The sequence below is a fragment of the Eleutherodactylus coqui genome, chromosome 6, assembly GCF_035609145.1.
Source record: "Eleutherodactylus coqui strain aEleCoq1 chromosome 6, aEleCoq1.hap1, whole genome shotgun sequence".
NCBI lineage: Eukaryota > Metazoa > Chordata > Amphibia > Anura > Eleutherodactylidae > Eleutherodactylus > Eleutherodactylus coqui.
Genome location: NC_089842.1, coordinates 22818657 through 22879604, shown reverse-complemented (window position 1 = coordinate 22879604; position 60948 = coordinate 22818657). Strand labels below are relative to the sequence as shown.

At 41.9% G+C, this 60948-nt stretch overlaps 1 protein-coding gene across 1 annotated transcript; it reads right to left on the bottom strand.

The window, feature by feature from the left end:
* Nucleotides 1–3871: 3871 nt before the first annotated feature.
* Nucleotides 3872–27718, bottom strand: LOC136631937 (leucine-rich glioma-inactivated protein 1-like). The gene is made up of 9 exons (XM_066606429.1): nt 27468–27718; nt 20233–20655; nt 15817–15888; nt 14169–14240; nt 12095–12166; nt 11573–11644; nt 8966–9144; nt 7887–8051; nt 3872–5320 (listed from the first exon to the last, which is right to left on the bottom strand). The coding sequence occupies exons 2-9, from the start codon at nt 20418–20420 to the stop codon at nt 4458–4460; spliced, it is 1683 nt and encodes a 560-aa protein (XP_066462526.1). The 5' UTR covers nt 20421–20655; nt 27468–27718; the 3' UTR covers nt 3872–4457.
* Between the last annotated feature and the right edge of the window lie 33230 nt (nt 27719–60948).

Below are 60948 nucleotides of genomic sequence, written 5' to 3'. Positions count from 1 at the left end.
ACAAACGGGGGTATCCATTTTTGGTGAAAGCCTCCATTCATATGTCTGCTGTCCAAAAAAAAAAGGGTTTTAAAATCACATAATTGATAAAAAAAAAATAAAAAAAAAATCGGAATTTTTCACTTCTGCTTTGCTTTGATTCATTCAAAAACTGTTTGGTCAAAATATGCAGTACACCCCTAGATTAATGCGCTAAGAGGTCTAGTTTCCAAAATGAGGTCATTTGTGGGAGTCCTCCGCGTTTTGGCCGCTCAAGGGGTCTACAAGTGGGCAATGGGGCCTGAAACGCCTTCAAGCAAAATGTCTGATGTGAAAGCCACTGGCTGCTCCTTTCGGTTTTGGCCCCGTTGTGCATACGGACAGAAGATTAGGGCCACAATGGGTATGTTTCTGAACACGGGACAAACGGGGGTATGCATTTTGAGGTGTAAATCCTCATTTTCATGTGCACTATAGAAATAAATCCTGTGTTAAAAATTACGTATTTGCAAAAATATGAAATTTTATTTTTTCTACTCTAAATTGCATTAATTCCTGAAAAGAAACTGAGGGGTCAAAATACTCATGACACCCCTCAGTGGATACACTAAGGGGTGTAGTTTTTAAAATGGGGTCATTTGTGGGGGTATCTATTATTCTGACACTCATGAGCCTTTGCAATCTTGGCTTGGTGCAGGAAAAGAAAGTGTTCCTCAAAATGATGATAATTAATTAATGTTAAATTTGTACGTCTCCTAAATGGTTAAAAAAAACGAAAGTTTTTCAAACGTGCATCCAGAATAAAATGAACAGATGGGAATATATATCTTAGCAAAAATTTATACAGTATGTTTGCACATATTTGGGATATTACAGTTGAAAATGTGAAAAACGAAATTTTTTTCAAAATTTTCCCATTTTTGGCGTTTTTAATAAATATACACAAATTCTATGGGTCTTTTTTTTACCACCTAAATGAAGTACAACATGTGGCGAAAAAACAATGTCAGAATCACTTGGATATGCAAAACCTTTACGGAGTTATGATATGTTAAGGGACACATGTCAGATTTCCTAAATTTGACTCCGTCACTAAGACGCAAACAGGCTCCGTCACTAAGGGGTTAAAGGGATTATATCACCAACATTGTATTCATTAAAATCAGATAGAGAAACAGTTTCCATTTTTCAATTTTTTTTTCTGCTTGTAGACGTTTTATTCTGCTGTCTGTTCCTGACTGCGGTGGCGGACATCTCTCCTCGGCTTCATATAGCAGCATTTAGACTGCCTTCACACTGGCAATAAAATCGTGTGAGATTTGTGCGTGAGATGTTAAATGGGTTCAATCACATTAGCGCTGCTTCCCTGCATGGCCCCGCGAGGGGATGAAATCCGGGAAACACATCGCAGCATGTCAACCCTTAAGGCTCCTTGGCCCGGGTGCAACCGCATCCCCTGCACCCTCTATAGTTACACCCCTGGCAGGGTCCTAATGCATTTCTATGGCAACTGGAGGCCAGTTACGGTGGCCTGTGAGGCTCAGTCTCTGATAATGCTGATAATCAAGTCCCCCAGTGGGACGAAAATAAACAGCTAAAAACTATTAAAAAATAGTAAATAAAAAATAAAAACGTCAAAATCCCACCTTTCCCCCTTTACTATGTAAAAAGAATTTTTAAAAATCCCACACGTGATATCGCTGCATTCATAATAATACACGGAAAAACATTGGTACATCATCTAACCCACAAAGTGCACAGCATGAAAGAAAATACAAAAAAACTTTGAAAAAATAGCCTTACAAAAAATGGAATACAAAAAAGTTACAAAAATAAAACTATATAAATTCGGCATTGACATAATTGCGCCGGCCTGTAGAACGCCATTTAAAATAAAAATAAGGAAACATGCCAGAATTGCGGATTTTGTTAGTCTTGTCACTAGGAAAAAATAGAACAAACGGCAATCAAAATGTTATATGTTCCCCAAAACTGGATAAATGAAGACCCGCAAAAAACGATCCCTTATGGAGCTCCATGGGAAAATAAAAATATTATGGCGACTGGAATGCGGCGACACGAAAGCACATCTTTTTTTTTTTTTTTTAAGCATTTTTTGTGTACAAAGATGGCAAAATATAAAAGAACCTCATAAACCTTATAAACCCATTATCACCGGAATCGTGCTGCAGAGATAATATCATCACATCATTTGTTTTGCACCTGAAGGGCTTTTTTTACACAAGCGTATATCGGCCGCCATTTTCACGGCCTTCCGATATACGCTTCTCTCTGCCACTCTCCTCCCCTCCGAGCGGTTTGCAATGGGAGGGGACAGGATGAGGGAGGAGCTAAGCACCTGCCCTCCCCACGCCTTGTCCATAGTCAGCAATGGGAGTGGGCGGGGTGGAGCTTAGCTCTACCCCCTCCTGCCCCCTCCCATTGCAAACGCCAGAGTGGAGGAGAGAGGCAGAGAGCCGGTGAGGGGAGGGAAGCAGGGAACTGCTTAGACATACGCTCGTGTAAATAAGCCCAAACGCTGTAAAAATGAAATCCAAAAAACAAATAGCAGAATTTCGCTTTTTTCCCTAAACCTCCTAAATAAGATTTTAAAAAAGTTACACAATACATTGCCTGCACCCAAAAATGATGCCATTAACAAATACAACTTGTCCCGCAAAAAAACCCTCTTATGGGTCTACGGGACTTCTCAATGTCAAAATCGCATCGCGCCAAATCGCGTAAATTGCCATTTTGCCAAGATGCGTTTTTAACATTAGAAAGCCCTGTAGACACCTGGAAAAAAAGGCAGCAAATTCGCAAATGCTAGTGGGTAGTCACCCTTATATGGCTAGGTTAACGGAAAAATTAAAATCGTATGGCCGCTGGAATGCGACAATGAAGAAAATTGAAAAATTAATTGGTCATTGAGGCGCAAACAGGCTAACTAAGTAAATAACAATAAATCCTGAAGTGACACCCAGTGGACATTAGTGGTACTGCTATTGACTAAAAACTGCTGTGCTCCCTACCGTAGTAGTTATTATTGGCACTGCCATAAGGTCGGCTCCACGCGAGCAAGATTTTCGCCTGCTACAATAGTCAGTAAAAAAGCAGAATATGAAAGCAATGATTTACGGCGGTTTCTTTCCCATCTGCGATGTTTTCACTGAGGGAATAAAAAATCTTTCTGCGATCTGCCATTTTTTATCTCCCATGTTTTCCTCTGGAGGCTTCTTTTCGCGTGTTGTGTTGTGATTTTAACATTATAAAGTCTCATTAATTTTTGTGATAAAAAATTGTGCGAATTTGGCAGCAGCAATGCAAGATTATTCTCCGAAAAAAGCATCGCTGACGCTCACAAATCGCAGTGAGTAACGATGCGATTTTGTTGCGATTTTCTCGCGACAAAATAACGATCACCCATGTGGAGCCAGACTAAAATAAATGAGCCCTGAATGGCATCGCGTAACTTATAGTTGTTTCTGTAAGGTACCAATAACAACCACCAGGTGGCAGTGCAGGCTGTATTGTAATTTTCTTTAACAATACCACAACTGACAACTAGGTGGTGCTATGGGCCTTAATGTAACTGATTTTGTAGCAGAAGCACTAATGGCCATCAGGCAGCATTGCAAAAATGTATAGTTGTTTCTGCAGAATACCAAGGCTGCAGGCCTTAGTATTGATTTTGTAGTAGTACCAATAATGACCATTCGGTGGCACTGCAGGCCTCATTGACATTAGCAGTACTGCTACAAAATAAATGACAATAAGGCAGCAGCGGGATTGTTTTGTTTGCTATGATAAAATGTGTCCCAAGTGAAGCAGTTTCTCCCCATTTCAATATTGCGGAGCCCATGTGACAGGTTGTGACAGGTGAGACTGGCGCTCCTGATTTACACTGGTTTATTTCATGAATATGAGAGATTATTATCATTGCCGTATTACATTCACATTTGTCATTTGTTACATTTGCATCCTAAGGATGGGTTAATTCTTGCAGTTTGGATAATAAGTTTTCACTTGTCCTGATTTCTGCTCTTTCCACACTATTTGTAAAGAAACCTTCATGTCATCCCATAATGTTACACTGACGATGTTCCTCCTGGGTGGAGCTTAGTTATCACATGATTATATATACACCTATCACCTGAAGGGAATATAAAATAAGGGCGGAGCCTGACACCAATTTGCTGGCATTGGAAATCCTGTGTCAGGGAAATGAGCCAAAAGCTGCTACTACATGGAACTCATACTGTGATCACCTGTAGGTCTTTGTTTTACTAATTACTGGAGTTCCAGTTCCGTCCTTGATATGGTTCATAATGAGTGATATCATCGGTTTCTGTCACCACCTCTTAGATTAGGACTTTATTTAATTTTACTCTTTAAAAAATGTTAAAAACTAGTCTTTCCACCAGTCCCGTCTCAGATCTTTGGTCTCGTTCTTGAGGAGCAGCTCCATTCACCTTTCCTTATGCATTGCCTTCCTTCTCCCCATACTCAAACACCACTGTGTTCCCTCCAAAACTGGCCACAAAAATGAACTGCCGTCCCGGCACCTGGACAGAGGTGAAAGATCGGGCCTCTAGGACCTTCAGCTCCTGCAATGGCACCAGGGGTCCTATTGGCCCCTCCTTATCATTGCTCTCCTCAATCTCCCAATGCTTCCATTTCTCCAGCTGGTAGACCCATGAGTAGCCTAAGTCATTTCCTAGAAGGGCATGCCATCTTTGACCAAGCAACAGTGGCTGAAAGACATAAGACCCTCTGGAGGGTAACTGTTGGAGTTCCCGAAACATGGAACCATCCCAGCGAACGAGGGAGGAGTCACCCATATGCCGAACCAAGCAGGCGAAGATGCCATCCTCTGCATCCGTGAAGTGCTTGACTGCATAGACATCCCAAGCTTCTGGAATATCCGTCAGGCGTTCTAGATGCTTGTTCTCGAATCGGTATACAAGAGGCCTCTGGGAGCCGCTGCTCATGATGAGGTGTGGAGAACCTGAGAGAATGAGAGGTTCAGCATCGGTGTCCCGATACCATCGTGGTAGCTGCTGTTGAGGATAGAAGCCACGACCGTCCCACCGATACAAGGTGCTGGCTCCAGACTTGGCACTGTCTGCTATGATAAAGTAGTGCTCGCCTTGTGTGGAGGTGAAGCTTTCAATATCGTTAGGTTTTCGGATATCGGGGAAGTGCTGGAGGCGATGGAAGGCAGCTGGGCTCACTGGTGTGGGGTCCCGACGGTAGACTGAAGTGCCACCATATAGCTGAGCCACCACAACGAAGAGTTGCTTATCAATAACCAGCGGCAGGCAGGAGACCACAGCGATACCTGAACGAAGTATGAAGACAAGTAAAGAGCATGTAACGAGGCCCATGGCGGTTCCCTCAGAAATCCCTGGAAGTGATTTTTGGACATCTTCCTATTACTGCCCCAAAGCTTTACTTGCCTGCTCAGCTCTGTGCACCAGATGCTATGTCATCCTCTACTAGTTCTTAGGTGTAGCCAGTGCTGAGTTGTGACCTTGGACCGTGTTGTCTATACCTTCCAACCTTCCCATTCTTTATGGGATTGTGTAATGGAGCTAACAAGGGTGGTGTTTATTATGCAAACCAAGCCGGACATAACCAAGCCTGGGTATATCAGGGGTGGAGATCAACATACTCAGCAAATGTGTTGGGAGGCATGGTCATGTATAGAAAAATACCCGTACTAACCAGAAGAGGGAGCATTTCACATACAGACTCCTGTTTGACAAATGAGAGCAAACCCCTGGGTAGTCACAGCCCAACACAAGCTTCAGCAGAGATCTAGGTGGGCTGATAAAGGAAAGTAGAACTTTAAGCATCTACAGCAGCAGAACTCCAAGCAAAGGAAGTGGACCATTTTTTTCCTCCTCATTTTCACAAAAATCATAACTTTTTTACATTACACAGATGTCTGCGGGGGAGGGTTTTTTTGTAATGGTATCCAAGGAGGCGGCAGCATCAACGGTGTAGAGATTATAAAAAAAAGGGTTTTATTGCTCCATAAAATGGCGACGTTTCGACTTAATCTAAGTCTTTTTCAAGCCTGGAGGGTTTTTTTGTGGGACAACCTATACTTTTCAGATGTATTATTTAATGTACCATAAAATGTACTGAAACATTTTTTGAAGTGTCAAGGTGAAGTGCGATGGAGGAAAAAAAAACACACAATTCTGCCATCTTTGGGAGGATCTTGTTTCTCCGGCTTACACCTTGTGGCAACACTGATGCGCCAATGTTATTTTATGGGTCGGTATAATTACTACGATACCAAACTTCTATAGTTTTTTTTTTTTGCTCTACTACCTCAAAAAAATGAAATATCGAAAAAATCATCTTCTGGCCACCATTTTTATTTTTCCGTCGACATAGTTGCGTTTTCTGAGGGAAGTGATGTAGCTTTGCAGTTACTATTGGTAGTTCATGTGAGTTTTTGATCACTTTTTTTGGGGAGACGGAGTGACTGAAAATCAGCAATTCTGTTATTGTTGTATCTTTCCTTGAGGGCGCATTCAGATGATCGTATATCAGCCGGGTTTTCAGGCCCGCCAATATACGGCGTCCCTCTCTGCAGGGGGAGGATGCTGGAAGGGCTGGGAACAGTGCACTGAGCTCCCGACCCTCTCCACCCCCTCTCTGCCCCTCGGCACTATTTGCAATGGGAGGGGGCGGGATGGGGGAGGTCTCATCCCGACCCCTCCCACTGCAAATAGTGGCAATAGGGTGGAGCTCAGTGCACTGTTCCCAGCCCTTCCAGCCTCCTCCCCCTGCAGAGAGGGACACCTTGTATCGGCCGGGCGTGAATACCCATCCTATATACAGATGTCTGAATAAGCCCTAACCATGTGTGATAAGTAATGCATTACTTTGATCAGGGGCGTAACTATAGAGGGTGCAGGGGATGCGGTTGCACCCGGGCCCAGGAGCCTTAGGGGGCCCATAAGGCCTCTCTTCTCCATATTGGGAGCCCAGTACTATGAATAAAGCATTATAGTTGGGGGCCCTGTTACAGGTTTTGCATTGGGGCCCGGGAGCTTCAATTTACGCCTCTGACTTTGATACATCAGAGTCTTATGCATGCAGCGATACCAAATATGCTATTATTTTTATTATTATTTTTTATTATTATTAATATGGACAAATAGGGGTTTTTTTTAATTAACTTTTACTTTTATTTTTTTCCAATTATTTGAAAATGTTTTTTTTACTTATTTTTACATTCTACTTGCAATAGTTTGATCACTCATACAGTATCCACACCACTGCAGTGTGACAGGCAGTCTATGAAGGCCTGCCACAGGCATTTATTCATGGAAGCACTGGGGGTCTTCAGAGAACACATCGTGGGTGGGAAAGGGGCGTTCGGGACCCCCGGACAAGGATCAGGACATGTAAATGCTGCTGTCAGCTCTCCCCTCACTCGCAATGCTTGCACTGTCAGCCCGCCTGCCATAGCCCCCAGAAGTCTCCCGCGAGCACTGAGCCGCTGGTCAGGTGATGCAACTTTCGCCAAATACCCTAGAGCTGCTTTCAGACGTGGCAGAAAACTTTGCAACTTTGCGGCCGTCGGTAAGACGTTCAGATTTTAGCGCAGATCTGTCCTCAGTGAAGTTTTCTGCGACGTCTGAAAGCATCCTTAAAGCGGTTGTCCAGTAGTAAACTACCACCTCAGGTGTCATGGTTCAGTCTCGAGCCCAGACCCGTAGCTGTGAGATCTAAGTAGAATGTCGCCATTCTATGACAGCAAGCAGAGATCTGGAGAATGGGAAAGAACTGAATTATAGGGATTACAAGCTACTATTACATAATATGACCCAGGAGGTCTGTAATGGTCCTGCCACTACACCAACCCCCCGGAGAGGAGCGCTTACCTTTAATAGTGTCGTAGTATCGGAATTCGTACGCCACGTGATCCCACTGCAGGAAGGTGCATTTACCCTCGAAGGGGTGCGTGATCACCACATACTGCTCCTGGTTGTACTCGAAGGCCTTGACGGACAGGGAGGGAAGCTTAAAGGTCCATCGCTGTACGATGTCTGGGGGGAAAAGTACTCATTAAAACACCGGCGAGTGAAGTTGCGCATACGGCCGTCTAAAAACCGCCCTAATAGAGAGTGCGAGCGCGGGCTGCATTTATACTCGGCGGTTTTGGTGCGTTTTGGGAGTGGTTTTGAACAGCATCAAAAAACTGCATTAAAAAATGTGTGTGTTCGGCATTTATTTCCTATAGCTCAGGAAGGCTGCAAAACGCACCAAAAACGCCAAGCGTGACCGCGGCCTTAGGTCTGTCACACAGTCGTGTGCGTATCTGTGTGCGCATTTGCTCTGCATTTTTGGTGCATCGAGCGCAACAACGTTTTTATTGTACTCTTGGCGTCCGCAAAAAAAAAAACGAACCGATGCCCTCAGCCATTGACATGTCCAGTCCAAGATGGGTTCTTTTCCTCGGTAAATGCACAGAAAAAGTGCAACACGACCGTGCGCAAAATACGCTCTTGCAAATGAACGCGTTCTATTTTCAGCGTATTAGGTAAAGTCCCCTGGTGCAAGCACCGAGTTATGATTGACTAGTAGGGTGACATCTAGAGATGAGCGAGCATACTCACTAAGGACAATTAGGATCGAGCATTGCCCTTAGCGAGTACCTGCCCGCTCGGAAGAAAAGGTTCAGCTGCCGGCTGGGAGGAGGAACAGAGCCGGAGATCTCCCCCCCCCCCCCCCCCCCCCCCGTAACTCACCTCTCACCCGCGCCGGCAGCTGAACCTTTTCTTCCGAGTGGGCAGGTACTCACTAAGGACAATGCTCGATCGAGTAATTGTCCTTAGCGAGTATGCTCGCTCATCTCTAGTGACATCACATTGCAATCCCTAAAGTCTGGGAAAGCTGTTGATGGTCCTATCGGTGACCCCACTGGTTGTACCCGTCCCCGCAGTAAGCCCGCCGCACTCACTGCCGCTCTTGCAGTAGAAGTCACTGTCCGTCAGCTCATGCAGGCCTTTCCCCTTGAGCTTCGCTGGTTCCTCACAAGGTGATGGGGGCCACATCACCACGCTCTTCCCGGGCCCGTGTGCCCACTGCACCAGCCACCTGATCTGACAGTCGCAGTGCAGAGGATTCCCCCGCAGATCTCTGTGGGAAAAGTCAAAAAGTTACAGAGGGTAATGGAAAACTCCTCACATTGCAGGACAGAGGCGGCCCGGTCGCCTTTCTTATTTTCTGTCCTCACTTTCAAAAATTCATAACTCTTCAATTTATCCACCGACGTGGCCGTCTGAGGCGATGCTTTCACTGGTACTGGAAAAATGTTAAAAATTTCTAAGTGGTGTGAAATGGAAAAAAACCCCCCGGAATTCTGCCATTTTGGGGGTCTTGTTTCTACGGCGCACACACTGCTGACAAAGCTGACGACCCGATAACTTTATTCTATGGCACAATTACTGTGATACCACATTTATATAGTGGGTTTTTTGCTGTAGTGCTTCTGAAAAATAAGATATCTTTGGGGAAAAAGAAAATTATTTTCTGCCGCCATCTTCCTGATCGCCACAACTTTTTTTCCACCAACTTAGGCTGCCTGCAGACGGCCAGGTCGGTTCCCACTACAACTGACACCCGAACGGCCAATCGCGGCTATTAACCATTTAAATGATGCTGTCAATTCTGACAGCAGCATTTAAATCCCCAGAACGATGTTCGGGGGTCCCACACGCCCCCCCACCCTCCCCGCGGTGAGATCAGGGGAGCCGTGCAGGTGCCATGGCAGCCGGGGGCCTAATGAACGGCCCCAGGGCTGCCTTACCAGACTGCCTATCAAGCCATCCCCGTGGGGTGGCTTGATAGACTGCCTGTTAAATTGCAGTATGACGTAATGCTATAGCATTACGTCATTCTGCAGGAGCGATCAAAGCATTGCATGTTAAAGTCCCCCAGGGGGACTTAAAAGTAAAGTAAAAAAAAAATCAATAACATTTTTTTAATTGTAAAAAAAAAAAAAAGTTATAAAAGTTTAAATCACCCCCTTTTGCCATATCTATTATTAAAAAATCTAAATTATAAAATAAAAATATGTATCTGGTGTCGTCGCGTCCGTAAAAGTCGGAACTATCAAAGTAGCACATTATTTTTCCCACACGGTGAACGTTGTTCGAAGAAAAAAAAGAACGCCAGAAATGCACTTTTTTAGTTACCCTGTCTCCCAGAAAAAACGCAATAAAAAGCGATCAAAAAGTCGTATGTATTCCAAAATGATACTATCGGAAACTACAGGACATCCCGCAAAAAATGAGCCCTTGCTCAACTACGTCGACGGAAAAATAAAAACGTTATCGCGCGCACAAAATGACCGCAGAAAATAATTGAAAAAAATTAAATATCTTTGGAAAAAAAAGAGGAGTATAGTAAGAAAAAAACCTATCCAAGTTTGGTATCGTACCGACCCATAGAATAAAGTTATCATGTTGCTTTTGTTGCCGTTTGTGCGCCGTAGAAACACGACGCACTAAAAGATGGCGAAATGTCTGGGTTTTTTTCATTTTACTCCACTTTTAAACATTTTTCAGTACATTATATGGTACTTTATATAGCACCATTAAAAAATACAACTCATCCCACAAAAAAACAAGCCCTCGTACAGCGACATCGATGGATAAATAAAGGAGTTACAAATTTTTTTGAAGGGGGAGGAGAAAACGAAAATGGAAAAAGAAAAAGGGGCCACGTCATTAAGGGGTTAAACTCATTTTTACAATTTTTTCTACCTTTAATTGTACTTTAGGCTCCATCCCCAATGCAGATGTGGGCCGCACTGCAGTGAGTGCAGAGGCTAAGATCAACTGAGATGGCAGTGTATGTAAGACGTCTGTTCGCACCTATGGCGCGAGTCCACAGGGAGGTGGAGCTCCGAAATTTGGGATTCACTCTGGCACCTCCAAAGTAGTGAAGCCGCAGACCTTGGAGAAATAGTATGGAGTACGGACATTTGAGTATGGAGTATTACTACTAAGATGTGAGTCAATGGATTCTAATGAAGTGTCCGGTCACCACAAGGCAGGAGAAAAATGTACCCCTGCTCCTCCGGCGGAATATGGGAATGGAGATACCTGTTATTGGTGTGTGACTTATCATTTAAAGTACTGCACCTCCTATGGAGCGAAAGCGCTAATTAACCCGTTCGTTCAGTAAGATACATTTGTAATGTATATATAATGTATTTCCTCCACTTCCGTCTGTCATTGCCACACCATTCTGAACTTGTGTCGCACCACGAGCAGTTACATTAATGAACATCATGGCTCACCATTACTGAAGGGTTGTACTACCAGGGATGACATACAGGGCGCGCTCTACGATGAGTAATCATATATCATATCTCTGTGCCCCATATATAATAAACATATACATTAATGTCCTGGGTCACATTGGGACATTCAGCTCTCCAGCTGGTGCAAAACTACAACTCCCAGCATGCCCTCCCAGTGGGAGCTTTATGCGGAGGACATCAGCCTTATACAATGCCACTAAATAAGTAAGTGCCCCCTGGTACTGTCACAGCTCTTACATCTGTTTGATGGCTGTGAGCGTCCGAAATAATCCGCTGGGAAGCGATTCTAAGTGGTTATTCATCAGACTCCTGTAGGGAAAAGAAGAGCAGACATTATCCACCATACCGTCACCCCGCCGTCCGGTCATGTGACCAACAATGTTCTAGAGTAGAAAGAAAAAGGGGAAATTCATTAAGACCGGCGTTTTGAACACTCTTAAACTGAAACCCGCCGGAGGAAGATGCGCCAAATTTATTAATACATATGGTGCATCTAGGGCCGTCCATGAGCCACAGACTGAAATCTATGCCGAGTGGATGTAGATCTCTGCTATAACTGGCATCAATCTGCGGTGTGTAGTAAATCCGTTGGCCCGCGGCGGCTCCGTTCCTGTCACTACGCCCTGTAATACTGTCGGAAGCAGCAAGAAAGGGCAAAAAAGTCTGCACAAAACTATATGACTCTTTTACGCAAATTCTCGTCATGGTCTGGTCGCAAACCTCAAATCATCATCAGAGCCCCCGTAACCGTATACTCACAGGTGGATCAGTGACCGCAGACCTCGCAACGCGTTGGCGGAAATTTTCTTGATATTGTTGTTTTCAATGAACCTGAAGAAGAGACATTTGTTACGGTATACTCGGCTACGGATGTGGAAGAGCTGTGCCGTGTAGACGGGTCTGTTAGTAACGGGCTGGCAGTATTTTTCGTAGTGTTATGTACCATTACTGTTATGTTCTTTTATGTATTTCTGTTTAGGGACCTTTTACGCGAGACTGAATTACGCCGCAGGGCTAACTGCAGATTTTAATGAAGAATTGCAGGCAGCTTTTAAGTCATTTTTTAATTCCGCATCAAAATCCGCAGGTTGCCTGATGATTTTGGTGACAGGTCCCTTACAATTGTATTTCTGTTATGTTTTGTATTACTATGGCCTCTAGCGGTCTTTTAATATAGTTATTTTAAGTCTCTCCATAGAATATAATGGTCTGAGCTGTGATTGGCTGCGGTGAGTCACATGGGGTGTGAGGAACGTCTGGGGCATGCAGGCACCATAGAGAGGTGCACCGGCTCTGTGTGTGGCATAGTGCCCTTCAGAAGTTGTTGCAAAGAGGATGCAGCTGTGAGTTTGGTGCGTTAACAGCCCTTCTGGTATGGCCTATGTAAGGGGAAGTTTAGCAAGTTCAAGGGTATCCCCAAGCCAGTGGGATAGACAGGGATTCAGCCGTGTCCTGCCCTGCCACCGCCATCGTGAGCACGTGATAACTTTGAAACTGAGGACTTGATGCAAGGACTCTTGTAGGGGGACAGTTAAGAGTTGCACACACCTTTGCTACAAATTAGCAACCTCGACTCTCGGAACTTCTGAGTAGTCATTGCAGTGAGCCAATAACACATGGACGTGATTCAGTCCTGGTTGTTTGTGGGAATATTGGTTTCTGCTCAAATACCTCTGATTCCTCGGACGATTAATGCATATTCATAAGACACTGTCTTTGTGATCGAGGGTGAGTGGAACTCTTACACTTGTTGTTGCCTAAAGGACTTTGTATTATATGTTTGCAACATTTAAGAGAGAATCTTCAAAAACTCGGAAGTTGCTTTCCATTTTTGCTAGCAGATATATAGCTGGCTCATTCGTTGTGTCTCGCTATAAGCCGCTTTCCCTTATACAGGAGTGCGACCAGGCATACTTCAAAATGTACGAGCCCTTAGCAGAGCTTTGAGTCCTTGCACCAGAGCCAGCTCTCCGGCAGGAGATAGGGCCCTCGCCACCACCAGTCATGCCAGTCAGCAGCCCAGAGTTTGTCCAAGAACCAAGCGAGCCCCTATCTCTGAACCTACTGGAGTGCCATGGCACCACCCAGGAGAGATGTCATTGAAAGGATTGGGATTTCAGAAACAGTAATGGCCATGAATGGACTTTGGAGATGGATTACCAGCCACAACTCCGGTCTAATTGACATTTCTTGGCCTACAGACTTGCCATGATCCATCTACTGGAGTGGAAACATTAAATGTTCTCAGCAGATTTGCAACCAACTGCTGAGTTGTGGACAGATTGTCTCCAGAATCATGGTCTAGACTGGCTCTTTGTCTTGAGTCAGGAGGATGAGGGTGGCTGCAGTAGCAAGACCCTCTTCAATAAACTTCTGGTGGTGGACCAGGGGCCCTAATGCCATTTTTTTGCACCATTTTAGGTCTTATTTGGCCCCTCAATTGGCCAAAAACTCCCTATCCATCATGGTTCCAGCTCTGGATGATTACAATGCTGCCTATTGTAAACCTTGGACTGTATAGATCCCCTTATTGTTTGATATGAGCTTTTGAGAGAAGGATCTGCAGAATGACATTAAAATCTGAAGAACTCCCTAATATTCATGTGCTAAATTGAGACGCAACAAGCTGGTGCAAGCCATGCGAGTCTTCTCTAAGGCTAAATTTACACTTCTGTATGAGGGCTTTGTGTGAGGACCAGAAAATTCTTGCCAAGAGTGAGGACACCAAGGAGGTTTTTCTTTTCTGATCATGTATTTGGCAGGATATATATGGTCCTCACAAGGAGCTTCATAGAGAAATGTGTACACAGGCTACTTCTCATGCAGAACTTACAAATACTCCAAGTGTTTTAGCTTGATAAAGGCGTCATCGGAGATCTCCTCAAACGAACAAGAAGTGAAGAGCCTAAAAAGATCAAAGACAGCTTAGTGACTCCACCAAGAACATGGAAGTAAAGATCATTCAATGCAAAACGTCAACTCAGCATTTTATGCTGCCATTAAATTGGCCACACAGAGATGTACCGCAGGGGTGCAGATAGAAGTTTCTCTGTCTGAGGGGGCAACAGTGGAAAGCGAGATCACTGCCAACTCAAGTGAAAGCTACTATAATCATTCATATAAGCCACGTAAGAGCGCTTTTATTAGAGACATCGAACCTTTAGAGCCGTGACCCCGGAGTGCAGCATAAAATCATGTGACAAGTTTTCCGTGGATCAGTGTTAGTATGAATCCACATTAGATAGGAAAATCCAGCGATTTGAGGGACTTCCAACAAGGCCTGATCGCCACGATTTTATATACTGCCAACCTTGTGAAAAGTATACCGAATATGGTGTGGTTGAGGAAAGACATCCAGCAGAAGCGTATCCTGTGAATGCCAAGAATTATCGTGACCAACAGGTGCTGCATAGTCAAGAGTAGTTGAAATACAACATTTGTGCTCCAACTAATGTGTATAAATGCAAAACTCGCCATTCCTTACCATGAATGGACCTAAACAGCAGGCAACCAGTTCCAGCGCCATTGTGATGGAAATGAAAATGGAAATACGAGACTCCAGCGGGCAATAGGGTGCAAAAATTGTATCACCGAGCAGTGGAATAATTTGCCTAGTCAGATGAATCCAGATTTCTATCACAAGATGCTGATGGGAGGTCAGAATTTGGCGCAAGCAGCATGAATTGATGACCCCTTCCTGTCAGCTTGTCAAAACATGTCAGCAACTCCAATTAATGGCTCTACAAGTAGCTTCCTGTTCACATGGGCCAATATTCTTGCAGAACGATTTCATCACCTAGTAGGATTTCATCACCCATGATGAATTGTTGTGGCTCGGAAGACCATAGGATGTCCAATGTGCTACTAGAGGGGGGTCTCTAATAATGGGGGCACTCATTGTAGTTTTATAAAGCAATTCTCCATCTTGGTGGACATAGGATTCTCCATTGGACATGTCCTATGTGAGTTCATTTCTTCTGCAGTACCACCATATTCCCTCTGTATACATGAATGAAGCCATGTAGGTTAGACTTTCTCTGGTGGGCTTGGCTGGGATGTGATGGTGTGTAACAGGTAGAGATCCCACACCAAAGCCCAACCATGGTTCTGTCCAAAGGCAAGTAATGTTCACCAAAGAGATCTTCAATATTATGTTACCCCACTGTGTGGCAGTAGAGTTCACTAGGGGCATGGACTTGGTTATAACTTTGGACTTAGCAGTATCTATCTATCCCTCCCTAGCTGCAGCCCTCCGACGCACCACTACTCAATCGATTTCAATAACTTTTTTTTTGTAGAAATAGCAATACAATCGTTATTGTAAGAAGGAAAATGATGAAATTAGAAAAAAGAGAAATCAGTGCAGCTCAGAAAAATAACAATTCTACCAGCATCTGCAATAAAGTAGAAGGAAAGCAATAAGGCAGCGAGGAGGAGTTCAGTTTTGTTACATGCAAGTAGAAGCTAATGAGAATACTCACAGGATCTGCATGGTCTGGGACTGGGCGAAGCTCTCGGAGGGGATGGTCTGGAAGCCGCATCGCAGGAACGAGCTGGTCAATAATGAGGGTGAGTTATCAGTCAGGTGTCAGACACGAGAGTCTGTCAGCTCGAACATGTTGCCAAAGCTGCAGGCATGATGTTATAGAACAGGAGGAGCTGAGCAGATTGATATATAGTTTTATGGGGATACATTGAATATAACTTGTATTTTAGTCATTTATATCTCTGCCCATTCTGAACAGTCCAGTGGGCGGTCCTATCAGTCATACCCAGATAGCTGTCAATCACTGATAGGACCGCCCACTGGACTGTTCAGCTCAGAATGGGCAGAGATATAAATGACTAAAATACAAGTTATACTAAATCCTTCCCCATAAAACTATATATCAATCTGCTCAGCTTCTCCTGCTCTTTGACATGATGCCTGCAGTTTGGACAACATGTTCGAACTGACAGACTCTCTTTAAGGACCAAGAATTAAAAAGGCTTAAAAAGGCTTAACCTTTAAATATCATTTAACAAAAATATTTTACAAAATTCAAAAATATTTCTTCATTGGAGCCCATTAACCCATAAGGAACCAGAGGAGTCACTCGAGCAACGCAGAAGAAAGAGTACCCCATAGGGATCCTTTATTCTGGGGCAGATGGATGCCATCATATCCCAAACTCAAGATAGGAGGACTACAGCTTTTTTTTCTTCTTCAACGTGCAAGATCGTAGTCTCTTCACCTAAGTACCACAAAAAAAATGTTCACCAATGTGGCCCAATGCAAACCCTCAACCTGTTCTCCCATAACCACCTGAGCCAGAAGGTCCTTCATTAATGGTACTTCACTATGTTTTTTCCTAAGAATGGACAGGCCAACTATATCAAAATCCACACGCAGAAAAATCTTCCCCATGTGAAATATACCATGGATTTACAGAGCTTTTAATAGGAAGTAAAAACGATGAATATTTCACAGTGGATTTTGGTGTGAAGTTTGTGCTAGAATCCACAGTGAAATGACACCGTGTTAATGAGGCCTTAGGATGTGTAGATACATCACGGATTAATTGTGGAACTGCGGAATGCGCACTGAAAAATGCAATGTAGATCCCTAGGCCTAAGGACACGTTCACACAGTGATGATGTAGACAGTGCAATCCATAGTGAAATCCACATCCTAAAGTGTCCTATTTCTTTTAATGGGAATTTGAGCCATACTCTATACCGCAAAGTAGTGAGGAGCGAACTTCTCAAAAGCTGAGTTTGGCAGGTAAAGACTAGAGATGAGCGAACCTACTCGGCCACGCCCCTTTTCCGCCCGAGCACCGCGATTTTCGAGTACTTCCGTACTCGGGTGAAAAGATTCAGGGGTCGCCGTGAGTGAGTGGGGGGTTGCAGCGGGGAGTGGGGGGGGGAAAGGGAGAGAGAGAGGGCTCCCCCCTGTTCCCCGCTGCTACCCCCCGCTCCGCCACACCTCCCCATGGCGCCCCCCGAATCTTTTCACGGAAGTACTCGAGAATCGCGGTGCTCGATCGAGTAATTACTCGAAATGAGTATATTCGCTCATCTCTAGTAAAGACAAATCTTTTTGAAAAAGGTAAAAAAAAGTTCAGTTCCGTCCAAATTAGTTCAAACCGAACCAGAACTTTGCCAATACCCCTAAAATTGGCGTACAACATGGTCTAAGGGCTGAAACAGATGGGTGTGTTATAGTCCCGTTATGCGTCCGTGAAAATCATGGCCACATAATGGAACGAAACAAAACCCTTGACTATAATAGTTTTGTTTCCACTATCACGATTTTTGCGTGTTACTACTACATGTGAGAGAGAGATAGGGCAGGACTTATCTTCCCGCTTAAAAAAAAAAAATCTTGCGCAGAGTTCGCATACTCTAAAGAAAACAAACAAATCTGCAGCGGTGAGCGTATTAGCACATGTGCCCATGTATTTAAGGCCTAAGAGCCATAAAAACCCTGTAAAACACTCTCAGGTCACCTAGGAGGGTCTATAAGTAATTCTTAGCTGTTTTTAAGACAAAGTTAATGAATAGAGATAAGTGAGCACCAAAATGCTCGGGTCCTCGTCATTCGAGTCGAGCTTTTCGTAAAATTCGAGAGCTATATTCGAGTAACGAACCCCATAGACTACAATGAGAGACTTGAGCATTTTTGTATGGGACCTGCCGGTTGCCGAGCTTTTTTTTTTTTCCTGTGTTTATTCTCTCTCTCCCCTCCGCCAAACCAGCCACAAACTACCCCTGACGTGCGCAGGGGTCAAATCTGACACGTGGGGAGGGGCCAAAACTGGGGCGGGGTCGAACACGGCATGATGCTCGCTCAAGCAGCGCGCACCATCAAGTATGCTAATACAAGCATCAAGCTCGGAAGAGTATGTTTGCTCAACTCTATTAATGAAGGAAAAAGGAGAAAGAAAGAGAAGAAGACAAAGCAAAAAGAAGGAAAAACAAAAAGAAGGAAAAATTGTTTCCTTCTTTTTCTATTTCCTTCTCTTTTTAATTTTTTTTTAAAGAAGCCAAAAAGAAGGAAAAAGAAGAAAAAAGAAAAACAAAAAGTGATAAAGGAAAGAGATTTTCTTCTTCCTTTGTTTTCTTTTTTCTTCTTTTTTTTAAAAATAAGGATGGAAGAAGGAGAAGCGGGTTGGCTGAGATGGGCCACCGAAGTTTCATCTCAGCCGAACCAAACATATAGCAAATCTCGACCCGAAACAGGGTTCTACTGTTTTGATTCTCTCAACCCTACCGCACAGATTTTGTCGGCACTTGGATTTGAAATCTGTGTGTAGAAATAAAAGTGACCTGACACGACTTGACGCAGAATCCATGTTGGGGAATATGCAGGTGGATTTGTCCATGGAAAATGGTTAAATCTGTCTGCAAATTCCAGAAAACTGAAGTGCAAACCAGAGCTTTATGAGGCAGAACCCATGCCGAAATATCCAATTCTGCCCCTGTGGCTTGATCTGCATAGGAAAGGGAGTTACAATAGACATGAGCTGGACCCTACGTGAGTTAGGTCCTATGGCAATGTGTCTGGGCCACCTCCCTGGCACATACACCCCTGCTGAGGTACCCTATGCCTCTTATGCCTACTCTTTATAGATTGAAGGGCTGCATTTGTATGAGTCTCTGCTCAGCCTACAATAAATGCCCATTCAGAGAAATAGGTTTGAAATATGAGTTAATCTCCGTGTATGAGAGCCGCTGTATCGTATTTCTCATTAGAGGCTTCCAGCAGAATATTTATGCTCAGAATTACTTCTCAGGCGGGAGTCTAATCTGCAATCAGCAGAAGTACAGGAATATTTACAGAGTTCATAGACGTTACTCTGCAGGTCGGCCTGAACCTACGCAAATAACAGGGAATTGGATTGATGGAATTTCTAGAAATTGACTTGTTCTGGAGGTAGAACTAAGAGCGGCTGCTGTGGAGCCCATGGAGAGAGGGAACCCAGCGATCTTTGGTCCTCCCATTTTTCTACTGGGTGGCGGAACCAGGTCAGGACTCCTCTACAGAGAAACTGAATTGTTTGAAAGCAAAGGGGTGGAGAAATGTCTTAAAGGGATTTTATCAGCATGAAGCTGAGGTCCGAGTCACGGAGGCGAGCCATGCCGGCCTCTCACCGCCCACATCATGCAGACGAATTGCTCTCTTATGTGTATAGGAAGAGAGCGGTCACTCTGCATGCTGCGGACAAGGAGAAGACAGTGAGGTCCACCTCAGAGCTTAGCTCAGAGTCAGACTTCATGAATCTGGAGACAGAATCCCTTTAAGGCCACTCTCACACATAGCGTTGGCAAAACACTGTGATTTTACCGCCTTTTTGGAAGCGCTTTTTAATGCACACGATCATTGTAATGGATGATGAGGTATGCGTTAAAAGTGCAAACATGCAGTAAAATAAAGCAGACAGCACTTGTCAAATGCTGCCGCGGAGCGCATGTCTTTAAGGCTCCATAGAAAACAATAGGAGCATTTTACCGCAATTACCGTGGCATTCAAAATGCCATGATAATCACGGTAAAAAGCAGATGTGTGAGAGTGGCCTAAGGGTCATGGAAAGGGAGCGATGAGGAAACACCAGACCCTTCTGTCCTGGGTGCCAAAATCCAGTGCCTTAATTAGGGGCCTTTTTTTTATTCTTGCTATGGGGTCTACCATTTTGGAAAATTCTTGGGTTGACCATAATTCCTGATCCATCCCTTGAGAGAACTGGGTAACGTAGCTGGGCCAGGTTAACCTTTGATCTTGATGGCCAACATTGAACCAATGGGCACTTTGGGTGAAATGTTTGAGATTCTAAGTCACATTGGCATCCAAGGTTGACTTGGAAGAAGCCTACAGTCAGGCAGACATTGAGATTGATGGATTCTGTAATACTTACGCAGAGATGATATCCACGGAATACGTGCTGGGAATGTAACTGGTTCCGTCACACAGGACACTGTCAAAGGTGCAGTTACAGGATGGTGGACATTTCCACTTCGGGGGCCTCTTTGCTCTCATCAGACATAGGGGAATGAATTCCAAGAAGAATAGGACCCCGACTGACAAGCTGATTGATAGTCTCATTGTTCGCTGGGTCTTCACTTGAGTTGCTGCATCATGTTCATGATTATATTGTGTCTTCTTACTTTCTGCTCAGTATTTCTCAGTCACCTCATCCATTCCACCTGATGTTCCACCTGCTATAGCATTGTACAGACCATTGGACTCTCCTATTGACATTCACCTTCCATAGTCTTTGGCTTATCGTCAGGCTCTTCCGTGGTTAATTTTGTCTTTTTGGAAACCAGAAATGTTGACTCTGTAATTAAAAATTAAGCATGATATGTATGGATAAGTAAGAGCTCATAGATGTAATGACCCCAAAGATGCAATGGCCTCATAGATGTAATGATCTCATTGATAGAATGACTCCATGATAGTAATGACCTCATAGATGAATTGATCCCATGTTCACATACATGCAATGACCTCTTACAAGAAATGATTGGTTGGAGCCGCAAAACAAGGTACCCAAATATGTCAATGCATAGAATTAAAGGAATTTCATCTTTATTTAAACTTTACCTAAATAAAGCCCGTGTGGCTTAACCCCTTAGTGACCATACTCTTTTGCTTTTTTCCATTTTCGTTTTTTCTCCCCCCCCCCCTTTAAAAAATCGTAACTCCTTTATTTATCCATCCTCATCGCTGTATAAGGGCTTGTGTTTTGCGGGACGAATTGTATTTTTCAATGGTGCTATTTAATGTACCATATAATGTACTGAAAAACTTTTTAAAAAATTCTAAGTGGTGTGAAATGGAAAAAAAAATGACATTCCACCATCTTTCATTGCGTCTTGTTTCTACGGCGCACAAACTGCAACACAAATGACATGATAACTTTATTCTATGGGTCAGTATGATTACTACGATACCAAACCTGTCTAGTTTTTTTTTGCTGGACTACTTATATATTTTTTTAAAGATATTAAATTTCTTAAAATTATTTTCTGTCTCCATCTTCTGCGTGTAATAACTTTTTTATTTTTTCGTCGATATAGTTGTGTGAGGGCTCATTTTGTGCGGTACATCCTGTCATTTCCGTTTGTACCATGTTGGAATACATAGGGCTTTTTAATTGCTTTTAATTAGATTTTTTCTCGGCAACATGGTGACCAAAAAAGCGCATTTCTGGCAGTGTTTTTTTTTTTTTTTTGGACGACGTTCACCGCGTGCGGTGAATAATGCATTACTTAAATGCAATATGGCAAAAGGTTTTTTTTAAACTTTTATTACTTTTTAAAAAAATAATTAATAAAACTTTATTGTTCTTATTTTGACTTTTTCTTTTAGTCCACCTGGGGGACCACAACTAGCCATGCTTAGAACGCTTATGCAGTATGATGCAATGCCATAGCATTACATCATACTGCATTCTGACAGGCAGCCTATCAAGCCACCGCATGGGGATGGCTTGATAGGTATATTGCCAAGACAGCCCTGGGGACTTTCAGAAGAACCCCGGCTGCCATGACACCTATACGGCTCCCCCAATCTCACTGAGGGAGGGCCGTACGGGACCAGCGACATTTAAAGGGTTAACAGCTCCACCTACGATGTATGGAAAGCGATAGCATCGCTATCTCCTACCATACACGTCCTGCAACGACAGGACGTAAAAACACAATAGCGTGGTCACTAAGGGGTTAAATAAAGATGAGTTTTCTTTAATTCTATGCATTGCCATATATGGGTTCCCTGCTTTGCAGCTCCAACACATCATTTCTTGCTGGACTTGATAGGGGTCACGGATCCAGACTCCTTTTGGGAGCTCGCAACATACACCAAAAGGAGCCTCCCTTATGTGATAAGGTACGCATAAGTGCTTCATTTGATTCTACAGTGCAATGACCTCTTAGATGTAATGATCCCATAAATGCAATGGCCTCATACATGCAATGACTCATAGATGTAATGACCACATATATAGAAATACTGACCTAATAGAAGTAAAGATCTCATAAATGTAATTAGCACTTGCATGCAATGACCCCATAGATGTTATGAGCTCATTGATGTAACGCCCCTATAGATGTAATATCCTCATAGATGTGAAGATCCTATAGATGTAATGTCCCTACAGATGTAATGAGGCCATAAACGCAATGACCAGCTGAGGTCTAACAGACATAAGAGAGGACATGAGAGCAGTGTGTGCTCCGCAGCACCCAGCAGAGGTCTAGCAGACATAAGAGAGTACATGCTGCCAGCAGAGGCCTAGCACATAGAAGAGCAGCATGTGCTCCACAGCAGCTAGCTGACAGAAGAAAGGACATGAGAGCAGTGTGTGTTCCACAGCAGCCAGCTGAGGCCCAGCAGACAGAGGAGAGGACATGAGAGCAGCGTGTGTTGCACAGCAGCTAGCAGAGGCCTAGCAGACATAAGAGAGGACATGAGAGCAGTGTGTGTTCCTCAGCACCCAGCAGAGGCCTAGCAGACATACGAGCAGACATGAGAGCAGTGTGTGCTCCACAGCAGCTAGGAGAGGCCTAGCAGACAGAGGAGAGGACATGAGAGCAGCGTGTGTTCCACAGCAGCCAGCTGAGGCCTAGCAGACATAAGAGAGGACATGAGAGCAGTGTGTGCTCCTCAGCACCCAGCAGAGGCCTAGCAGACATAAGAGCAGACATGAGAGCAGTGTGTGCTCCACAGCAGCTAGCAGAGGCCTAGCAGACATAAGAGAGGACATGAGAGCAGTGTGTGCTCCGCAGCAGCTAGCAGACAGAAGAGAGGACATGAGAGCAGCGTGTTTTCCCCAGCAGCCAGCTAAGGCCTAGCAGACAGAGGAGAGTACATGAGGGCAGTGTGTGCTCCACAACAGCCAGCTGAGGCCTAGCAGACATAAGAGAGGACATGAGAGCAGCGTGTGCTCCACAACAGCCAGCTGAGGCCTAGCAGACAGAGGAGAGTACATGAGGGCAGTGTGTGCTCCACAACAGCCAGCTGAGGCCTAGCAGACATAAGAGAGGACATGAGAGCAGTGTGTGTTCCACAGTAGCCAGCAGAGGCCTAGCAGACAGAAGAGAAGACATGAGAGCAGTGTGTGCTCCTCACCACCAAGCATAGGCCTAGCAGACATAAGAGAGGACATTAGAGCAGTATGTGCTCCTCAGCACCCAGCAGAGGCCTAGAAGACATAGGAGAGAACATGAGAGCAGTGTGTGCTGCACAGCAGCTAGCAGAGGCGTAGCAGACATGAAAGAGGACATGAGAGCAGTGTGTGCTCCGCAGCACCCAGCAGAGGCCTAGAAGACATAGGAGAGAACATGAGAGCAGTGTGTGCTCCACAGCAGCTAGCAGAGGCCTAGCAGACATAAGAGAGGACATGAGAGCAGTGTGTGCTCCGCAGCACCCTGCATAGACCTGGCAGACATAAGAGCAGTCTGAGATCACATGGCAGCTGCCATTGAAGAACTGTGACCAGAGCGCTGTCCCCGTGTTTGGGGAACAGCACAGTAGTAAGAGTGACAAAAGGGCCTGGATGATGGGGGCCGAAGCTGGTGGACCGAGAGGTTTCGAAAAAAACAGAGACTGTGTGGAAGGAGAGGGAGGCTCCCTTTCTGCAGGGTCTAGGTCTGAAATAGATAATGGTGAAATGGATCTAGAACATTGAAAGCTGCCAGATATGTGAAGCCGGCCTACGCTGACTGAGTGCGTGCACACTAGACAGACTTTATGGACTGTGATAGACGTATGTGTGTCAGCTGATACGCCATCCTGTACTTGTTGTCGAACCGCCACCCGCGATATTAGTACTAGTATTCCTATATAATATCACGCGGTGCAAAGGAGCTTGTGAACCCTGACTGCCCATGTGCAGCCCGATATCAACTCTACATCTCACAGAATGCAATACAGCACATGTTCCAAGTAGAGTTATGTTATCACGCCCCTGACTGCATCCGCTCATCTGATCCTACAATAATAACTTATCCTTCTCCACAAATGTCAATGTCCGTACGCACACAGGGCCATAAAGCTGAATCTTGTGAGGAAGGAGGTAAATACATTTAATTAACGTTATTTTGGTGTCAGAATCCTCCTAACAACTCTGCGCCCCGAAGGAAGGACGCTGTGGAGTAATGCACATCCAGGGCGGCGCCATCACAAATCACCCGCCCGGGGCAGAGAGCGACATTGTAATTGACCATGGAGGAGAGAGACAATTATGTGCTAAATTTAACCAGAGTGTACGATGCGCCGGCAGCCGGGGACAATTATCACCAAGGATGGACGATACGGGAAAGACAAAGCAGATGGGAATTCTGCCTCTTCCTGTTATCACTACGATCTAATCTGCTGGCAGCCTTCAAAGTATAGAAAGTATAGATATTCTTTTTACTTGCGGTCCGATGTAACGGCAGAAAGGGTTTCAGTACATACCGTAGTACAGCTTATTAATAAAGGACATAACGGGGTTGTCCTTATTAGGGAATTCTAAATTAAAGGGGTTGTACCAAAATTGCAAACTATTACCTGTCCACAGGATATTCACGGGATAGGGAATAACTGGCTGATTTAGACGCGCTAAATCCTCGCACCTAACAAAGATAGGACATGCGACTGCAATGCTCGCATGTAAGGTCTGCGGTGCAGGAACAGATAGGACCTGACTTATCTTTGGTGCGTGCTTTCCATAGACTCCTATGAAATCTGCCCGGAGTATCCGTCTCTCCCGATTTCTCGGCAGTTTCTTGCAGAACTAATAATGAATGATTCTCGCTTGGTGTAAAAGCTTTTAACCAACTATTGCTCACACCCTTCAAAGACTATTCTGGTTGACTAATCCAGTGTTCCCCAACTCCAGTCCTCAGGGACCGCCAACAGGTCATGTTTTCAGGATTCCCTCAGTGTTGCACAGGTGATGTAATTATTGTCGGTGCCTCAGACTTTGCCACAGGTGTTCTTACTATAGGAGAGCCTGAAAACATGACCTGTTGGGGTCCCTGAGGACTGGAGTTGGGGAACACTGGCCTAATCAATACAAAAACAATACAAAACATTTTAAAGTAACTAACACTAGAGAGGACACAAGGCGGTAACAAGAGGATCTGGATAAGTTTGGGGAAGAAACATGACAAATGAGGTGTAACACTGATAAATGTAAGGTTCTGCACATGGGCAGAAGATGCATGTCACCATTACACACTAAATGGGAAACCACTGGGGAACACGGATATGGAGAAGGACTTGGGGTTTTTAGTTAACTGTAAGCTTAACTAAAGCAACCAATGTCTGGCAGCTGCTGCCAAGGCAAATAGGATCATGGGGTGCATCAGAAGAGGCCTAGGGACACATGACGAGAACATTGTTCTTCCTCTTAACAAGTCATTGGTCAGACCACACATGGAACATTGTGGACAGTTTGGGGCACCGATACTCAAGGAGGACATTTCAGAGCTTGAGTGGGTGCAAAGCCGGGCACTTAAAGTAATAAATGGAATGGGCGGACTACAATACCCAGAGAGGCTATCAAAATTGGGATTGTTTAGTTTAGAAAAAAAGACAGCTGATGGCGACCTAAAAATGATATATAGATATATCAAGGGACAGTACAGAGATCTCTCCCATCATCTATTTATATCCAGGACTGTAACAAGGGGCGTCCTCTGCAGCTAGAGGTAAGAAGGGTTCTACACCAACATAGAAAGGGGTTCTTTACTGTAAGAGCAGTGAGACTGTGGAACTCTCTGCCTGAAGACGTGGTGATAAAGAACTCACCAAAAGAGTACAAGAGGGACACCTTACTTGAGCGATACAATATTACATGTTATATCGCTGATTACTGCAGAAGGGTCGGTGATTCCGGGATTACTCTGATTGCCAGATTGGAGTCAGGAAGGAATAATGTTTCCCTAAAATGAGGACAATTGCCTTCTACCTCATTGGGGTTTTTTGCCTTTCTCTAGATCAACATTGGGGGGTAATAGGCTGAAGTAGATGGACACGTCTTTTTTCAGCCTAATGAAAACAAAAGTTTGGTACCTGTTAGTCAGTAGAGCAAAATGTGATTGTTTCCAGCAAGAGAAACCACGTAATCTTGTAGATGTGATACCTTTTAATGGCCAACAAAAATACATGATGTTAATGCGAGCTTCCGAACCAACACAGGGTTCTTCTTCAGGCTTAAATGAAATAGATCCGAAGAGGCATGCATATTTATTCACACTATAACTATGCAATCAGACGGTAGTTGCTCAGTGTGAAGGTACCCTAAGATGCAGATGCACAAACAAAGGTTGTGAACATGAAGATGGCCGACTGATACTAATCAAATTAGGCGCACTTTTCAATGACAGCATTGTATAACGGGACAGGTTATGTCTGGGCTTGATGACACATACAGTCGTGGGACAGATGACTCAATAGGAATCAAGTGATTCAGACATCTTGTTGTAGATATGGCAGGCCTTAGGCAGGAAGAACAAGGCTAGCAGTGTAGATGCCCAGAAAGGGTTAATATAAGAGCTTTAGGAATGTTCCTTGATATTAAAGCATATTAAAAATTCTCAAAAAGACAAAAAAAAAAAGGTCATAACTTCATATCACTCATACTTGTTCTTGAATCCCCTGGCAGAGGTCAGAATGCCCCCACCCCCCACCCCCCAAGTGTCCAGAACTGAGATTATTGTAATGTGCATCAGATGATAGAGGATTATTAAATACCTCATATGTTGAGTCCATTTTATAAATCCAATGGAAATAAGAGCAAAACAAGGGGAATCTGCAGTTTTTCCCCTTTAGATTGTAAGCTCATAGACTCAGGGTCATTTTTAAATTTGCAGTTTTTCACCTATTTTCTATCAGAATGTGAAGCTGCTACATAAAAAATTTAAATACAAGTCGTTGGATTCAGTTCAGGAACCAAACTTGTGAAATAACAACAAAAACATTGACAAAAACTCATCATACAGAAAAAAATAATTATTCAGAAGATTCACAATGCTCTGCATATAGGAAAGGCATGGCCAATTATTGCCCAACATGTCCATTACTTCTCTGGCCTCTTCCAACTTTTGGATTTTGGTAAAAAGATCCAGAATTCTCTCTCCTGATAAGAATAACACTCACCACAAGTAGCTGCTCCGGGTCCAGTGTCCTCTTACACTTTCTCTGTCTTTCTTGGCACCTCCATCATGCCCCTGTTCCTTCTCTCTTGAGAAGCCTTCTAGTCCCGGTTCTTCTTCTCCTCCTTGCCTCCTCCGCCCCCCCTATTTGTGGTAGTGCCCTTCCCTCTCTATATCCGTACTATTTTCGCACTTTCCCCTCTTGTCTATAGAGTGTTGGTGTCTTGCAGCCTCTGACACAATGTGTTGTTTGACTGACTCTTTGGGATGGCTCGGAGGGAAGGGCTGGATGATGTATGTTTGGAACATGCTTGTGCCAAATTGCTCCTCTGTTTGTCAAAGCTTGTGGTTATATTGTTGTTGTTAATAACTGCAAAGTATGAGGTTCTGTCATACTTCTGGAATTACAATGGGATCGTTGTAAAACAAAAGAAGGAATACAGAAAAAAAATTAGAGTTACAATGTTTTTTAGGGGTTTCATCTCTACAATATACAACATAAAAGACCAAAAGCATAAAAAGGGGACATGATGGGTCAGATGGGGAGGGGGTCACAGGTCATCTTGCTCTACCATTCCCGCAGATAATGGAGAGCAGACACAAAAACCCTTGAGGTGCAGCAGCAGACGGCCTCGTCTGCCTCGTCTTCTAGAGTTGACAACCAAGGTTATTACTTCCGTCCCAAAAGACAACTTTCAACTCTACGTTGGTCAAGAGCCTTTATTACAGCCCAATTATCTGGCAAGAACATTCGCCTAAACGTTCATTTGCCCTGTCATTGAACCATGTAAAGGGACAATTAGCCAAAAGATAAGCAAATGCTCATTCCTTGACTAATCATATCTTTTATGCGCACATAGAAATGTTTGCTGGTCAGCTGCACAACTCCTCGTATAAACAAGAAGAGGTGCAGCCGACCAGTGATGGCTGTATGGGAAAAAATGATCCTATTAATGATCCTTCATCCCTTTAGAGCAAATCATCTGCCCGTGTGAACAACATGAACGACTGCCAACCAACATGCACATAGTCAGGGGTCTTTCTACATTGGCCGATTGTTGGCCCAATGTAATGAGTGTTGATTGACAAGGCATATTGATCAGCGCTCATTTACATTTCCTTTACACGTGCCGAGAATCATCCCTATGATCAATCTTTTCCATAGCACCAGCTGTACATCTTACCATCAGCTGACGATGAGCATTTGATCGTTCGTTAGCTGATTGTTGTCCCTTTTGCCCAGAAATCGGGTGAATAAACAATTGTGCCTGGTAATCTGTCCTCAATCATATGGCAGTAATGCAACTGCATATTAGTGTACATTATGGCCGTAAGTGACAACCACGGATCTTATAATCCAAACTAACATCATCATTCATCTCTATGATATTGCTAGTCTGGGTCATTGGACCCATGGTTGGTCCAGGACATGATATAGACACCAAGAGGCCATTGTGAGTTTACATCCCATAACTTCATAGAAGGGGTGAAGTATCATCTCAGTGCACAGGATGATCCATTCAGTCGTCCACCTTACCTTTATATCTACATGGTACCATTATATTCCAGCAACATGTAAAGGCTCCAATATTACATTATTTCATTGGGAACAGAAGGGAGTAGATGTGCAAACATTTTTGGAAATGTCGGAAGTCTGATGTACTGCTAATTGGGTAATATTAAAACTCTTTCTCTAGGCCACAAGTAAAGGTCCTGCAACCACTTGTTAAACTCAACTTCTGCTGTATCTTAGTTTGCGGTAGTCTGTAGAGTGAAGTTTAGCATTCTTTGGCACTCCAACAGCATACCTCCCAGAAAGGCCTGAAGATTTGTGATCTTGGCACCCTCGGTGTTGCAATGACAACTGGAGAGAAGTGGGTTGGGGAACTCTTCTGTAGAGTATTACTTGACCACCAAACTATTGAATTCCATAAGTTGGTCTCTAGGAAATTATATAAGAGATTTCCTTAATACAAGTAAACAATATTTGGACCACTGCGGAAAAGCAGAAGACACAATCCAAATGTAGCTGCATGAGATGTGTGTAAGGGGGGGTGGTTGTTGCTGACTGTTTTATTGCTCACTTGATGTTCTGCTATGATAGTAATTTGTAAGCTACTGTGACTTTAAAGAGGAGAGGGAATGAAGAGCAGCTGTCTGAGCAGGAAAAAGAGAGTAGTTTGTCTGTACAGCTATGCTGCAGTGTGAGGAGCCCAGCATGCTCCTCTGTGCCTGTGCAGCTATGCTGCAGTGTGGGGAGCTGGGGATATTCCCCTGAGTCTGTGTAGCTATGCTGCAGTGTGGGGAGCTGGGGATACTCCCATGTGTCTGTGTAGCCATGCTGTGGAGTGAGGAGCAAAGGATACTCCCTGTGATGTGCAGGATTAGCCCTATGGGTGTGAGTTGCTTGATCGGACAGACGTTTCTTTTGGATAAAGGTTGAGCTGAATACAAGCACTGGAGAGACTGCTGCCTCCTCATTCCAGTTCTTCCTTCTGCCCAACAACATTGATGTGATACAGAGCTCTCAAAAACAAAATTAAGGACATTTGAGAAACCAATTAGATGGGGAAAAGAGGACTTACACTGAAACTTTGGATTTTGAGAGACCTGATACGTGGGTGTTAGACTTCTGGTGCAAAACTGCTAATGTGGATCCTCTGTAACAGTCGATCGGCACACGGTCATGAGCCATCCTAGAACGTGGCTTAAACTGTTTATCTATTTTCATTTTGTTACTGAAAGTATACATGTCGGCTCCCATTCCCTGTGAGCTATTCCCAGAACCTCTATACTACCAACACCATCCCAGATCATCAGGGAGACCCCAAGCCAGATACTGTACCAGTGCCCCTCACATGTGTACACTTTTGGGTAGGTCAAGCATCATGCCTGCCTATTGATGGTAGGTGGTGTGATATTCAGGGGTGTAACTATGAGGTAGTAGTAGCACCTGGATCCTGATGCCAGAGTTCCATTTGCCACTTGGGAAGATATTAATAATATAGATAGCCTGTGGTAGGGGAAGTTTTTGCAGATGTATCTTTGGGTCCCAGGAGCTTTAGGTTCCATCTCTTAATGTGTTCACTTCCATCTCCAACACATCCAGCCCTAGGTGCCAAAAAGAGGAAGGGACTGACTGAGGATCACTCGAATGTAAAAAGAAACACTCCACTGAGCCACAACATCAGGAGATAAGAGGAAGGGGATGTAGGAGGTTACTTCTAATTGAAGAATGGAAACACCAAGCCCCCCTACCCCCCCCCCCCCCCCCCCAGAGTGGAGGGATAGAGAGACATCTGGATGTTTGGGCCTAATATAAAAAGGAGACCACAGTGAAAGGCGACCTGGTGAAGAACCAAGAAGGTCACTTGAAAAGGAAATAACACAACTTCATTGAAATTGGAGGATTAAGTATGATTTTCGCAGAACAGAGCATCCTGTCTGAAAGTTGATGCCAAACAACTTTTACATCCAAAAACATTTTGTCTTCACACAAATAAAAAAAAACAGGTGAAAAAGAGTAAACAGGGAAAGAAAGTCGGAAACACAAAAAAAAGTTTTTAAAAACTTCTGGTCTATTTATAAAACCCACCTCAATCATTCGTGGTTGAGAAATGTAGAAGTTGGCATGGGGTTAACAGAAGATTGGAGGCGCTGCCCCTTTCATTGCTCGCTATTCTTTAATCACATAAAGTGTCTCTTTGTTCCTGACCCATCTCTGCTCTGATAGGGTCAACCATGGCCCAGAGCCAAGTTACGCTCAATCTAACGGCCTTTTCTTGTGCCCAAAACAAGTCGTCAGTGGAGGGAAAACATACACTGGTCTTTGTGTGCTATGGGCTCTTACAGCGAAGGAGTTAAGGATGCCAAGAGGGCAACGTTGGAGGGAGAAGGGGGCTGAAAACGCAGACGCTTGGTGGTGAAGGACGGTGAAGCTCAAATCAATTTGCAGCCAGAACTTTGGGCCATCGGAGTTTATGATGGGGGTGGAGAATGAGGTTTGGTTATCTGATGGAATTATTGAACTACACAAAGTATAAAAGGTGTAAAGATAAACTTCCAATGGAGTTCTGAGGGATTCTTTAATTAAGTTTATTCCTGGACCATTATATTGTATTTTATACTGTACTTTTTCCATCTCGAATATCAGTTTTGGTTATTATAAGATTCTGGGAATGACCACAACAGCAGGTAAGGGGATGAAACTGACATCACCCTTTACAGCCTATGGACTGCATCTGTATCCTGTGACATATTGCTTTACTGGGCAGAGAGACTTCTCAGAAATGTTTGTTTGGTTCATGCTATGCATATATGTTGTGTTGCACTGTATATAGGTGTAGCAAACCGGAATGGGGACAATACCCATGGTGGCCATCACAGTGTTAAGTTAATCCCTAAATGGCTACATAACAGTAAAATATTGGGGAATGGTAGAAGAGTTAGAACGTGCTCCCTGGTGTGGTGTACTGCATACCCTGGTGAAAAGGAGACCAAGGAGGCGGGCAAACAGTTCAGCTTACATTTACTTGGCTCAGAAGCTTGTTGATTCCACATCCCAAAAAGAAGGCACAAATCTTTACTTACAATCCCAGTCAGTGTTCCTGAGGATGGTCCTTGCTTTAGTCCTTGCTACCTCATTTCCCCACAACTGCTTATATGGGTTTTCGTTCCATGGCCTAAAAGACTGTAGGCTGGCTGTAGCTCCATACTGCTGATGTGGGTGTTCTCACCACAGCTCTGGAGTCTGCCACTTTTAGTAAATGCCCCTTTTCCTTGATGATGAGGTCCAAAAATGTCTGTCATGTACTGTTCCCTAAGAACAGCTTAACTACATATACTACACTCTTGTCTGAACTTTCTAGATAATTTCAAGAAGTTTTCTAACTTTTGCTCCTCCCAACTGTCCAGTGCTGATTGGCTGGAGTTATGAGAAGCTGAGTCACTGGGCTGTTCCATTCCTCTTTATACTGTACTTCTGCCCAAGCTACCATCTTCAAGGCAATGCATCAGTACACTGCATTACACTTTAACCCTTTCCAATCCACTGTCTGATGTCTAAAGACATTCTGATTGAAGGCTGTACAGCTCCAAAGTCAGAAGACGTCCGGCAGGGTATTCTTACTGTAGATTACTGGCCGCTCTGTTGTTGGGGGCCTCTCCAGCATGTCCCATACCGCAGTACTGGCTCTAGCCAGCAGATGGCGCCATTGTATAATGGCAGAAAGAGAAAGCCCCCTAGGAAACCCTGAATCCAAAATTGGATTGCAAAGAGTTAAAGGCATATTCACGCAGTCCCCGGAAATGCAAACTCTCCCATGTAGTGACAGTTCTGGGTTACTACATATGTGCAGCTCTTTTGCAGGTTGACTGCTTCGCCACAGAGACAGTGCGGTAGCTGTACAAAAGAAAGTCTTTTTTGAGCTACTTGGGAAGGCCTGGAAGTGAGGCTAGGCCTTAGAGGAGCCTTGCATTGGTTAGGAGGTGGAGTATACCGTATATACCGGCGTATAAGACGACTTTTGAACCCCGAAAAATCTGCTCTGCAGTCGGGGGTCGTCTTATGCGCCGGTAATACAAAAAAAAAAAAGTGTAAAAAAAAAAATTCATTACTCACCTCCCACGGCGTTCTGTCGCGCTCCAGCAGGATGTCGCTCGCTCCGGCAGGCTGTCGCTCGCTCCTCGTCCCCGGCGCAGCATAGCTTTCTGAATGCGGGGCTTGAAATCCCCGCTTCCAGAAAGCTAATACACACGCCGGCAGCCATGACAGCATTGAATGGCTGTGATTGGCTAAAGGCGCACGTGTTAGCAATCACACCCATTCAATGATGTCATTGAATAGTGTGATTGGCTGAAGCCACGTGTGCTTTAGCCAATCACAGCCATTCAATGATGTCATGGCTGCCGGCGTGTGTATTAGCTTTCTGGAAGCGGGGATTTCAAGCCCCGCATTCAAAAAGCTATGCTGCGCCGGGGACGAGGAGCGAGCGACAGCCTGCCGGAGCGAGCGACATCCCGCCGGAGCGCGACAGAACGCCGTGGGAGGTGAGTAATGAATTTTTTTTTTTTTCTCCACTGTATACCGGCGTATAAGGTGACAGTTGGGGGGTCGTCTTATACGCCCCGTTGCCTTATACGCCGGTATATACGGTAGATGTGCTGAGCCACATCTGTGTGCTGCTGGCGTTGCTCAGTAAAGACTCTTGTTGCATCACATTTGGCCTGTGTCTGTGCCTTTTATCGGCTCCCTAGTTCCTTCTCTCAGTCCACCTGCACCTTACAACTGGATAGAACCCTTGAGAGCAGGGCTAAACAGTGAGAGAGTTGCCAGATACAGTGCAGATGTTAAAAGCCTGACTGTGAAGTTACGCCTTCCAAGTGTGCCTCTGGAAGATGAGCAGAGACTTGTGGAGGAAGGGTAAGAGTCTGTTCGGTCTTCTATTTATTTTTCTTTATCTGCAATGTTTAGAAATTATGCCACCTTCTGTGTCCTGAAACCAGCAAGAATCTGTGCCTCATCACAGCACTGAAACCAATAAGCATATTGTGTATTTTACAGTGACCGCAACCAGAATGCTTTGCATGCAGTCGTATCTACAGTTGTGTTCCATAAAGTTGAACCGTTTGCATTTTTTCTGCTCTGGGATTGTCTGCTTTTAAAAGGAAATCTTAAAGGGGAGATACCGCCAGGCACCAGACAAGGGATAGGTGAGCATTGGTGACCGCCAAGGGGACCACCTTGTCAAAGGTTCGGGGGGTATCATTTTCTGCCCCAGGAACAAATGCTCCCCTGATTTCCGCTGCTGCCCAGTGTCAGGATGTATGTGCAGTAACGTCAGGACATAGCGCAGTGCAAGGAGCAGCAGCAGTGTCACCACCACGAACGCCGAAAGTTCACACTGCTCTGTTCAGGACCTAGTGTGATGGACACAGCACCTAGAGCAGAAGAGGAATGAAGAGAGGTGAGTACATTTTTTTTGGTCTTGAATACAGGTTACTGGGATGATAGGTCTGCATTAATTATGGGGTCTGATCTGGGGTCTGCATTTTTTATGTGGGCTCACCTTGGTTCGGCAATCATTATGGGGTCTGCATTTCTTATGGGGTAATTGGCTCCAGTGCCTCAGTGCGACTGACACTTGTGCACTTCCTGCACCTACACCCCTTGGCCATAGATGCCTTGACAGCACACTCTGCAGTCTTTGGGAGAGATCATCATGGTGGTCTGGGCAAAATGTAGAATGACGTTATCTATCCATTACAGAATAAAAACTGTCCTCCAGCCGTACCAATAACTATCACTCTTGTATTTTACAAAGGAGCAATAATTGTTCAAGTGTTCAAGTGAATGTAGGCAGAACCAGTAGATTATTCTCGCTATGATCCATGTATCTGCGCTGTTTACTGTACTTTCTGGGCTACCGGGGATCGTTCACATCAGCCCAGGATTCACCCGGGCGGTGAATGAAAAGGCTGCCTAATCAGTCCCCGGTGTTATCGATTTCCCCGCACCATTGCGCAGTTCATTGCTCAATTTCATGTGGATCAGGTGCAAATTTGCACATGGACTCTTAGGATCCCTTATGTTTTTTTCGTGTGCGCGGTATACGCACGGGAAAGTGTGAATGCACCCATTGAAAACCATTTTGCACGAATATGCGCTCGTGTGATTAACCCCCTATACAGATATCTGCCAGGAGAGGAAATAAATGTGTATAAGGAGGTAGATTTGGCAGTCAGGACTCTGGGAAAGCTGGGTAACAGCTACTGCCCGACCCGCTATGTCATTTATATTGGTTGTCATCCAGCTGATGTAGCTAAGAAGCCGCTGAATAGAATGTGCAACGACTTGGGAGAAGAAGCCGCCTTGCTTGTCTTGCCGTTAGGGTGGAGACGTTCCTTACGCTTCACACTGGAGTTGTGGTTGCAACAAATAACATTAAGCTGTGCAGTGTGGCAGATCGCCAGCTACAGACAAAGCCACGGACAGCCAGCAGGGGGCGCCAGCCAGCTGGAAGAATATATCCAGACAGCAGCAGTGTAGCTGATGAGGCGTACAGACATCTTCATTCTTATTGTTTCCTCATCACTCAGCTTTCTTATATTCCTGAATGTCACATTGATTCAGCTGTGGAATCATTACAGCCTCTGCCTGAATTACCGCAGAACGAGATGGATTTGCTGCTCAGGGACTCAGGAAAGCTGGGTGGAACCCTTTATCAGCCACTTTTCTTGTCACCCAGTTTTCCTAGATTGCCCTTTATAATCTTCTCGGGTTCCTGGTAACAGGAGGTCCTCGTTCATTACAGAATTTACAGAGAACTTATTACTTTTTAACCCTCATCCGATTACAATAAAAGGATTAGCGTTTAAGCCTTTGAAATATGCGGCTACGATGTGTTTCAAGGAACAGGATAAATAGACTCCAGTGTGACACAATCCGCCGACTCGAGTTGAGGATTAAAAGGGGAAAGAAAGACAAAGTGATAACCAAATAGTTTATAAAGTGGCAGATTATAACGACGTACAGAGGAGAGGCGCCTGTCCCTTTAAATCCAGGATCACACATTGCATAATATACATTATAGGCTTTGGGTTTAGAGTGCAAATATATGAAAATAGTATGCAGACCCCCTTCTATAATCTGTGGGTCAGTCATTTCGGCTTCACCTGCACATTGGGAGCTTCATGGATGTGGACATTCATAGAGCATCCACACATGGGGTTATCATTAGAGATGAGCGACCGTACTCGGCCATGACCCTTTTTCGCCCGAGCACCGCGATTTTCGAGTACTTCCGTACTCGGGCGAAAAGATTCGGGGGGCGCCGTGGGTGAGTGGGGGGGTTGCAGCGGGGAGTGGGGGGGAGAGGGAGAGAGAGAGGGCTCCCCCTGTTCCCCGCTGCTACTCCCCGTGCCGCCACGCCTCCCCCCGAATCTTTTCACCCGAGTGCTGAAGTACTCGAAAATAGCGGTGCTCGATCGAGTAAATGCTCGAAACGAGTATATTCGCTCATCTCTAGTTATCATGTCTAATGCCAGGTGACAGATGTAAAGCCAATAGAGATGAGCGAGCCTACTCGGCCATGCCCCTTTTTCGCCCGAGCACCGCGATTTTCGAGTACTTCTGTACTCGGGCGAAAAGATTCGGGGAGCGCCATGGGTGAGTGGGCGGTTGCCGCGGACAGTGGGGGGGAGAGGGAGGGAGAGAGGGCCCCCCCCCTTTCCCCGCTGCTACCCCCCGCGCCGCCACGCCTCACCCCGCTCCCCGAATCTTTTCACCCAAGTACTGAAGTACTCGAAAATTGCGGTGCTCGATCGAGTAAATACTCGAAACGAGTATACTCGCTCATCTCTAAAAGCCAATTAACAATGGAAAGGTGTTCTCCGTCTGGAGTCATGACTGTTTTTCTCAAGGTGGTTTTCCGAATGTGTTGGTTCCCATTCACTTCGCCAGCTTTCTGTGTGTATTACAATATGTTTGTACACAAGGTCCTATATCCCTGCTAATATCCAAAGTAGTCTACAGTACTCTAGATGGGAGGGATGTATGACTATATCAGATAGCTAAAGGTACATCGCCGATGGCCTAGAGCAGGGGTGTCAAACTGAGGGCCACATCAGCCTTATGGTGACCTTCAAAGGGCCGATTGTAAGACAGTACAGTAAGGGCTCGTTCACACCAGCGTATTTGCGTACATAACATGCAGTGAATAGAAGCCATTGATTTCCATGGGTTCATTCACATGATGTATATTGTCACACAGCTGACCTATTTTGTTACATACTATGCACCCCGATAGGCCATTGAAGTGAAGGGGCCGCGCAAATACGTGGTGAATGCGCAAGAAACTGATGTATTCACTGCATATTTGCGCAGCATCTCAGGGGCCCATCTGCGTTCTTTTTTGCGTGCCCAAATATGCAGGCATAAGCGATTTTTGATTGCGCAAATACGCAGCGTATGTGTGCGACCGAAATACGATTACGCCCGTGTGAATGAGCCCTAATAGTGACCCCTATAGTGGTCGCAATAGTAATAGTGACTCTCATAGTGGCCTCAGTAAAAATATTAACCCCCACAGTCGGCCAATTAGTAATAGCAACCCCCCACAGTGGCCCCAGTAGTAATAGCGAACCCCACAGTGGCCCCAGTAGTAATAGTGAGCCCCACAGAGGCTCCAGTAGTAACAGGGTATCCCACAGTGGCTCCAGTAGTAACAGGGTATCCCACAGTGGCTCCAGTAGTAATAGCAACCCCCACAGTGTCCCCAGTAGTAATAGTAACCCACACAGTAATATATACCCCCTCACTAGTAATAACCCCCAGCAACATTATCCCCGTCAGTAATATTATTATCCCCATCAGTAATATTACCCCCCCCCCCCACAGTAGCAATATTAATCCCCCAGCAGCAATATTAACCCCCCCCCCAGCAGCAATATTAACCCCCCAGCAGCAATATTACCCCCAGCACCATTAACCAACCCCCCCAGCAGCAATATTAACCAACCCCCCAGCAGCAATATTAACCCCTCCAGCAGCAATATTAACCCCCCCCCCAGCAATATTAACCCCCCCAGCAGCAATATTAACCCCCCCAGCAACATTAACCAACCCCTCCCCCTAGCAGCAATATTAACCCCTCCCCCTAGCAGCAATATTAACCCCTCCCCCCAGCAGCAATATTAACCCCTCCCCCCAGCAGCAATATTAACCCCCCCACCCATATACTGACCTCCTCCCTGCTGTCAGCACCGCTCCCCCTCTGCTCACACTGAGCCCGGGTGCACACTGACGTCACTGTGTAGCCCGGGACGCTTCTAAGTCCTCTCCTGTGGAACTGAAGAGCAGGGGACTCAGGGGAGGAGGATCCCGGCTGCACATTGACGTCAGTGTGCGCCAGGAACAGCGGTAATAGCGTGATTATCAGAGGGGAGATCCGGCACCCCAGCTGGTAATCGCTTCAGTGGTGAGCGGCATCGGCACGCCGCGGGCCACATAACATGAGGCAGCGGGCCGGATTCAGCCCGTGGGCCTTGTGTTTGACACATGTGGCCTAGAGTAATGAAGGAGTCAATGGTTTGATCAATGGAATTTAATAGCAGTAATGATATTTTCCCCCTGGTAGTCTGAAGTGGTGAAAGGGTTAATGGTCATACCCCTAATGCTCTAGAGTGAGGAAGGGATTGATATGTAAATCCCTGGAGGGGGTTTTTGAGGTAATAAAGGAATTAATTTCATCCATAGATGTCTATATTTGTGAAGAGATAGTTGAGCACATCCCTGGTGGTCTAGGGCAGTAAATACATTAATATCATCACTCGATATCTATGGTGGCGAAGAGATTGTTGGGTACATGTCTGGTGGTATAGAGTAGTAAAGGAATTAATTATGTCCCTGCATGTCTATTGCATGGATTGTGGTGAAGAGATTGTTGAACACATCTCTGGTGATATAGGATGGGTTAAATCCCTGGTGATCTAGGGTATTAAAGGAATTAATATCATCCCTGGATGCCTATGGTGAAGAGATCGCTGAGCAGAACCCTGGTGGTCTAGGGCATGAAAACAATTCCTATAATCCCTGGCTGTCTATGGTAGTGTAGAGATTGCTGGGTACATCCCTGGTGGTCTAGAATAGTAAAGGCATTAATGTCATCCCTGGATGTCTATGGTGGTGTAGAGATTGCTGGGTACATCCCTGGTGGTCTAGAATAGTAAAGGCATTAATGTCATCCCTGGATGTCTATGGTGGTGTAAAGATTGCTGGGTACATCCCTGGTGATCTAGAATAGTAAAGGCATTAATGTCATCCCTGGATGTCTATGGTGGTGTAGAGATTGCTGGGTACATCCCTGGTGGTCTAGAATAGTAAAGGCATTAATGTCATCCCTGGATGTCTACGGTGGTGTAGAGATTGCTGGGTACATCCCTGGTGATCTAGAATAGTAAAGGTATTAATATCATCCCTGGATGTCTATGGTGGTGTAGAGATTGCTGGGTACATCCCTGGCGATATAGGGTGGGTTACATTCCTAATGGTCTTGGGTAGTAAAGAAATTAATATCATCCCTGGATGTTTATCATGGTGAATAGATTGCTGGAGACAACCCTGGTGATATAGGGTGGATTACATCCCTGGTGGTGTAGGGTTGTAAAGCCATTAATATCATCCCTGGATATATATGGGGATTAACCCCTTGAGTGGCATGCGGGAAATTTTCCGAGAGGAGCTCCAATTTAAAAAACAGTAAAAAAAATTATAAAAGAAATAAAAACACTTTTCTACCTTTACTTTGTAAAAAATTAAAAATAAAATTACCCATGTGGTATCCCTGTAATGACCCAGAGAAGGAAGTTAGTACATTATTTAACCGCTTAATGACACAATCCCTTTTTTTTTCTCCTTCTCGTATTTTCCTCCTCCCCCCCCCCTGCTTAAAAAATCATAACTCCTTTATTTACCCATCGACGTCGCTGTATGAGGGCTTGTTTTTTGCAGGGCGAGTTGTATTTTTCAATGGTGCCATTTAAAGTCCCATATAATGTACTGAAAAACTTTTCAAAATTCTAAGTGGAGTAAAATGGAAAAAAAAAATGACATTCCACCATTTTTCGGTGCGTCTTGTTTCTATGGCGCACAAACTGCAACAAAAATGACCTGATAACTTTATTCTATGGGTCAGTATGATTACTACCATACCAATAGAATAGTTTTTTTTTTTTGCTGTAGTACTTGTATTTTTTTTTTTAAAGGCATTTCATTTCTAAAAATAATTTTCTGCTGCATCTTCTGCACGCAAAAACTTTTTTATTTTTCTGTTGACGTACTTGAGAGAGGGCTCATTTTTTTGCAGGATGTCCTGTAGTTCACATTAGTGCTAATTCAGAATACATACGACTTTTTGTTCGCTTTTTATTGCATTTTTTCTGGGAGACAGGATGACTGAAAAAGTGCATTTCTGGCGTTCTTTATTTTTTTTTTTGGACTACGTTCACCATGTGGGGTAAATAATGCATTACTTTCATAGATCGGACATTTACGGATGCGACTATACCAAAAATGTATGTTTATTTTTTTGATTTTGATTTTTTTTAATTATAGATATGGCAAAACGAGGGCGAATTAAACTTTATTACTTTTTTTTCTTTTTTTTTTTAAACTGTGAAAAAGTCGCGGAAAAGAAAACAACTATTACAATGTGGTATTGGCGTAATCGTACCGGCTGGTAGAATGACTTTAATATATTTTTTATACTGCTCAGAGAATGCAGTGAAAAATAAAAAATAAAAAACATGCCAGAATTACAGATTCGTTAATCTAGCCCCTAGAAAAAATGGAATACAAAGCGAGTAAAATTTTATATGTTCCAAAAAATTAGAAAAATGAAAACTGGAGTTCATCCTGCAAAACACACGGCCTTCTAGAGAGCCAGCAATGGAATAATAAAATGAATACGGCTCTTGGAATGTGGCGACACAAAAGCAAACTTTTAAGAAAAACATTTCTTTTAAATGGACAAAAATAGCAAAACATAAAAAGCTATATAAACTTGGCATCGCTGGAATCATGCGGACTCAGAAATAATGTCATCACACTATTTATTCTGCACACTGAACACCGTAAAAAGGAAATCCAAAAAAACAAATGGCAGAATTTCCTTTTTTCCCCCAATCTCCCTACAATTTTTTTTACAAAAGTTATGCAATCCATTATATATACCCAAAAATGATGACATTAAAAATACAACTTGTCCCACAAAGAACAAGCCCTCATATGGCTGAGTCAATGGAAAAATGAGAAAGTTATGGCTCTTGGAACGCGACTGGATAATTAGTTGAAATTAAATGATTGGCCCATTTAAAAAAAACCTGCCCTTGCGGGTCTGACAGGGTGGTAGGAAACCCGCCACTCAAGGGGTTAAGCGATTGCTGGACACATCTTTGGTGATATAGAGTCGGTTACATCCCTGGTGATGTAGAGTAGTAAAGGCATTGATATCATCCCAGGGTATGGTGGTGAAGAGATAGATGCACACATCCTTGTTGTTATAGGGTGGGTTACATTCCTGGTGGTCTAGGATAGTGAAGGAATTAATATCATCCCTGAAGATCTATAGTGGTGAAAAGACTGATGGACACATCACTGGTGGTATAGGGTGGGTTATATCCCTGGTAGTCTAGGGTAGTGATGATAGTGCTGGGCACATATCAGGTAGTATAGGGTGGGTGACATCCCTGGTGGTCTTAGGAAGTGAAAGAGTTTATTAATGTATATTTGGTAAACATTTATTTACTCACTTCTCTCGAAAGAACCGGATGGCACTGTCAGAACCTCCTCCAAATCCAGTATTTTCGGAATGGGTTGAAATCAAACTATGAGCTAAACATCATCGAACATGAGAACCTGATCTTCGAAATGTCCCATTGGTGGAATAAACAACAATCCTCATAGAAAGGTGGACCAGCCCCATATTAATACCCACGGTTCTGGGGTGAGGTGCTCAGTATTCACATACATTTTGCCATAGAATGTCCTCTACACATGTGTTCTGTACATAGTATAGGTTGTATGTTTGGTTATGTGCTCTGAATAACATGCCACATGTATTAACAAGTTAGTTACCATAGAACCCGGTCCCGAAAGACATGAAGAACAATACGGCTATTCCTAAAGAATGGAAAATCATTACAACAAGAAAATCTATGGGTTATATTTTAACAAAACCCACTTCCAACAATCTTCCTATTGTCAAGTTACCATGGTAACGCTGAATACTCGGAGTGAAGACCGCATTACACTTTGATGCACATTTTATTTTCACTCGGCAAACGGTTATCAGCTAAACTTTGAAACAAGAAGCAAAGAATGTACAGAATGTTCCTCCCACAATGTCACGTGATCCAAACTGCATTCATAAACTGAAATATGTCATGTACACTGATCCATATCATGGCCGTCACGTAATAATCAGACATGCTAATATACAGAAATCACACCAAAACAAAGCTTATCTACTACAAAACCTGACCATATGCATTGCAGGGAAGTCTCATGACCAACCAGTCAGACCCTATCATATGGAGACCCATACAATGTGCTTCAGTTCTCATTCAGCCAATACATACAGCTCTAGCACCCACACTATTATCTTACTGCCCCCATATACAGCACGGTGCCAATGTTTTAGGGAGGGTGAATAAATGCTACAAAGTCAGAATGCTTTTAAAAATGGAAGTGTTAATAGTTAACCTTTATCAATTAATGAAATGCAAAGTGTCCGAACAAAAAAGAAATCCAAACCACACCTATATTTGGCATACCTGCCCTTTACCTTCAACACAGCATCTATATTTCTAGGTAGACTTGCACACAGTTAATGAAGGAATGTAGCAGGAAGGTTGTTCCGGACATATTAGAGAATGAAATACAGATCTTCTGTGGATGTTGGCTTTCTCCAATCCTTTTGAAATGCAGCCCCAAACTTGCAAAGAAACTCCACAATACTTCACTGCTGCCTAAAGACACTCATTATTGTACCTCTCTTCACCATGTTTCAGATGAAGAATATAACTACTATAATACTGCTCCTATTTACAAAAATATAACTACTATAATACTGCCCCTATGTACAAGAATATAATTACTATAATACTGAGTCCTATGTACAAGAATATAACTACTACAATACTGCCCCCTATGTACAAGAATATAATTACTATAATACTGAGTCCTATGTACAAGAATATAACTACTATAATACTGCCCCCTATGTACAAGAATATAACTACTATAATACTTCCCCTATGTACTAAAATGTAACTAATATAATGCTGTCTTCTATGTACAGAAATATAACTACTATAATACTGCCCCCTATGTACAAGAATATAACTACTATAATAATGCGCCTATGTACAAACATATAAATACTATAATACTGCCCCTATGTACAAGAATATAATTAATATAATACTGCCCACTATGTACAAGAACATAACTACTATAATACTGCCTCCTATTTACAATAATAAAACTACTATAATACTGCTCCCCATGTACAAGAATATAACTACTATAACACTGCCCCCCTATGAACAAGAATATAACTACTATAATACTGCCCCTATGTACTAAAATGTAACTAATATAATGCTGTCTTCTATGTACAGGAATATAACGACTATAATACTGCCTCCTATGTACAAGAATATAACTACTATAATACTGCCCCCTATGTACAAGAATATAACTACTCTAATACTGCCCCCTATGTACAAGAATATAACTACTATAATACTGCCTCCTATGTACAAGAATATAATTACTACAATACTGCTGCCATGTACAAGAATAAAACTACTATAATACTGCCCTCTATGTACAAGAATATAACTAGTATAATACTACCCCCCTTAATACTAGAATATAACTAGTATAATACTGCCGCTATGTACAAGAATATAACTACTATAATACTGCCGCTATGTACAACAATATAACTACTATAATACTGCTGCTACGTACAAGAATATAACTACTATAATACTGCTCCCTATGTACAAGAATATAACTACTATAATACTGCTCCTATGTACAACAATATAACTACTATAATACTGCTGCTACGTACAAGAATATAACTACTATAATACTGCTCCCCAAGTACAAGAATATAACTAATATAATACTGCCCCCTATGTACATGAATAAACCTACTATAATACTGCCCCAATGTACAAGAATATAACTACCATAATACTGCTACTATGGACAAGAATATAACTACTATAATACTGCCCCTAAGTACAAGAATATAACTACTATAATACTGCCCCCTATGTACAAGAATATAACTACTATAATACTGCTATCTATATACAAAAATATAACTACTATAATACTGCCTCCTATATACAGAATATAACTACTACGATACTACCCGATATGTACAAGAATATAATTACTATAATACTGTCCCCTATGTACAAGAATATAACTACTATAATTTTGCTCCCAATGTACAAGAATATAACTACTATAATACTGCTCCAATGTGCAAGAATATAACTACTATAATAGTGCCCCCTATGTACAAGAATATAACAACTATAACACTGTCCCCTATGTACTAGAGTATAACTAATGTAATACTGCCTCCTATGTACAAGAATATAACTTCAATAATACTGATCATATGTACAAGAATATAACTACTATAATACTGCTCCTATGTACAAAAATATAACTACTATAATACTGCCCCTATGTACAAGAATATAACTACTATAATACTGCCCTCTATGTACAAAAATATAACTACTATAATACTGCCCCTATGTACAAGAATATAATTACTATAATACTGCCCCTATGTACTAAAATGTAACTAATATAATGCTATCTTCTATGTACAAGAATATAACTACTATAATAATGCGCCTATGTACAAAAATATAACTACTATAATACTGCCCCTATGTACAAGAATATAATTACTATAATACTGCCCCTATGTACTAAAATGTAAAGAATATAATGCTGTCTTCTATGTACAGGAATATAACTACTATAATACTGCCCCCTATGTACAAGAATATAACTACTCTAATACTGTTGCCTATGTACAAGAATATAATTACTATAATACTGCCCTCTATGTACAAGAATATAACTAGTATAATACTACCCCCCTTAATACTAGAACATAACTAGTATAATACTGCCTCTATGCACAAGAATATAACTACTATAATACTGCCGCTATGTACAAGAATATAACTACTATAATACTGCTGCTACGTACAAGAATATAACTAGTATAATACTTCCCCCATGTACATGAATATAACTGCTATAATACTGCCCCTATGTACAAGAATATAACTACCATAATACTGCCCCTATGTACAAGAATATAACTACCATAGTACTGCTACTATGGACAAGAATATAACTACTATAATACTGCCCCTAAGTACAAGAATATAACTACTATAATACTGCCCCCAATGTACAAGAATTTAACTACTATAATACTGCCCCTATGTAAAAGTATATAACTACTATAATACTGCCCCCATGAACAAGAATATAACTACTATAATACTGCCCACTATGTACAATATAACTACTATAATACTGCCTCCTATATACAAGAATATAACTACTACGATACTACCCGATATGTTCAAGAATATAACTACTATAATACTGCCCATATGTACAAGAATTAAACTACTATAATACTGCTCCCTATGTACAAGAATATAAATACTATAATACTGCCCCCGATGTACAAGAATATAACTACTATAATACTGCCTCCTATGTACAAGAATATAACTACTATAATACTGCTTCCTATGTACAAGAATATAACTACTATAATACTGCCCCCTATGCACAAGAATATAACTACTATAATACTGCCCCCTATGTACAAAAATATAACTACTATAATACTGCCCCCTATGTGCAAGAATATAACTACTATAATACTGCCTTCTATGTACAAGAATATAACTACTATAATACTTCCCCTATGTACAAGAATATAACTACTATAATACAGCCCCCTATGTACAAGAATATAACTACTATAATACTGCCCCCTATGTACAAGAATATAACTACTATAATACTGCCTCCTATGTACAATATAACTACTATAATACTGCCCCCTCTGTACAAGAATATAACTACTATAATACTGCTTCCTATGTACAAGAATATAACTTTTATAATACTGCCCCCTATGTACATGAATATAACTACTATAATACTGCCCTCTATGTACAAGAATATAACTACTATAATACTGCTCCTATGTACAACATTATAACTACTATAATACTGCCTCCTATGTACAAGAATATAACTACTATAATACTGCTCCCCATGTACAAGAATATAACTACTATTATACTGCTCCTATGTACAACATTATAACTACTATAATACTGCCTCCTATGTACAAGAATATAACTACTATAATACTGCTCCCTATGTACAAGAATATAACTACTATAATACTGCTCCTATGTACAACATTATAACTACTATAATACTGCCTCCTATGTACAAGAATATAACTACTATAATACTGCTCCTATGTACAAGAATATAACTACTATAATACTGCCTCCTATGTACAAGAATATAACTACTATAATACTGCCTCCTATGTACAAGAATATAACTACTATAATACTGCCCCTATGTACAAGAATATAACTACTATAGTACTGCCCCCTATGTACAAGAATATAACTACTATAATACTGCTCCTATGTACAAGAATATAACTACTATAATACTGCCTCCTATGTACAAGAATATAACTACTATAATACTGCCCCTATATACAAGAATATAACTACTATAGTACTGCCCCCTATGTACAAGAATATAACTACTATAATTTTGCTCCCTATGTACAAGAATATAGTTACTATAAAACTGCTCCTACGTACAGGAATATAACTACTACGATACTAGCCCCTATGTACAAGAATATAACTACTATAATACTGGCCCCTATGTACAAGAATTAAACTATAATAATACTGCCTCCTATGTACAATAATATAATTGCTATAATACTGCTCCCAATGTACAAGAATATAACTACTATAATATTGCTCCCTACTAGAGATTGCCCAGACGCCTGGCACAACATCTGCAAGGAGCTTCCTGATGAGCAGCTTGTGGTGGGGGCAGATGCTGAAGAAGAGGAGGAGGCTCTGATGTCAGGAGCAATACTTACAAGACAAGAGGTCCAGCAGGGGTCGGGTAATGCAGTAACAGAACCGCAGCCCTCAGTGAGGGTTCAGGAGGATGTAGAGGTTGTCCATCAGGGCCAGCAGCAGCCAGAGGCGACTTCTATATCACCATCTGCATCTGAAGAACGTCAAAATACACAGAGCAAGAGGAAAAAAAACAAGTCCTCCCGTAAGCCAGAGAGAGACTATAACTGTGACCAAAAGGCCAAGAAAGCGGGCAGTAATGACACCGGTGTTATGGTGTTATGTAATAGATATGACGTTTTATCAGAATCAGATGGTGATTATGAGCAAGAGCTTAAAAGAATAGACAAGGAGTGTGACGGAGACACGGAGGACCATCCACCACCAAAAAGGAAACTCTGTAATGTAGAGTCTGATATGGAGACCGGCGGTGCACAGGATGGCTCAGATACAGATGTGATGATGGCGTCTATTTTTCTGCTCTTTTGGTGTTGCATTATGATGGCGGGGTTCACATTAAAAATTACATCAAGCAATGTGAATAGCATTAAAGTGAGAAGGACGAGACATGCTGTATATGACCATCTCAGATTTCTAGATGCAGATGTCTACTTCTTGCAGGAGACACATCTGACCGCATTAGGGCTCATACATGAGGCTGAAAGAGAATGGCAGTCTGGTCCTTCTTTCTGGTCACTGGCTGTGGAGCCTTATGCCGGAGTAGCGATACCATTTAACACTAATAATGTGACTGTCCATAGGTTAACGGAGGTGATTATGGGAAGATGCTTGGTTCTGGAAGTCACCATCCATGGTAGAAGGCTCCGGCTCAGTAATATCTATGGCCCACAGACAGTGACAGACAGAATTCAGTTGTTTGAAGAAGTGAAGCAATATCTCTTTACCTCAGTACCCGTGATAATGGCTGGGGATTTTAATGTTGCCAGGACATCAGCTGACAGATCCTCGGGGCGAACAGTGACCAGAGACTCCAAGGTCTTAAACGGAATAATTTTGCAGGCCGGCCCGAGTGATGTGTTCACACAGGGTGGTCGAAGGCCACAGTTCACATATTCCTGTGCTGACAGAAGACGTAGGATAGATTTTGCCTTTGTGAATCCTACTGAAACAGTTAGCGGGATAGGTGAGAAAACCGTCCCTTACTCAGACCATAGAGCCTTGTGTTTCTGCTTAGGAGTCACTGAGCGTCCTGATGTTGGTCGAGGATTATGGAAAGTTAATTCTAGTCTCTTGGATGATGTTCATGTTCAGAATATTGTTCACTCTCTTATTCAGAACCAACTAGAGAGAGTGGACTTTTATGACAACATGGCTGACTGGTGGGAGGACGTCAAGGAGGAGATCAGATCCCTATTACGGAGACTGTCAATAAAGAAAGGGAAGAGTAAGTATAGCCAGTATCTCAAGCTGCGTAAAGAATTAGAGTCACTTTATTCGGCAGGTGGGGATGACCAACGAAAGCTCAACCAACTGAAATCTGAGATAAGGCAGTATCAGTACAACCGGTATACATCCTTGGTTCTTGAACGGGATTATGAGTCCTTAGGGGCACCTGATCCCTTTGAGAACTTCCGGGAGCGAGTGGCAAACAAGGTGGTTGCAGGTCTCACTGACTCTCAGGGCATTTTGCAGAAATCTCGGGAGGGTATCCTGGGTGTGGTGAGATCTTACTATGCTGACTTGTTTCAGAGGAAGGTTTTGGATAAAGAGAAGATCACTCAATTCTTGGAGGCAACTCCAATCCCTGATACTGATGATCTGGACTTTTCTCCTTTGACGGCAGAATTAACGGTGGAGGAGGTTAAGGAGGCTATTGATAAGTTACATCTAAAGAAGGCACCAGGTCCTGATGGCATAACAGCAGAATTTTACAAGAAGTTTAGAGACCTCCTGGCTCCAATCCTTGTGGATGTATACAAAACTTGTCTAGGAAATCACCTGCTGCCGCCATCCATGAGAGTCTCCTCGTTGATTCTGCTGTCTAAAGGTAAGGAGCCTAGTGACATCAAGAACTGGAGGCCGATTGCCCTCTTGAATGTTGACAGGAAGATTCTGGCAAAGATTATGTTTTGTAGATTAGTCTGTTTGTCCCCGTCACTGTTGGCAGGCTGTCAGTTCGGCACAGTAAAAGGGCGGAACATCTCTGGAGCAGTTATTTCCATAAGGGAAATGTTTGAGAGATGTAAAGCTCTTGGGTGTGGGAGATACATTGTGAGTCTTGACCAGGCTAAAGCCTTCGACAGAGTAGATCATGAGTATCTATGGGCCACTTTGTCAAAGTATGGTATTCCTGGACAATTTGTTGATTGGCTGAAAACTTTATATCGTGAGGCGGAGAGCTTTCCTCTGATCAACGGTTGGCAGGGTGACACTTTTGGAGTTGAGGCGGGGGTGAGGCAGGGTTGTCCCTTGAGTCCACTGCTGTATGTTTTTGCCATCGACCCATTCCTGAGGTCGCTGCAGAGGTGTGATTTTCAGGGGGTACCGGTCCCCCACTGCTTGCCTCTGAGAGTTGTTGCCTATGTGGATGATGTAACAGTGGTGATATCTGGACCTCAAGAGGTACAGATGTTATCGGTTGCAATCAGAAGTTTCTCAGAGGCCTCAGGGTCTCTGGTCAACCTTGAAAAGAGTCAAGCTCTTTGGACATTGAATGCTGATCCTGACTTTGATCTGCCACAATTTGTGAAAGCCTCCACCTATATTAAAATCTTAGGGGTTAAGTTTGGGAGGGAGGAGAGTGCCAAACTAAATTGGGACGAGAAGTTGGAAACCGGAAATGCGAAGGTTCAGCGATGGAAAAACTGGAAGCTGACCTATAGAGAAAAGGTTAAAATGTTGAAGCTGGTTCCTGCCTTCTTGTACATTTCTGTTGTTTTTCCCTTGCCAGAATCTTTCTCGGCTAGGCTCTTTAGCCTGTTTTTTCAGCTCCTTTGGGGGAACAGGTTGAATCCAATAAAAAGAGGGATAACCTACCTATGGCGGAGAGAGGGTGGGCTGGATATGTTAAATCCAAGGGTGTTCTTTGACTCCATGTTTTTAAAAGTAAATTTTGGAAACCTGGACTCAAACGATAGTTCCACGTGGGTAAACAGTATCAGGGATTGGATATTGCCTTTTGCAGAATCTTGGATGCGAGGCGGCAGTCTCAAGAGGGGGAGATGGACTCTTGACTACCTTCCCCGGTATCTAGGCTATGGACTTAGGTGTCTGAAAAGATGGGGTATAGCCAAGTCTTTTATAACGACTAAGACCTGGAAGGACTTATACTTCAGTGTATGTAGGACTTTTTTCTGTTTACATCCTATACTAAAAGACTGTACGACTGCAACCATGCAGAGGAGTTTGAGATTCCTCAATGGAGTGAGACTCCCTGCTAAGTTTTTTGATATCACTTGGCTGTCATTTCATGGAAAGCTCTATGTCAGAGGGAACTTAAAATGTTTAAGCATATCAGATAGGAAGTGTCCTTTGGGTTGTCTGCAGGAGGAGACAATGGCACACTTTATATCTGAGTGCTGGGGAGGGAAACAAATATGGAAGAAAATATCCTACAAGCTAAGATTACCCAGGCTGCAGGTTCTAAAATACCCAGATATTATCTATGGAGTACCATCAAATGTAAATGGCATCAACCAAGAGACCATGTATATAATTATTACCATCATCAAATATTACCAGAACAAGAGTGTCCATCCATAATGAGCCATTTGATCATGTCAGCAGTGAACCTTATTCTCTCCGAACTGACTTGGGTGAAAAACTTAGAAGTTAACAAAAATGCCAAAAACTGAATTGTGGAGAAATATACATATTTATTAATGTGGGGTCAGTTGTATGTAGAAAACGTTGTGTTATGTTTGAAAACTACATTTTATTTATTTATTTATTTATTTTTTTTAATTATCTATTCTTTCTCTATCCCCTTAACAGCAATGGACTCTAATTAAGTTAAAGTTGCTAAAAGTATTGTTTTTTGTTTCCTTTTTATATAAGCATGTATATTGTGACATAATTCTTTGTGTTGATATTTCTGGAAGAAATGTATTGTTTATTTCTTGAATGGTTTTTACTAATAAAAATTGCCTCCTATGTACAAGAATATAACTACTATAATACTACTACTATGTACAAGAATATAACTACTATAATACTGCCTCCTATGTACAAGAATATAACTACTATAATACTGCCTCCTATGTACAAGAATATAACTACTATAATACTGCTCCTATGTACAAGAATATAACTACTATAATACTGCCTCCTATGTACAAGAATATAACTACTATAATACTGCCTCCTATGTACAAGAATATAACTACTATAATACTGCCTCCTATGTACAAGAATATAACTACTATAATACTGCTCCTATGTACAAGAATATAACTACTATAATACTGCCCCCTATGTACAAGAATATAACTACTATAATACTGCCCCCTATGTACAAGAATATAACTACTATAATACTGCTTCCTATGTACAAGAATATAATTACTATAATACTGCCCCCTATGTACAAGAATATAACTACTATAATACAGCCCCCTATGTACAAGAATATAACTACTATAGTACTGCTCCTATGTACAAGAATATAACTACTATAATACTGCCCCTATGTACAAGAATATAACTACTATAATACTGCCCCCTATGTACAAGAATATAACTACTATAATACTGCCTCCTATGTACAATATAACTACTATAATACTGCCCCCTCTGTACAAGAATATAACTACTATAATACTGCTTCCTATGTACAAGAATATAACTTTTATAATACTGCCCCCTATGTACATGAATATAACTACTATAATACTGCCCCCTATGTACAATATAACTACTATAATACTGCTCCTATGTACAACATTATAACTACTATAATACTGCCTCCTATGTACAAGAATATAACTACTATAATACTGCTCCCCATGTACAAGAATATAACTACTATAATACTGCTCCTATGTACAACATTATAACTACTATAATACTGCCTCCTATGTACAAGAATATAACTACTATAATACTGCTCCCTATGTACAAGAATATAACTACTATAATACTGCTCCTATGTACAACATTATAACTACTATAATACTGCCTCCTATGTACAAGAATATAACTACTATAATACTGCTCCTATGTACAAGAATATAACTACTATAATACTGCCTCCTATGTACAAGAATATAACTACTATAATACTGCCTCCTATGTACAAGAATATAACTACTATAATACTGCCCCCTATGTACAAGAATATAACTACTATAATACTGCCTCCTATGTACAAGAATATAACTACTATAATACTGCCCCCTATGTACAAGAATATAACTACTATAATACTGCCTCCTATGTAAAGGAATATAACTACTATAATACTGCCTCCTATGTACAAGAATATAACTACTATAATACTGCTCCTATGTACAAGAATATAACTACTATAATACTGCCTCCTATGTACAAGAATATAACTACTATAATACTGCTCCTATGTACAAGAATATAACTACTATAATACTGCCCCCTATGTACAAGAATATAACTACTATAATACTGCCTCCTATGTACAAGAATATAACTACTATAATACTGCCCCCTATGTACAAGAATATAACTACTATAATACTGCCTCCTATGTAAAGGAATATAACTACTATAATACTGCCTCCTATGTACAAGAATATAACTACTATAATACTGCCTCCTATGTACAAGAATATAACTACTATAATACTGCCCCCTATGTACCAGAATATAACTACTATAATACTGCCTCCTATGTAAAGGAATATAACTACTATAATACTGCCTCCTATGTACAAGAATATAACTACTATAATACTGCCCCCTATGTACAAGAATATAACTACTATAATACTGCCCCGTATGTACAAGAATATAACTACTATAATACTGCTTCCTATGTACAAGAATATAACTACTATAATACTGCCCCCTATGTACACGAATATAACTTTTATAATCCTGCCCCTATGTACATGAATATAACTACTATAATACTACCCCCTATGTACAAGAATATAACTACTGTAATACTGTTCCTATGTACAAGAATATAACTACCATAATACTGCCCCCTAGGTACAAGAATATAACTACTATAATACTGCATCCTATGTACAAGAATATAACTACTATAATACTGCATCCTATATACAAGAATATAACTACTATAATACTGCTCCCTATGTACAAGACTATAACTACTATAATACTGCTCCTATGTAGAAGAAGAGAACTACTATAATACTGCCCCCTATGTACAAGAATATAGCTACTATAATACTGCCCCCTAAGTACAAGAATATAACTACTATAATACTGCCCCCTATATACAAGAATATAACTACTATAATACTGCTCCTATGTACAAGAATATAATTACTATAATACTGCCCCTATGTACAAGAATATAACTACTATAATACTGCTCACTATGTACAAGAATATAACTACTATAATACTGCTCCTATGTACAAGAATATAACTACTATAATACTGCCTCCTATATACAAGAATATAACTACTATAATACTGCCTCCTGTGTACAACAATATAACTACTATAATACTGCTCCTATGTACAAGAATATAATTACTATAATACTGCCCCTATGTACAAGAATATAACTACTATAATACTGCCTCCTATGTACAAGAATATAACTACTATAATACTGCCTCCTATGTACAAGAATATAACTACTATAATACTGCTCCTATGTACAAGAATATAACTACTATAATACTGCCTCCTATGTACAAGAATATAACTACTATAATACTGCCTCCTATGTACAAGAATATAACTACTATAATACTGCCTCCTATGTACAAGAATATAACTACTATAATACTGCTCCTATGTACAAGAATATAACTACTATAATACTGCCCCCTATGTACAAGAATATAACTACTATAATACTGCCCCCTATGTACAAGAATATAACTACTATAATACTGCTTCCTATGTACAAGAATATAATTACTATAATACTGCCCCCTATGTACAAGAATATAACTACTATAATACAGCCCCCTATGTACAAGAATATAACTACTATAGTACTGCTCCTATGTACAAGAATATAACTACTATAATACTGCCCCTATGTACAAGAATATAACTACTATAATACTGCCCCCTATGTACAAGAATATAACTACTATAATACTGCCTCCTATGTACAATATAACTACTATAATACTGCCCCCTCTGTACAAGAATATAACTACTATAATACTGCTTCCTATGTACAAGAATATAACTTTTATAATACTGCCCCCTATGTACATGAATATAACTACTATAATACTGCCCCCTATGTACAATATAACTACTATAATACTGCTCCTATGTACAACATTATAACTACTATAATACTGCCTCCTATGTACAAGAATATAACTACTATAATACTGCTCCCCATGTACAAGAATATAACTACTATAATACTGCTCCTATGTACAACATTATAACTACTATAATACTGCCTCCTATGTACAAGAATATAACTACTATAATACTGCTCCCTATGTACAAGAATATAACTACTATAATACTGCTCCTATGTACAACATTATAACTACTATAATACTGCCTCCTATGTACAAGAATATAACTACTATAATACTGCTCCTATGTACAAGAATATAACTACTATAATACTGCCTCCTATGTACAAGAATATAACTACTATAATACTGCCTCCTATGTACAAGAATATAACTACTATAATACTGCCCCCTATGTACAAGAATATAACTACTATAATACTGCCTCCTATGTACAAGAATATAACTACTATAATACTGCCCCCTATGTACAAGAATATAACTACTATAATACTGCCTCCTATGTAAAGGAATATAACTACTATAATACTGCCTCCTATGTACAAGAATATAACTACTATAATACTGCTCCTATGTACAAGAATATAACTACTATAATACTGCCTCCTATGTACAAGAATATAACTACTATAATACTGCTCCTATGTACAAGAATATAACTACTATAATACTGCCCCCTATGTACAAGAATATAACTACTATAATACTGCCTCCTATGTACAAGAATATAACTACTATAATACTGCCCCCTATGTACAAGAATATAACTACTATAATACTGCCTCCTATGTAAAGGAATATAACTACTATAATACTGCCTCCTATGTACAAGAATATAACTACTATAATACTGCCTCCTATGTACAAGAATATAACTACTATAATACTGCCCCCTATGTACCAGAATATAACTACTATAATACTGCCTCCTATGTAAAGGAATATAACTACTATAATACTGCCTCCTATGTACAAGAATATAACTACTATAATACTGCCCCCTATGTACAAGAATATAACTACTATAATACTGCCCCGTATGTACAAGAATATAACTACTATAATACTGCTTCCTATGTACAAGAATATAACTACTATAATACTGCCCCCTATGTACACGAATATAACTTTTATAATCCTGCCCCTATGTACATGAATATAACTACTATAATACTACCCCCTATGTACAAGAATATAACTACTGTAATACTGTTCCTATGTACAAGAATATAACTACCATAATACTGCCCCCTAGGTACAAGAATATAACTACTATAATACTGCATCCTATGTACAAGAATATAACTACTATAATACTGCATCCTATATACAAGAATATAACTACTATAATACTGCTCCCTATGTACAAGACTATAACTACTATAATACTGCTCCTATGTAGAAGAAGAGAACTACTATAATACTGCCCCCTATGTACAAGAATATAGCTACTATAATACTGCCCCCTAAGTACAAGAATATAACTACTATAATACTGCCCCCTATATACAAGAATATAACTACTATAATACTGCTCCTATGTACAAGAATATAATTACTATAATACTGCCCCTATGTACAAGAATATAACTACTATAATACTGCTCACTATGTACAAGAATATAACTACTATAATACTGCTCCTATGTACAAGAATATAACTACTATAATACTGCCTCCTATATACAAGAATATAACTACTATAATACTGCCTCCTGTGTACAACAATATAACTACTATAATACTGCTCCTATGTACAAGAATATAATTACTATAATACTGCCCCTATGTACAAGAATATAACTACTATAATACTGCTCACTATGTACAAGAATATAACTACTATAATACTGCCCCCTATGTACAAGAATATAACTACTATAATACTGCCCCCTATGTACAAGAATATAACTACTATAATACTGCTCCTATGTACAAGAATATAATTACTATAATACTGCCCCTATGTACAAGAATATAACTACTATAATACTGCTCACTATGTACAAGTATATAACTACTATAATACTGCCTCCTATGTACAAGAATATAACTACTATAATACTGCCTCCTATGTACAAGTATATAACTACTATAATACTGCTCACTATGTACAAGTATATAACTACTATAATACTGCCTCCTATGTACAAGAATATAACTACTATAATACTGCCCCCTATTTACAAGAATATAACTACTATAATACTGCCTCCTATGTACAAGAATATAACTACTCTAATACTGCCCTCTATGTACAAGAATATAACTATTATAATACTGCTCCCTATGTACAAGAATATAACTACTCTAATACTGCCCTCTATGTACAAGAATATAACTACTATAATACTGCTCCTATGTATAAGAATATAACTACTATAATACTGCTCTCTATGTACAAGAATATAACTACTATAATACTGCCCCTATGTACAAGAATATAACTACTATATATGTGCTACTTGTGCTTTCTATGATCTGGGTTTGCTTTTAACCTCTTCTCTCAATGTACAGTGCACATTTATGTTCTTAGAAATCCATTATCCTGAAGTTTTCTACCTGGATGCACATGATGTCAGTCAGTGACTAGATATACTATAACCGCCTTTGTGGAATGTGACTCTTACGTATTATTCCCACGTTGTGTTGGTTGTATGGGGACCGTGTTACTAGTACTGTGTTGTATTCTTCCTATGATGAGAACAATTTCTTGGTTTTCTTCTACCCCTCATTCTCTGAAGACAATGTTGCCGCCTCCTAATTGCTGTGATTCAGCGTCTCCATTAGTCGCGGTGGGCGATGTCTGCCAGTCATATAGAATAATGGGGAGAAACTGCCTTTAAAAGATTATTATGCTTCCAGAAGAATCTGAGTGTATTCGTTTGTGCAGGTAAGGACATCACTGAGGAAGACATTACTTCTAGAAGGTCAATGTGTAAACCTCTTGTCCATCCTCAGGACCTTGACATATAACATGCCATAGTTTTACTCTTAAAGGGGAAGTTCACTTTTAAAGTGTCCATCCCTGCATGATTGCTTGGCTGTTTAGCAGCTATGAGAGTCATCACCAGGTTTAACCCCTTAGTGACGAAGCCTGTTTGCACCTTTGTGACGGGGCCAAATTTTGGAAATCTGACATGTCAATTTAAGGGTAGATTCAGATGAGCATGTGCGTACATAGGTGCGCACAAAGCCACACGTCTATTAGAACCATTGGTTCCCTATGGTGTGTTCACATGTCCGTGTCTTACAGGTGTGCAAGCGCACATACCTGTAAAACATAGGACACGCGTGCACCATAGGTTCGTGGTGCGTGTCAATATTCCCCAGCGGGGAGTCCCCTTGTCAATGAACACTGTGACAGCACTGTCACAGTGTTCAGTGAGAGGGGGACTCCCCACGGGGAGTAAAGAATCCCCTGCCACAGCGGTCGTGATATTCTCCCATTGCTTTCAATGGGACCGGCGCTTCTGCAACCCCATTGAAAACAATGGGCTGCTGGCAAGCCTTGCAGGGATTTTCGGGGAAGAGCTTCAAGTATAAGTTCTTCCCTGAAAATTATCCCTAGAATATGTTAAAAATAAAAAAATATATATACTTCCCTCTCTTCAGCTGCCGGGCTTCAGGCGCGTCCAGCCGTGTCTTCTCCCTGCACTGCTCTGAATCTCTTTCACCAGGCGCGGGTTTAAAAAAACCTTTGGTATCGTTCACATGTGCAGGCTATTAGTATATGCACTCACTCCTCCCCAATCTGGGCTGGGTTGAGTGGGTGACTGCATATTAGCCTGCCAAGAACAAGCTGCTCCTCCACTTTATTGTCTGGCTGACTGCATATCTCCAAGGCTTACGGCCATTGCGCCTGCCCTACGGCGATTGTGCCGATGGCGATTGTGCCTGCCTTATGGCAATCGTGCCTATGGCGACTGTGTCTGCTTTGCAGACCTTCAGGTATTGTATTTTTGGCTTTTTCTGTGAATAAGGGGTTTAAAAAAAACACTCAAAGGGCTGTATCTGATTGGTTGAGTGCTCAGCCATTCAGAGGCAGCACTCAGCCATTCATTGAATGACAGCTGAGTGCTGCCTGTGGTTGGTCACAGCACTCAGCGAATCACAGGCAGCGCTTGGCCATTCATTGAATTCAATGCTGGCCGGGAGCAGTGGGATGTTAAGTGTCCCGGGGCACGAGCCCTTCTGTGCACGCACCTGACGTTTCTGTCAGGAGCACATGAGCAGAAGGTGGCGTGAGGTCCTACAAGAACCATATCGCCGGGGAACATCGCGAACCATGGAGGTGAGTATTTTCACCTCCCCTCACGTCGACAGCCCATGTGGCTTTAATCCTCAGGGGATGCATGTTTTTACATCCCTGAGGATTAAAGCCCACAAAGCTAGAAAGTAAAAAGGCAATGGGGCTGCCACTAAGTGGTTAAAGGGGGTGTACAGGAATAGAAAAACTTGGCTGTTTTCTTTCAAAAACAGCACCACACATGTCTACAGGATGTGTGCATTATTGCTGCTCAGCCACATTCATAGAAAGTTGACAAAGAAGACAATTACCTTAAAGGGGTTTTCCTCCAACTTAAAATTGCACCACACCCACTCTGTACTTGTCGCTTGCTGGTGAACAGGACATGTGACTGCTACTGCCAAACACTGGCCATAGAAGGTCACCACTATGGCTAGTGATTGGCTGCAGCAGTCCCATGTCCTGGTCAGCAGCAACCAGAAACTACAGAGTGCTCATGGAGCAATTTTAAGTTGAGGGAAAACCCCTTTAAGAAAGATCGACACGTAATCTAGACAGCTCATGGCATCCCCTAAAGTGTAGTGTTTAGGCACGGTCTAATAGGACTGTGTGGTGAAGTAGTAACTAACCAGTCTGCTAAGACAATCTACTTTCATCATACTAGTCAAGTGTTGGACTAACCTTACTAAATCGGCTACTAGAGCACAAGGGGCCCCATGCCGTTTCTATTCAGGGGACCTCCTTCTGTTACACCCGCTCCTCTGTAACGGTTCCTGTGCCTTTAAGGTGTTTGGCCGCACTTGACGTTCCCTCCAGGATATCTGGGTAGGATCCAGAAATGTAGCCGCTGCTATATATAGATGATGTGATCCTGTCAGGTGTTTCTTCCTCTCAGTCTCACACAGACAATAACTGCAGAACACCGCCTGCTGCCGAGATGTAATGACATCCCGTAGAAATGTATATAGCATAAGTTACAGACACTAAAACCTGCCGCAAAGTAATGCTACCATATCTACAATGCACAGCCCTTCCCACAGACTAAAAGCTAGTACAGCCTCAGCATGAAGGCGAACTCCTACCACAATACCGCACATTCACTATGATAGGGGGCAATATTTAAGTAGTTATATTCTTGTACATAGGGGCAGTATTATAGTAGTTATATTCTTGCACATAGGAGGCAGTATTATAGTAGTTATATTCTTGTACATAGGAGCAGTATTATAGTAGTTATATTCTTGTACATAGGGGGCAGTATTATAGTAGTTATATTCTTGTACATAGGAGCAGTATTATAGTAGTTATATTCTTGTACATATGGGGCAGTATTATAGTAGTTATATTCTTGTACTTAGGGGGCAGTACTATAGTAGTTATATTCTTGTACATAGGGGGCAGTATTATAGTAGTTATATTCTTGTACATAGGGGGCAGTATTATAGTAGTTATATTCTTGTACATAGGGGGCAGTATTATAGTAGTTATATTCTTGTACATAGGAGGCAGTATTATAGTAGTTATATTCTTGTACATAGGGGGCAGTATTATAGTAGTTATATTCTTGTACATAGGGGGCAGTATTATAGTAGTTATATTCTTGTACATAGGGGGCAGTATTATAGTAGTTATATTCTTGTACATAGGGGGCAGTATTATAGTAGTTATATTCTTGTACATAGGGGGCAGTATTATAGTAGTTATATTCTTGTACATAGGGGGCAGTATTATAGTAGTTATATTCTTGTACATAGGAGGCAGTATTATAGTAGTTATATTCTTGTACATAGAGGCAGTATTATAGTAGTTATAGTCTTGCATATAGGAGGCAGTATTATAGTAGTTATATTCTTGTACATAGGTGCAGTATTATAGTAGTTATATTCTTGTACATAGGGGGCAGTATTATAGTAGTTATATTCTTGTACATAGGGGGCAGTATTATAGTAGTTATATTCTTGTACATAGGTGCAGTATTATAGTAGTTATATTCTTGTACATAGGAGGCAGTATTATAGTACTTATATTCTTGTACATAGGGGGCAGTACTATACGGT

Excerpts from the sequence above, each read along its gene's own strand:
- LOC136631937 (XM_066606429.1), bottom strand. The coding sequence starts at position 20,420 with ATGAGACTATCAATCAGCTTGTCAGTCGGGGTCCTATTCTTCTTGGAA. Across the intron at positions 15,889-20,232 it reads TCCGTGGATATCATCTCTGC|CTCGTTCCTGCGATGCGGCT; the intron begins GTAAGTATTACA and ends ATTATTGACCAG. Across the intron at positions 14,241-15,816 it reads TCCCAGACCATGCAGATCCT|GCTCTTCACTTCTTGTTCGT; the intron begins GTGAGTATTCTC and ends TGATCTTTTTAG.